This window comes from Thunnus albacares, chromosome 7, assembly GCF_914725855.1.
Source record: "Thunnus albacares chromosome 7, fThuAlb1.1, whole genome shotgun sequence".
NCBI lineage: Eukaryota > Metazoa > Chordata > Actinopteri > Scombriformes > Scombridae > Thunnus > Thunnus albacares.
The window spans coordinates 28,131,182-28,202,122 of record NC_058112.1 but is presented as its reverse complement, the minus strand read 5'-3'; the positions used below and the strand labels follow the sequence as shown (position 1 = coordinate 28,202,122).

Here is a 70,941-nt window from a genome sequence, read left to right as displayed (position 1 = left end):
TTAAGTGCATTTGCTGTTTTCCAACAACGCCCTGCTTCACATACAAAGTTTCATAAACTCACACCTGTTCTTAAATGATGGTCACGGAGCAACTTCACATTTGAGGGTTAAGGGCTCCAGGGAAAGACATCGCTGTCCGAGACATTGAGTGGGCGGAGGGTTTTTGAGGTGAAACAGACTGAGCACCAAGTTATTTTCTTCTTATTTTCTATCCTCTTTCTCACCTCAGAGTTGGTTTAAGTTGTTAAATGCTGCAGTGTGTGTTGGTCAACTGGTCTCGTTCGTTACTACTGATCGCTGCTCCGCTCTGCTCTGCTCTGCTAACGTTAGTCTCTGAGTGACGGCGTAGAAAGTTTGTAGTATACTTCACGTTCATCTCGCAAATGTTATTATTTAGTCATTAAATCAAAAAATGCTTGTAACCGCTGCCTTTTTTGAAGATGAATTACAAGATAGAAATAGTGAAATTACTCTAGCGTGTGTATGTTATAGACAGTCCGGAGGCTGCTCTTCCCTTGCAGTTGAGTTCTGCATTTTTCGCTCCATCAACATCACATCTGGGCATCGATTAGAGGAACTGATAAGCTCGGAGGCATACGATTCCGACAGATTGGACAATTTGGAACCGGTTCTCAACTGGAACCAGTTCTCGATTCCCATCCCTAGTTATACTCAGCGTTTTATATCTAGTCATACCACGCTTTATGGCTACTCTTAATTCCAATGTTTTCTCGTTGTATATATATATTGCATGTGCATATATGCATCTACAAGTAGCTTAATAATTTCCTCGTCCTTTGCCAATAAAGCCAGTACCACTCACACACACATATACACATACATACACATACACGCACACACAAATATGCTCAGTATAATTTCAGTGATATATTGGTCACTGTCAACAATTGATTATCCTTTTTATTTTTGTACTAAGGCAACAAGCAGAGCAAACATAGATCACATTTCCAAGATGTTTGGGGCTTTATTCCACATTGTCTTCTCCAATTCCTGCAGATGGATGTCCCTCAAGTGGCCCATAAACGTGTTTCGAAAATAGCATGTTTACTATAGTTATCCCTGTGAAGTTAACAGTGTAATTGCCAATGATGTTTCCTGCTCCATCACATTCTGCTGTCATGAGTCATCCGCTGTCACGGAGGTATTGCATGCTGAAAGGCCACAGTCTGTCTGCACCCGATGCTCTGTTGATAGTGTACCAAAAAAATAAAAATATGGCTAGCATCACTGGCCATCACTCACCCCGGTCTCCCCACTGAGTGATTCAGAACCTTTTGAAATGTGACCCTGGCACTCTTGTGAGCTAAATGATTGTATAACACTTCATTAGAGTTTATCTCCAGTGTTGGAGCCAAAGGATTACTGTCACATTGTCTTCATTAGGATTTTATAGTTTAAGACATGCTTCATCACTTTCGAATTAAGTGAAGGATGGATTGGGTAACAAGAATTTATGTTACTTTTTTTAGACATGTTCTTTCAAATAATATCTCACCCCTCTTGTTTTGGTGGTTCTGAGCTCTTTTCAGATGATAAAAAAATACGTAACATCAGTGGCTTCATCTCTTTGTTAAAGTGATGCCTTTTTTTGTCATTCAGACACGGTTTGTCTATTATGTAAATTTTCCTCACAGTTTTATTCAGACATAATGGGACATTTATGGAAAGACTTTAAGTTTAAACTTCAATTCAATTAATTCCTATTTACTCACATGCTGTATGTAAAGCATTGCTGGTGTTCATTCCATCCATGCAGCTGGCAATGAATGAAAACATGTTAGCAGCATTACTGGATGGATGGCAATGTCGGCCAGTCCACTACTTCCAGACTGAAATAACTCAACTACAGATGGATTGCCATGACATTTTGTCCAGACTTAAAAGGATATTACATGTTCCTTCTCCCTGAAGGCAATTGTTACAGTAGTTTATGCTGTGTTGGAAGTACAGTAATATGGAAACGTTACCAGGTCCGACATAAGATTGCTCTCGTTTATGTGAAAGCGGCCGAGCACGTAGTCAGATACGAAACCGACATGTAAAGAGCTTTATATTGTCAGCGGATGGGTCTTATTACCAAAATATACACGCTCATGTAGTCCACAAAACTGACACCATCATTATCTGGAGAGTCGCATTGACTCAGAAGGATGTTCGAGATAAATTGTGATAATTTGACATGGCCAACAAGGGAGGTAGTGTGGAGGCGGAGGGATGGCAGAGCTCCAGGCTTGTGTCTTGACAGCTAAGATTAGGTGCCATTCCCTCCTTTGAGTCATATCTCTTCTTTTGACAGGAGAATAAAGCAGATCGTGTTGCTCTGTGGTGATAAATAGCAGCTGCAGTTTTACCTTGATGATACGCTGATCCCAGATAAAGAGAATGAGTGTGTGTGTGTGGTTAGAGAAAGGATGATGATACAGGAGCGTGCAGGTAATTCTACGCTAAGCATCGCCTCATCAAGCGCTTGGCCTTTCACCCGGTAAAGAAGAACTTTGCTGACTCGGGGACTTATTCGTCTCTTCCGTACAGCCTGCTGCGCTCGGGTATTTTTAGCATGATTTCATATACTCCCTGCAATTAAGTAGGATGCTGGTAAACAATGCTCTGGTAGGAGGCCAGCTCTAAACTTGGCTCAGTCAAAAGTCAGACGGTTTCAACTGAAGAGGAATAACTTCATGCGCTGACAGGAGTGCAGCACAGTCCATGGGGGTTGAAGTTTTTTTTTTTTTTTTTTTTCTTTTCCACAGAAACACTTGTGTTTTATATTTGCGCCTTGCCACACATTCTTTGGTGTTCATGGGGGAGGAAGAGGATGAGACACTGACTTTGAAGTCTTTCTGTCTTGTCACGTAAAGCATTCCACGCAGACAAAGTAGACGACCAGTCACCTCTCACTACTGCCTTATTCAGGTCATATCGGGATGAATTTTTAAAAAAAACTGGTCACATTTAGGTTAACGCGTGTGTATGTGTGTTGCTTGTGTGTCTATGGGTATCTTTAGTTGTGTGCGTTCGGTGTTTTTTTCAGTGTATGTGCACACTCCATTCATCCATGAATGTGTGTAGTGAATGCATGCATGTATGAATTTGTATATGTGTGTGTGCATCCAGGTGTGGACACTGTACAGGCATGCAGGTAAGTGTGTATATTCGTGCATATGATCTATAGAAGGTGTGTGTGTGTGTGTGTGTGTGTGTGTACTTTTACATGTATCCACAGTAACCTCTGACCTATGAGGGCAAAAATACAAATGGGAGGTCACAGTGGCACACGGCTCACCTTTAACTTGGCTCTTTGCGTTGTCAAAAGATATTTATATCTGGAGTGAACAATTGAGAAAGATGGGTTTGATTTCCCCGCTGTTGCCTCGGGCTCTGCCTTCCTGTTGGTGCGGAGTCAACCTCAGTCAGATGCGCTGATTGGAGCCAGATCCTTTGTCCCAAATTCCGTCTCCTTGCACCCTTGAACCTCACGAAATCTCTAAACTAAAACCTTCAGTCATTGGTGTAAGTCCCACATTACACAAATCCAACTCTAATGTGATGTTGTGAAATGTCAGGAGGGCAATGCGGAGAAACATGTGCTGGTGGACAAGCGGGATGACACGCAGGTGAAATAAGGTTGAAGGTGAAATTCCACCAGCAACGCAGAGCCGCTGTTTACAGTAATAGTCACTGTAGTTAGTGTGAAGTGGAATGCTGCTGTTAATTCTTTACTTTCTGGACCCACTTTTGGTGTTTTTCATTTTTATGAGCCGGAGGAGGACATCTGTTTGCGTCGTTGACCCATACAGGAATTCTCCGGGGACCTTTTAATCTTCTGTGGAGATCTATAATGTGAAGATGCAGTGATATGCTATTTTTGTCGACTCTCTCGCCAGATGCTTCCCTGAACTCTTAATACGCCCATATCACACCCCTGGGGTCCATGAATTGTCAAATGTGATACTGCGAAGGAAGGTAAATGTACTGCAGGCGTTTTATTTTACTGTCCCAAGAGTACCCCTCTGCTTCGTAAACCTCCGCAGGCCCTGGGGCTCCCGAGAACCCCATTCGCTGTAAATACCCAGAATTCCTAAAACTTTCGAACCCTATATATTTTGAATTCCTCCGACGCCTTCAGACACTTTGTATCTCAGATGCTCTGGTACTCAAGGGGGCAGTGAGACCCCATAACCCCGCCTTATCCTTATTTTCCAACCTAAACCCCCCCCAACTGCCCCTCAAACACACACATGCATACTTACACACATACACATACACCCCCTGCGATGGATTCCAGATCGGGAATTTAATGCATTTCTGTTTCGCATCATCTCCCAGGAATGCGGCACGCGTGCCACAAGCCTCATAACCTCAGGCTGATGAGTGTGAGGATGTTTAAAAGAGAGAGGGATGATGGGATACAGACGTTGCTGGGGGTTATGGGGGGTGGTGGGGGGAGGCGGGGGGTTTGACAGAGAGCATCCGGTGCGGCACTTGGCGTTAATGACAGGCCATCTTGTTGCATAAAGCAATGTTAGTGCAGCTGTGGTATGTGCCGAGCGCATCTGGACTACAGATTTTTGGGAACGTATTTTGTGTGTGTTTGTTTGGTCTGTCCCGTCTCACTCAAATTAACGACTGTTGCACGATACGGAGGGAGAATGGAGTGAATTAACTTAGTTGGGGATCTATCGAGGGGGGCTGATCTGGAAGTGGAGATTTTACGAGGTGGTCTGTTTTGCATGAAGTTGGGATACAGTTGTTCTATTCTCGTGGTGTCATTTATGCACATTGAAGCTTGTCAGAATTAGATGCTCATAGTAAGGTTGCTTAAAGGGGGGGGGGGTAGTTGTTGGACTCCAGAGACAGTAAAGCACTGCCTGCTTGGTCCTGGTCAACATGACCTCTTGCTTCTGCTTGAAGCACCATCGTATAGTAGTCCAATATGTACCAGCTCAGTTCATCACAATAATGTTTTTGAGTGGCAGCTTTGTTCCCCGTGATTTACAGTCTTAAGATGCCCTGAAGCTATCAACCCCCCCGCCCCCCCAGTTGTTGCTCCGAATGAGCAGTGGACAAACCAATCAAGTTATATTTAACTGAATCCAGACTATGGTCAGTATGTTTGAAATAATTATCTAATGATGATGATACACATGATACGGCAAATGTATGCTAAATTTAGACTGTTATCAGGGGTCAAAGGCACCATGCTTGATTTCAGGCGTAGAGCAGTTCTAAATTCATATAGTACAATAAAAAAAAATATAATACATTCAGTACATTGTAAAGATTTCTTCCTGGACAACTTTTCAGGCTCACAAATCTTTTCTTGCTTTGATCCATGTGTTATGCTTACTTGCGTGAAGTATCAAAAACAGTACCAAGTACCAAAAGCCAACATCGAACGTCTGGTCAGATTAATCATCTTGTTCAGGGCTGCAACTATTTTTTTCACTATTGCTTAATCTGATACTTATTTTTGGATTAATCATCAAGTTTGTAAAATGTCATAAACCAGGAGAAAAATGGCCATATCAGTTTCCTAGAGCCAAAGTTGACGTAACTTAACATTACTTGTTTTGTCCGACCAACAGTCTAAAACTCAAGTTAAAGGGATATAAAACAGAAAGGCATCAAAGCAAAGATGTTTAATTAATTGACTGAATGTTTTGGCCCTCATCTTGTTTTTTAATCAAATAGTTCTTGATTGAAATTTATTTTTTTCCCAATTAAAGAGTTGTAGCTTAGCTGTACGGCAGCTTGTGTTTTTGACATCATTAACATTTGACAACTTTGGCTTCTTTTGTAAAACGAAAGAAGAAAAACATGTTTATATTTCTTAAAGTAAGGTGTGTAAAAAAAAAAAAAAAAGTGTTTTCTGTCAGCACCAGTATAAAGTAATTTCAAGTGATTCCTAGTCGACATACAATAAATCCAAATTACTGCACAGCCCACTGAAAGCAACAATCACATAAGATACATTACATATAATAGAAATCATCCAAAATATTCATAGTTTAATTATTAATTGTTTGGCAGGTAGATTTCATTCACTCTGTCCCCTTCACACTTCCCTGTGTGCCTAAAAACTCAAATTACTGTTAAGCCTCTTATCGACCAAACAAATAAAGAGTCTGACAATTTAATTACACATTGTTAGAGTTACACAATTATAGAACAGCACAAAATACTGACGATATTGTCTGTATTGTGCATAGCCAGACAGGAGATAAAGTGCTGCTGACAGTGATCAGCTTTATTTTGGAAAACAGAGGGTCTAGACAGTGAAGTAATGGAAATGAAGTCACCATTTCTCTACAACTATTCTGTCCCCAGATGATCTTCAGTTTACACATTTACTACAGTTTGACAGTAAGTGTGGCTCTGTTGGAAGTATTCTGCTGTCAGGATTACTGTAGTTCTGATCTCTGTGGTGAGATGTGGCGTTTATGGCACTGTAGCGCCCTCTGGTGTACATACTGTATATGGTTCAGGCAGGTTTTTTTTTTTTTTAGATAATGCTGATTATAAAAGTGCAGCTGGGATTTGTGCAGTATCCATGTATGGCTGTGTGTTGTATTGTACTTTAAGTATGTATTTTGTTGAGTTTTAAAATTCTTCTGTGTTTTATGTCCGTGATTTGTATTCAGGACTAGCAAAGACAAAAATGCAGAGAGTACAAGTAAGCCAGTTATTCAAGACATGTTTTATTACATAGTTCAGTCTTCAGCTTTTTACATATATATATAAAAACAAAATAGAAATCACAACGTTCACTCATGACAGTATAAAGGCACTGATGGTTACAGTACAACAACACGGTACAAATGTTCGGCAGTTAGCATTCATGTTTGGAGTGACACTTTGACAAAATGCCCTATTTCTGGCACAGTGTTTACAAGCAGGAAATGTTTAAAAATTCGATATTTAGACAGATGAACCAAGGTCAGACAAACTGCAGGAAAAAAGGCACTTGATGATGATGATAAGAGACTGAGTGAGTCACACATCGTATCTTAATTAGAGGATGTGTTTTTGAAGACAGCTTTGTTAAACATTGATTTTTACATTAGACAGGTCATCCTCAGGTGCTATTGATGCTGCCTTCATTCGGCCTATTTAGTAAGAAGGAGAACATAAACGGCTCCAATAATGGTAACCACTCTTAAAATATTTACAAAAATCCCTTATTTTCATTTAAAATGATCCCAAAGAGTTAAGAAGACGATAATCACAGAAAAGATAGTAGTTTGTAACAGTTTCAGTAGTTCATGCTTTCTCACAGATCTTAGAGGAGGACTACAGCTTTACCTGTCCTTTACTTAACAACCTGAAACATGCTGAAGCCATTTGTTATCCGTCAACTGCAACAGGTCTGACTATGGTAAAAAGTAGTGCATTTCACAGATACGAACAGACAGTCAGGACTTAATGGAACAAATGATAAAAGGTAGTGGTGGCTTTTCCACTCGTGACTTAAAGATAAGCTGCACATTTTAAAATCACCAGATTAAAATATTCTATATTGTTAGCCTGGTTGGATTTTAGTCTTCGCAGTTAATAGACTATAAAATACTATCAACTTTGTGTAAAATCTATAGTAGATGAACTCCATGTCTCTCTAACTTTGTCCGTTTGTTCTATGTATTTTCACACTGTTTGCTAGGACTGGTGTTTCAGCAGGTCAGGTAACACTTGATAAATATTGGATCAGTGTTAAAACCATTGAAAAATCAAGAGGGTCAAGGCATTATTTAAAGTTATTTTTCTGCTCTGAAGCCCAAAATGACTAATGTACTGCATCTGTGGTGGTTCTTAGGATTACATATATATATTATTGACTCAACTGAGCCTTTACAATTCATTTTACTTCCCACACACCATTTTGGAACAAAAACAACCAACCAGCAAGTGACGTTTAAGAAACAAATTAGAAATGGAAACAAAAAAGCTATTATTATTCCAGCATTTTCATGGTGTTCTCACATTTTTATTTAGTATTTTTGTTGGATCTCTGTAGTAATTAGTGAGCTTAATCCTCATAATGTAGAAATGTGGATTAAGTCTCTGTCATTGCAGGCTAACTCAAATTAAAGGGGGTGCCAGAGGAGTTTCCTCCAGTACATGGTAGCCCTAAAGATTGCTAAAAGGGATAAAAGTAATAGATTACTTAATGCCCCTTAACATGTTTCTGCAACACGTCTGATATTATCATAGTAAATTTGGATTCAACTGTAAATCCAGTTACCAGAGAACAGCTTCCAGCCAAGACTTCGATATGTTTTATCAGACACCATATATCCCAGCAGCCCTCTCTTGTCTTTTCTTCCAAGTTGTAGACATGTCTAAGGCTCAGAAGTTACAGCGGCTCTACTGAGCCTGAGTTGCCTGGTTCTTACTTTCCTGCCATTTCTTCTGCCTTAGACTGAGCTCAGCGTCAGAAAAGGCTGCTGGGCCCCAGTTTGTGATCATCTGCTGCCCCTTGGAGCCTGGAGAAGACAAATTCAAGAGACTGTTCACCATAGTGGTAGGAATATTTTATTTAACTTGACTACAACCTTCAATAATTCACCTTATCTGCTGCTGAAACATAATACTGATCGTAAGTCAAAGCGGCAGCCATCACAGAGTCCCATTTGAAATTTAAAGAGTAACTTAATACCAGGGAGAAAAGCGCTGTTTCAATAGCCTCACTGAAACGTCTTCTGAAATGTGCTCTGTTGCACCTCTAAACAGCCTAACATTGATGCTACTTTGTAGGGATATAGGGACAACTCATAACCTGGAGCTTGTACTTGTACTTGTAGGGCAAAAGTGGTCGATACTGCCTCGCCTTTCTATTGTATTCTACAAACCACGAAGGAGCGTTAATACGTCATTGAAAAGGCAACATTCTTAGGACATATAACATTAACAAGGTGTTAGTCTTCATAAAGAAGAAGTTTAAAACGTCCTCGGCGATGTAGAAACAGAAGTAGAATTGTGGTTACTGTTATGTTGTGTTTGCTGTAGCACGACCACAGCTATGTCAGACAACAGTTCAGTCACGGTAATGGAAAAACACCAAATATGTATTGTAATGACAAGTCTTTAGTAGTTTAATGACTTTACATTTAAGATAACCCATACCTTCAAATATATAACTGCATTTTAACCTCCCAGGTGAGCATGATTTCATTCATATTAGATGAATTCTTCAAACAGATATTGTGTCTATTAAAAATACTCTTTAATAGATTGAAGCCTTCAGCCTCAAGTATGTACAGGATTTGTTATCTTGTTTTCTCTTTCCAGCCATTTACATTTGTGTTTTGCTGTAACCTCCTTTGAGGGAGTACACTGTAAATACTTGGCTGAGAAAGTACAACAAGACTTTATTGGCCAATATGCAGGAAGAAGGTGCTACGAAATTTATGGTAGGAGTCAACTTATTTTGAAGTTTATTTGGAGGGATAGGATCAACTAGAGTACATTTACAGTTGATGGTAGGGTTATATTTGTTGTTTTGATATGGTGTTAATGAAAATCAGTCATAAAACTGTGACTAATGCTAAACTAAAAAGTGGAGGCTGGCCGTGCAGCTACAGGTGTTGTTGCGGCTGTGCACAACGTTTTAAAGGTTAGAAGAGGTTGTACAAGTGCATTGACATTGTTAAAGTGGTTGAGCTTTGCGGTGAAGCTACTGTTGAACTCCTGTGGTGTATGTAACACATCTGTCCTATTGGAAAGAAGTACCAGGTTCAAATCCTGGTAGGAGTATCTGACTTTACAATGCTTCTTTTGGCCAGTGTTACCATTTTAGGTCCCATTAAAAAAATAATGGTAGGTGGCCAGTCGCAATCACAGCTATGACTATAGCTACAGTCAGTTTCCATCCCACAGCCAGGTACGGCAAAAGGTGTGTCCGCTCTACTGTGGTCTACTGTCAGAGCTCGGCCCGCTTAAGAATTTTAACTTCCAACCCTGAACCTAATTCTAAACTTAACTCTCAAACAGCCATTTGAGGAACAAAGGACCAGACAAACTGTACTCACTCTGAAGGTCTAAAACTAAAGCTGACACAGATAAAAGTAAAAAGAACACACAGTGAAAAAACACTCAGATTCTGGTAGAGCTGCAACGATTAGTCAATCATCAGAAAATTAATCAGCAACTATTTTGATAATCAATTAATCGTTTAGGTCTAGGCCTATTCTATAGCATTTGTAATTATTTCAGGCTCTCAAATTTGCTGTTTTTCCTCATCTTACATTACAGAAAAATTGAATATCTTTGGGTGTTGGGTCAGTTTTGATGTTTTATAGACCTAAACGATTAATCGTTAATGAAAATAGTTGTTAGTTGCAGCCCTAGACTCCAGACAGTGTTTAGTATGCTGTTGTTACCTGGTTGAATGAGCCGTAACAAGCCTTCGTGTTCAGCCACCTTGTGCTTCCAGGACTTTGTGTTGTTGGTTGCATCTTCCAGCTTCCTCACCACGGTCTGGTTTACATACACACACACACACAAAGACAAAACACACAGCAGTTATAAGGCCAATATATGTCTTCAATACAATACTTTACAATGAAAACTTTCCTAAATAACGGCAATGACAGAAAGCTTCTGTTGATATTTGTGACTGTTACATACAGGTATGCAGTGTAAGACCACATTGTTGTTCATTAGAGGTATTTTATCCATAAGAAAACATAGAACAGCGAACAGCAAAACCTAAAGAAAAGAAACAGTTTAATTTCAAAACTAAAACTCGATGTTTAAAAAATGTGACTTACAGCTCTCAAATTGTGTCTTTTATATTTAGTCAAATGCCTTGCAACCAAATTTAGGATTGTCCAAAGTAGTGTGGAAGGAAAAAGCTTTTTTATAAATATCTCACATTGCTTTCCCTCACTCTGTGTGGTATTTGTACCATGTGTTCTGATTACTATCACATTTTGTTACAACACAAATCCCTCCGAACACGTTGTTGAAGTTTGAAACTGTTGTGAAACAACACAGTTCACTGTTCGAGTTTTCAAAAACATCAACAGTGAGCTGGGAGGAAATTTTTTAGATTTGGTGGTGATAATCTGGGAGTGTTCCTTCAATTTACAATGGGCCTTTCCTCATCATTTATACACTAAATAAATAAATGGTAGATTAATGGATAGATAAAATAAATATGTGCTGCTTTTATTCTCATCCATTGCTCAAAAGTCCTGCACTACTGAGTCTGCAGTTTCTACATGAGCCATATTGTGATATTATATACTGTATAGTGTTTTAGAAATCATTCATATTACCATTTGCTACTGCTAATCCCTAAACCACCACCACCACCACTGTGACTGCTCTCAGCTGACCTGGTATTGCTCCAGCGCCCCCTGCCTGTCTTGCTCCAGCTGCTCCAGTTGTTTCATTGCAGCCTGCAGGGCGTTCTCCTTGGCCAGACGCTCCTTCTCCAGCTCCTGCTTCTCAGCTTCCGTCTCTGAGATGGCTCGCTGCTGCCGCAGGTGGATCTGTTCCAGCTCTGCTCTCTTCATGGCCTCTTCCTCCAGTAACCTGCTCGACACAGATATTAACATGTGTGAGTATAGAGTGTAATGCTGTATGTACTATTAACTATAAGCTGACTAGTCCTATCCATCTTTGAATGAGAGCTGGTCTCTGCTTCTTCACTGGAGTGCCAGTAACATGTTAATGTCCATCCTGAGGGATATAGAGAGGGTAATGGAGCACCGAACATTCATACATACAATGTTTGTGCTTTTTCAATTGCAGCAAACCAACATTTCTGGTTTGTGATTGATTTTAGGGACACTACTAGCCTCTGGTACAATTCATGCATTTTTGCAATTTCCATTGTCAAATACCTGAGTTCTTCTTGCTTCTTGAGTATAAAAGTGTTACCTCAGTCCAAGAAATAACATGAAGCAATAAAAAAATTGGGTGTGGAATGGCAGTGTGTCAGCAGGTGGTGCTATAGTTGTACGTTCAACAATATGGTTCAAGGAAATGTAGCTACAGATTGGGGATAAATGTAGTTTACAGTGTGTTTGCGTGTATTCTTTATTATACAATCATTTTATAAAAGGCAGCAGTTGAGTTTGTACTCTAGCCTTTCACACTATCTGCTGAATAGATCACCAAATACTCATCTGCATCTACAATCACATTATGCATGTTTGAACAATACAATAATGCACATTAACATTTGTTTCCAAGCTCAATTTACAGTACTACACAGTGTCTCAAACCTTGTGCACATACTCCAAAAAAAGAGTTACTGCATACTACATTCACTGCCTGCTTGGCTACTGCAAACTCCCCCTCATCATATCTGTAAGAAACAATTATACTTCAACAGTGAGACAATTGTTAACACTTCAGTTCGGTATGATCATTGAATTATCAGAGGGAAAAGCTAAGCGTTGGCTACATCTCTGCAGACTGGTAACTCAAACCTTGTTCTTAACCTAACCTCACTGTGAACTGCTTATCGTGCTATTTTGAGCTTGTGAAACTCAGTGTGGTAGAAGATTGAACTATTCTTGTACAATGGGCTGGAAGAAGAAGGCATCCACCAGATGGCATACATTATTTAATGTTAAAACTCTGATTGTTGTGTTTTTAACATATTGGTATAATTTAAGCACCGTGGTGAGTACAATGGTGCCGACATGCTCACTACTGGTTAGTCAAACGTGAGGTGGAAAGTAAATGTCAGCATAGAGGAAGGAAGGACAAGGGAGGAAATGTGGTGGAGAGAAGGAACTAGAAGTTCAGTGTCAGGCTGTGTGTGAGACTCCAAAAATATAGAAAATAAAAAAAGCTCCAGCAGATGGCTTGTTTGGATGTGATTTCATGTTAAAGGATTCCCTGGCAGTTACATATGAAGTTATTTTACCTAAGGTGGACAACATTAACTAGCTGATAACAGAAAGCGACAAACAGATAACACAACACAAGCAGCAGGTTGATACATCCGCAAAAGTTTATCTATTTATCTAACCCAGTTTGGAAATGATGTCATGTTTGTGAAAGCACAAACTTTTAAGACGGCTGTTGGATGATATTTAATGCATCTTCTTGTGGCCATACTGGAATATTTCAGCTGTCTATGAGCAACTAGGTTGTGTTTCTTAAGTGTACAACTTAGGTCTCTCAACATAACAGATTCGATTCATTTTTGATTGAAATGATCTTACAAAAAATTCAATAAATCAATAACACTGATGTATGGGCTAGTATCTGGTCACTGCCTAGTTAAATGGTTGAATCCACACTGCAACAGATAGAACAGAAAACTGATGCTGCACTGCTCTCTGTGGGTTCATCAAGCCTCATGATAGTTTTTCAGTCTCTTTCTGCTTCATAGAGCACATTATGTGTCGTCCAATCACATCTAAAGGCAAAAAGTGTTTGTTGCCTCCCAGATCTCTTTCCCAGAACTGTCTTTTTGCACGTCTTTGTTGTCTCGACATGATGAATCAAACAAATGGGGATTACACATTTTTGTGCACTCTCTCCTAAAAGACGTTCATGATGTTGTGCTCAGTCGAACACAAGGAAAGTGACAGAAGTTAATTGTGCGAAGAATTAAATATACAGAGCTTGATTGAGACGTTCATCTCTTTCCTTCTTTCACACCTCTTTACACCCGACCAATCACTGTGTACAGTGGATGTGATTGTTTGCTTCAAAAAGTTACAGAAATTGACAGAAGCAGCCTAACAAAAGTTTTATGTTATATGTTGCTTTGTTATATTAGCCTGCTGGATGAATTTTAAAATTGGTGTCATGTCACTGAACCATAGTTTACTTATAATATGTATTTTTAAAATATCAGTACAGCCACAATCCAGTAGTATAAAGAAGTATAAACATATAAAACATTAGAAATATGAGGCATTTCTTCCTCCTCCACTCGTTTACTGACCGTGCCTGCAGCCTGCGGACCGCCTCCTCGTCCTGTCTGGCGTGCCTCTCATCCTCCAGAGCGTCCTCCAGTCGTCGGTACATGTCCTCCAGCTCCCGGACTCGCTGCAGGTACTGCTCCAGCTCTGTGGACTTCTGGGCCACCTGCTCTTCCATCTGCTGTCGTACCTGTTGAACCAGGAAACACACAGCAGTGCTTAATCTGGAAATCAAGATGAACATTCCTATTGAACTGTTTCCTTTTGCTCTTAAAGTTATCTTAAAATATGAGGCTGGCGATTTTATATATTTTTCTTATTGTCAACAAATCTTGCGCAGAGCCAAACTAACAATGAATTGATCCTGCTTACAAGTATTGCCTATGTATCCAAAGCCTGATATATCTTATTCCTCTGTGGTTCAAACACTATTAAAAACACGTCAATGAGCCACACCGTTGCAGTGGGTGACATGTTCCTTTTTCCCCTGAAGGCAACGGATACCATAGTTTGTTTAGAAACAGCTCTGAAGATTAATAACAAAAGAGACAGCCTCATCCTTTAAATTAATACTTCAGATTTTCCAAAGATTGTCCTTTTAGTCAGCTAATCCTTACAGCTAACAGCCTATGTTTGGTTCATTATTTGTCGTGGTGTGCCATGCTAACTCTTTAGCATACACTGTGACAGTGGTAGTAAAGCTCACACATTGTACACACTATTGTGAATGATTTTTTTAAGACTAGGAGTAGATGAGGTGAGATTAGATACATTCTGTACACAGGATGTAGAAAACAGTCAGTAATGGATGATAAAAATCATCTCCTGGTGCACCACAAACATGCTGTGCACTCTGCATGTCAAGATGTTATCAATAGAGGCAGTGAAGCAGTAGTATAGATGCCTTTTGGTGGTTAGATTCACCAAATTCACCCCGTTAGTACTAATTGAGCTACATAGACTTTTTTACCACATAGCTATTATTAAATGTGTATGGAGGACATGAATGACACAAAATGACTCATCTGCTGTCAAGTGGTTTCATTTTCAGCTTCACTGGGAACCGCAGTGGTTCTTCAGTTTAACTCTATTTCAGGTTAATCTCCTGACTATTATTTTTTATGTTTCATTTAACCTGACACCTGTAGATAGATGTTACGTTGAAGTGTGTATTGTAAATGCCTCACATGGTCTGTTGACCTCCCAGAACACTTCACACCAAAAAGAGGAAGTTGTATTAAAGTTGTTCTTGCTCCACCACTGCTTCCAATGTAATCATTCATTAGTAAACGACAAAGGGCAACGTACCATTTTTTCTCTCTCCAGATCCATCCTGTAACGGTCTTGGAGTTCAGTTTGGGTCTGGAGACGCCTTCGTTCTTCTTCTGCTGCGTTTGCTGCTGCCTCCTCCAGAGCCTGGCCAAAAGAAAAACAGACAGCAGTCAAAAAAAAGGTCAAATATTCCCAGTAAATAAAAGAATCTTCTCAAGATGAGAAGGTATTTACACCTAAATTCAGGTGGAATATATGTGTAACAGAAATTAAAAAGGAAGAAACACCTAAACTGATGTTACAGGACGTTTAAGACCTCTCTCTATCAGGGGGAATTACTGTGTAATTATTTAGTTTAAAGGCCTGGCAGCAAGCAGCAGCCTATACATACAGAAGACTTAAAAAAAATTGTAAACCTATTGTTTAAAATACGGTTGGAAACTCACTCACTGGCTTAATTGGCTAACACTCCACTTTTAGAAAAATTAACAGCAATTATGTGAGACACTCTAAATATACTTAGACTCTTAGTCACTTTTTTTTTTTTTTTTTTAAATATCTTTAGTGCTGGTTCCTTTTTTTTTGTTGTATCTTCCAGTATACTGTCAGCCCTGTCACACACTTTAAACTGTAAATCTTTGTGAAACACACAGTGTTGTAACCTCCGCCTTATTTCTACTCTCTACATTAGCAAAGAATGAACTCAGGTCTTCCTGTGAACCATATCTTTATCAGGTCTCTGTGGGTTTTGTTTTGTTGCTGTGGGTTTTGTTTTGTCCGTCTTCTTCTGTTGTTCATTTGTTTCTGTATGTCGGTGTCTGTTTTTTCATGTGACTTTAGCGCTTAAGATGTAAGAGTGATTGAGGAAAGTTGTAGTTGGCAGACGTTTGCGGTCTCCATGAGTGACTATGAGTTAAGCATGTATATGGGTCACATTTTCTATTTTTAAAACTAGTTTTATAAAGATGACAAAGCCAGTGTAGTGTGTAGGCTCCTGTTTTGTTGCAAGTCAAACCCTCTTTATACATTAAATTAGAGATAAGAGGAGAAATGTTGAAGTATATTGAGTGACTAAGCAGTAACCCTTTTTTGACTTCTGTCACCCAGCTGTGAGCTGTTTGTAGAGTGCGACAGTCCACTGCATGTAGCAAGACAGTGTGAGAGCTGGAGTGCCCATTGTGTGTGTATAATGTGTGTGTGTGTGTGTGTGTGTCTGTCTGTCTGTCTGTCAGTCATGAGCTACTTTTGGGGACAAATTTCAGACTAAAGACCAGTTAATTGGTGACGACTGGGGACAAAAGCCATGTCTCCAATTGGTAAAACACTGATTTTTGGGTCAGTGGTTAAAAGTTAGTCTAAGGTTTAGTGTTGGGCAAGTAGTGGTTACAGTAAGTCTCCAGGAAATAAGTTGAGCCAATGTAATGTCCCCAAAGGTGACCTAGGTCAACGTGTGTGTGTGTGTGTGTGTGTGTGTGTGTGTATGCGTGTGCCCATATATACTGTATGTGTGTTCATTGTGCATTCATGCAACCAACTATGTGAGACGGAGACTTGCACCTCAATGGCAGATTGTTGTGCATTCAGAGGAGAACACAGCGTCCCAGACAAAGACAAACTGTTGCCCTCTGCTTCACTGAATGTGTTACACAACTATGATGAGAACTAGCTCAGCTGAATGTTGCTGCATCTCACCGTTTATCACATCACTAGTAGTGGCTGCAACATACCCAGTATTGCACTGGGCTGGAAATCTTTTCAACTGAATTGTAGTAATTGTATTTTCACTTAAGTCAAAGGACGATATCTTCCTAGAAGTTTTCTCTGACCCCCTGAGCTTTTGAAATGCTGCAAAAATCAACTGTCATTGAGATAAAATTAAGCCTATTCTAGTTTTTTTTATAGCTGTTTTAAAGCTTTTGTTCTTGAGACTGTTGCAAAACAGTGATTGTGTGTTTTTGCTGTAACAAAATCCTCAAACTAGTTAATCAAATGAGGTTTTATTTACTTTAATTGTTGCAGCTCTAAAGTTGATCAACAGACAATTAATCTGCAACTTTTTTTATAGTCAAATAATCATTTTAGCCATTTTTTAAGGAAAAATGCAAAACATTTGCTAGTTGCAGCTTCTCAGATGTGAGGATTTGAAACATTTATGTGTCATACCTGACAGTAAACTGAATATCTTTGGGTTTTGGACTATTGACCAGACAAAACGAGGCATTTGAAGACGTCAACCTGCACTGTAAGACATTATAAAGGACATTTTTCACTGTGTTGACATTTTATAGACAAAACAATTAATAGGTTAATTTAGATTATAATAGTCAGCTGCAGCCCTAATTTATTTTGAAGTTTTCAGTATTTCTTCGCTCTAAATGGGATGTAAATCTCCATTTTGATAAAGGTTGTTGGACTATGAAAACACTGAGGACAAACCTGGAAATTAATCCAGGACTCAATTATTCTATCCTTGACAAAGTCTGATGTGTTGTAAATATATTAGGATGGTGTCAATAAACCAAACCAAACGGCTGAAAATGTCAAGCTACAGTATGTCTCAATTTACTGTATGACATCAGCTCTCTGTTCTTTGTAAAGCTGAAACTTCCTGTTAACATCAGAGTCAGTTATCTGCAGGAAGCAGCCATTCGTCATCGGCCTTTGGGGGAATCCACATTATCATTGAATTTTGACACAACTGGTCAGTCAGCAGTTTCAACAGGTTGGAGTGTTGGTCAGGTTTAGGAAGATTGACTGGAAAAACATGATTAATGGAGACTAATGGCGACCTCTCCTCCCTTTCTGATCCAATCCACATTCCTCTGTTTGCAGTGAGTGACAGACTATTCATTAGATGGAGGGTGGAGCTGATCTATTATTGGTATTCATGAGCTGGCAGCAGCATGTGAGTTTCAGACCCACCTGTGTGTTTGTGTCAAATGCAGCAATGAATGTAAATGTGTGACTGAAACCACTGGTGTGTTATAAAAGTATAACAATGGTGTCCGTTATAATGACAATGAACGCTGCTCTCAGTCAGTCAGTTACTTTGAGGTGTGACGTTATCTGTAAGGAATGTTGTTGAATCAGCTTTGAGCTGCGGTTCTGATGTCATTAGCTGAAGTAATTGTAGTCACAGTGATGATACATCTGATTGGGAAATGAGTATTTCCTTAAGTATTTTTCCTTCTGATGTCCAGAATTAGCTCAGTAGAAGCAAAGCAAAGCAAAATTTCAAACACAACATGATATCATGATGCTCCTCAGGACTCATGACTCATCTTCAGCTGTTCAACAGTGACTGAGCATGTTGCACTCGTCAGAGATGTCAGACTTTAAAAGTGACGTGCATGAACACACGGCTGCATTGGTGGGAGGATGTTACCTCAGGTACTTCTGAGACAATGAATTATGATACAGGAAGTACAGTTTCAGTTACAAACACCTAAACACCAAACAGCAGTTTCTAGTATTTTGAGGTACAATTTCAGTTCTCAGGGAAGTTATCACAGCGGAAATTATTATATCTTTTCTAAGGACAGTCGTAACATCGACCTCTTTGCTGGACGACCATGCATATTCTTCACCAAATCCCTGTTTTTTCACGGAGCTACTTAAGCACTGCGTAAAAAAAACAAGCCCTCCTTCATTCATTTCTCTGAATAAAAAAAGATAGAACTTTATTAATCCCGAAGGAAATTATTGTACAAGAGATTGCTCAAAAATTACAATATACGAATAAAAACAATAGAGTAATAAATGTAAAGTGTATAAAGGAGTAAATGCAAACACCAGTGTCTAATAAACAATAGAAGTAAGATAAATTTAGTAAAATAAGTAAACTAAAATAGAAAGGTAATATTGCGCAAGATGTTGAAAAAGTAATATATAGAAAAGAGTGAAAAAGACAAGATGACGAAGAGCAACTCGGGACGGCACCAGAAGTGAGAGAAAAGAGTGAGGGATGAGGGCAGTATGCCGACACTACGGGTGCCAACGCCAACCTAGTTGTAACACAAACAGTATTTCTACTGTTTACCTCACAATTATTTTTATTGAATCACTGTGCAGTGGTTGACATCTGATAAGGCTTCAAACTCTGATACTGAAACTTGACTTTTTGGATCATATTTCATGTCTCACCTGAGGCAACATGCCCTACCAACACAGTCACTTGCATTGTTTCAGCACAGGGCTGTCTTTGGCCTGAATACTTGCGTAGTCATTATGATAGTGTCTGATAGTCAAATCAAAGTTGAGACTTGAGTCCAAGTTGTGACTGCTGATGCGTTATGATTCAAGTTGAGAACAAAGAGTACACTCTATGAGTACAGATCCCTGAGGTTTACTTTCCAGCTAAACAGACACTTCATGTCCAAACAGTGAAGCTGAGTCAGCTATGAAGATGAAAACGCGTGTCTTAAATACCAACACAGCATAAGACATAAAATACTTATCAAACTGCAAAGACTGTCTGTGCTGCTGCAAAAAACAATTTCCTCTTCCTCCAGTTCATATCATGATTGATTTCTGGAGAGGGAATGTTTTGCACTCCTTCTCATTCTTTTGTGTTTTCTAGGTCGGTGCTTTGAGGTATTGCCTTTAGAAATTCCCTCTGGGGAAATCCCTCAGGTTTCAGTCATTGACTTACAAATTCTAGTGAATTACTTCCTGATAGCTCGTTTCTATTTGTTTGGTCACATGTTTAAAACAAAAGCGTGCAGTCATTTCAGGTTTACAGTTGTTACAGCTGGGTTGCAGCAGTAAATGTGTCTCAACATGGTGATGATGTACTTAGGCTCTGTAGCTACACTGTAAGCTCCTAACACAGCTATAAATCTAGCTTTTGTCAGCTAGCAGACTTTATGGGCATGACATCACTGTCAGAGTCAGTGGAGACAGAAGTGACTTTTACTACATATGGAAAAACTCTGAAAAACAGACTAGACTGAGGATAATATGTTTAAATATGCACACAAAGTCATCCTTTCACAGCGTCATCATGGATCACTCCTGCCCTCCTCCGTCACTGAGCTGTTTTGAATAATAAAGTCTCAGTAGGAAATGACGTACTAGACATTTCCTGACCATACTGGGTTCACAGGGAAACATTTTTAAGTGTGCGTGTTCTCACCTTCCTCATGTTTTCCAGCTCGAGCTGCTTGACCTCGTTTGCCGTCTGCAGCTCCCTCATCCTCAGCTCCAGCTCCTCTTGGTCGGCCTGCTGCTTCAGACGAAGATCGCGGCGCTTCTGACGTGACTCGCGGTGCGGCGCCGGTCGGTCCTGGCGCAGCAGGTTCACACAGGTCTGGATGGCTGCGAGGAAACGTTGGCAAGACGGGAAACTCATTTGGTTGTATTTTACACCTTGAATGTGAGCTGTGAGGTTTGTTCTTTGATTTTCGTGTTTTGGATTAATTTGGATAATCTGGATTAATTGAAGAGCTATGAAGCTTCGGATTAAGTACGATTAATAACCTCAAAACAATTTAGAGCTGCAACAATTGACAGAAAATTCATTGCCAACTATTCTGATAATCAATTAATTTTGAGTCATTTTTTTAAGAAAACTAATTCTAAAATTCTCTGATTCCAGCTTTTTAAATGTGAATATTTTCTGGTTTCTTTGGTCATGTATCACATTAAACTAAATATCTTTGGGTCATTGACTGTCGGTCAGGACAAAACAAAATATTTTAAGTTGCATCTTGGATCTTGGAAACTGATCAACATTTTAAAGACCAAATGACTAATCGATTTATCTGGAAAATAATCAACATATTAATCAATAAAAATAAACTTTAGTTTCATCCCTAAAACAATTACATAACAGCATGAACAGAGGTAAAATTGTAGGAAAACACTAAAGTTGATGTTAAGCATTAAAAAAAAAGGGGCAAAAATGACAAAAATCCTGAAATGGCCGTGAAAAACCCCCCACTTAATCTTAAATTCATTTAATTATTTCCTCTTGTTCTAAATTGTTATCATAAATATCACAGTATCGTCTAAGTTTTTGTGGAAGCACAGTTTTAGAAACTAACAGCTCTGTACGACAAATATATTTGCACTGAGTCACACCGCTCAAATGATAAGATCACTCAAGCTAAATTTAGAGAAAATTAAAACATTATCTATTAAAAATGGGTAGGAAGTGAGTGAGTGAATCATTATATAAATGGGATACAGCACACTGAGTCACCTCATTGAGGTTTACAACAGCAGAATTAAACAATGATGGTCCGATGAGTAACAGGAGAAATGATATCTGTGGTGTTAAGATTTGAATGAAGTCATCTCACTACTTACCCTGGATCCACTCCTGCTTCTTCTTCTTGTCCGACACGCTGATTTCAAAGCTTTTTTGTGACGACTTGATGAAGAAGAGGCACTTCTTTCCCTCTTTATCTGGTAAAGGCTGCAGCCAAAAACAATTGATGAGAAAAAGAATGTATGAAAACAAAAGATAAATCACAATATTGAGTTGCACAACAAATATCTTGATTACCTCAAGACTAAATAAGATAACACGGGTGTTGATTTTCTGATTACATCCAAATTGTGATAATATAATGTTATTATAAGCCAGCTGATCATCACTGTGTTGTTGTAGACGCATATGATTTGATTTGCCTCTGAGGTTAGATTTATGTATTTGGTGGAAGTGATATTTCTAATATTTGTTTGTTAATCAGCCTCAGATAGCAAACTGATCACTATCAGGACCAGGGAGCTGAGAGACAGGCGGAAGAGTTTTTGTAAAAACAGCACGTTCTTGCCTCCACAGTGCAGTTTCCATCCAAAATGATGTCTCCTTTCTTTTCTGCCAGGTCTTCTCCGACGTAGTAGGAGATGGAGTTGGGCTTCAGCATGAACCAGCGCTCCGTCCAGTTCTTCCTCTTGTGACCTTTCTTCATCATGTAGCCCTGCAGAGAGAAACAGGGACATGAATCATGGTAATTTAAGCCAACAACTACTCGAATATGATTGAATTTTATGGTGAAATTATAGTTTACAGACTGGATTCTCTGTATGATAGTAAAAGATGAACCTCAGGGAGTCATTTTGAACTGAAATGGAAATATGTTTTAAAATAATTACTACAGTAAGTGACAAGATAGGCGTTTGTGTTCTTTCTTTAGTTTGCTTTCATTATTGTTTTCTACACTTTTTTTGGTTTTGTCTCTTTAAATGACTCTAGTAACACACTCACATTCTCACGCCAAGATATACAACCCTGCCTCACATGATCACGAACTCTCACTTCCCATTTTTATAATTGCAAGGGGCTGTTTTGACTCTGATTTTTTTCCCCCATTAACGGTCCACCCATGTCTGTGTTGCAGTTATTCTTTGGAAGTACCACATTTTACGACCCGCTTATGCATTTGTGATATTTCTGTTTGTGCAGAAATATGATTTGCATCTTTTTCTCACTCTGGTTCAATACTGATTATGATTTTTATATTTCTATAGTTTGAAAGTCTACAATTGCAAAATAACAGACCCTCTTTACTTATGCACATTTTGCCAGACACTTTGGAAACAAGACTCACAATGCAGAACAAAGTTTTCTACTTCTACATTTAGAAATTTAAAAGGAATAGTTTGACATTTTTGGCAAAATCACTGATTCTAATATGTAGCATAAAGTCCTGAAACAGCTAGCCTGGCTTTGTCCAAAAGTAACAAACCCAGCCTATCAGCACCTCTTCAGCTCACTAATTAACACGTTACATCTTGTTTGTTTACTCCATGCAAAATCTGAAATGTAAAAACAATTCAGTTTTATGCGGGTTATGTGCTGGACTGTTTCTTGACGAGGTTTCTCTCCCTGTGATCATATTGCAGCAAAAAATCCATAAATCCAGGTATATGACAACAACTCTGCTGTATATTCAGCTATATTTAAAATGAACAATCACAGAGAAGGTAAAAGGCAACTCAAGGTCTTCTTTGTAGCTTTCCTGGCACGCAGGCCCGACCTTCACTGAGCAGCTTACGTCAGTGTTTTGTAAAAGCTCAGTTTACCCGGAACACTGAAACACCAAGCCAGCATTTTAAGATTTACAAACTCCGGAGGTTGTTTTGGGATGCCCTCTGTTCATGCTGTTTCAGTCTTAACGGATGGCTGAAACTAAGAGAAAAAGAGGCATTTACAAATTTAACCGGCTCAGTTTGGACATACTCTTAGTGACTTCCTGGAGTCTTCACTGGTTGCCTGGCAACTGCTCCCAATCAAGAAATAGTCTGGCATATAACTCCCTCATAATATTGTGTTTTGTGCTGCGGACCTGTTTGAGGACGTCCAGGATGAGCTCCTGGTAGACCTCGCTGATGCCCATGGACAGTGTCTGGATGTCCATGCCTTTACTGAAGTGACCCGACCCCACCAGGATGATGAGCTCCCAGGCGTTCAGGCACTGCTGCTTGCAGTTCAGCTGAAGCTTGTAGTCCTCGAAGCGCTCCTCCACCCAGCTGCCCCCCATCGCCTCCGTCAGCTTTCGCAGGAAGTACTCAATCTGTGTATGAAGACACACAAACGCATGAGCATATGGCAAAGCACACACAGCAAACATACAGGCAAAGAAGGTGTGATTTTTATTAAAACATACTGCTGATAATTTACAGTCAAAAGATTATAGTCCCTGTCCTGTATTTTCCCTACTATTCATCTCTGATAGGGCTGCTTGTGGCATATACATTTACATTTCTTTTGCAAACAATCTTCCTGTGATTCAGCTCTGATGTTTGTCATACCCAACAATAAATCTCCCAGTGTTTGTTAAAGAACAGGAAGCTGGAAACTTCCTTTTCTGCTCTTGAGCAACAGACATTTTCAATTGGTCAGTTACTGTACCAGCCAAGCCCCACATGCAACAACACAACACTGCAGCGGCAGTCAAGGTCTGAATGCATGTCTGTCATTTGAAAAAAAAAAAAAAAAAACAACTTCCCTACTGTGTATGATCTATGTCATCATTAAAATTAGCAGTAGCCACTTTGAATGACTAATGAGTGGGAAGTTAATACTATTCACTAGTCAATGTCTTCCTCCATTCTGGCAAGTTTTGAGAAAGTGCTTCTCCAGTCTAGATCTACAATAGCTGACTGTTTATGGAAAATGGGTGGTAAATTAAATTTATGGATTTATTAGCCAGTAGATGTTAATTGTACAGGTTAGCGCCTGGTGACAGTGAAGCTGCTAAAACCCTAAACTGTGGACCTAAAATCAACTCTCAGCATTTCTGAAAAACTGATTCAAGATCAGAATTGTGAAAATTATACAATTCTGTAGTTTTGAAGAAAATTTATTAAAGAGTTTAGAGAAGAGAACAAACTGGTGCCTTCACTGACAGTGGCATTAAAGAGGGAGTTTAACGGAAAACAAAACCAGATGTTTGGTCAGATTCTTAAGTTTGTGTACTTACTCTTTGATCAGACAGTTCCTGATCTAAATCAGGAAACTTTCTCAACTACATTTTATTTCAGCAAAGTTCTTTATTTAACACTGATGCATTGAGCAGTTATGCATATTGTGGCTAATCAGTGTAGTGGTTCATGAATAATATATATATATATATATATATATATATATATATATATATTATTATGTTTTGTGGAAGGTTTATTAGACTGACAGTTGCCATACCAATAGTGATAAGTACTTTGATTTTCAGGAGTGATGTTGTGGTTCACACTCACTTCCTCGGTGACGATGATCAGCGGATATCTGTCCTCTGACAGGAAGTTGAAGATGCACCAGATCTTGAAGGCGTCCTCGTTGGAGATGAACAGCTGGCTTTGATCCAGGTTCTTCCTGGAGCACAAAGTCCAGCACATTCTGTTGAAGTCCTGACGGTCGAAGTTATCCGTCACCTGTGGCAGAGCAGAGCAGAAGCTGTGGTGGTGAGTCATGCTTTGATACAAACAGTTTGTAAGGAGACAGTCTATCTAGCAGAGGACACAGATAAAACTCCCTGAGCTGGCAAACATTCACCCTGCTGATAATCTCATGAAACAGGAAAACATGAGCAGACTCAAGGCCGCTGCTCTGTTGCTGGTCCTGTCCTCTTGTCAGTGCTGAAGTGAATTAGTTTCATATTTCAACAAGTTGTGAGCAGACTGCAAGAGTGATGTCCCCCTGTCACATAGTTTTATTTTAATACTTATTAGAGACCTGAAGAGGCAACAATGAGTTTTTCTCAAATAGTTAAGACACAAATGAGAATGTTGATCATTGCTAATCATCTCACATGCTGTCAGATCTGTTCGAGGTAAAGGGTCATAAGTTAAAATAAAGAAGTTATCACCTTTTGGAAAGTTTTTTTTAGTGGTTTAAGTTGTAACTAATGCTTTATAGATCAGTTATAAGCCATTATTAAGAACTTAGATTGCAAGACTGTGAAAAATCCCTGACTCCATCAACACATCTTATTAAAAAGATTTCTTAACATTTATTAATAGATTAGCAGAAGGGATGGTGAAAAACACTTCAAGATTAAAAAGGACCCTCATCACAGGTATATTTATGTGCATTGAAAGTATATTTTTCTGCTTTGCAGAGAGATTTCATGAATCCTGTTGATGCCAAACAGAAAGGTGGTCTGCTTAAAAGAAAAAGAAACGTCTCCAGTGTTCAAATTCCAGTGCAAAATAGGAGGAAAGCTCTTGAAAAGGTTGAATCGGAGCTGTGGAGGGGAAATGTTTTCATGAGCCGGTGAACAGTAGCATCTCCATGGAAACACCTGGCAGACTGACTATTAGAAGCACATCTCGTCCTGCTGGCGGTTGTCCCATCAAACAAACCACCAGTAAACCCCCCAAAACAACCCCCAAAACTCACTCTAACTAAAAACAGATCTGAAAATGAAGTGAACCTTGAAACTGTTCTCACCACCCATCACGTCTACAGTTTAAGTTTGGCTTTTTAAAACGAGTAAACGATGAGAAACGTGATGTGGTCGTTACAGTTGTGGTTTGATCTGGCAGCGATGCAGAACCTGGTTTCACAACCTGAGATGGTCTCCGCCACACATGCATGAACACATAAGTTGATAACAGCTGAAACTGTCAGAGGCCAAATTTCCATCCAGAGGTAGCAAAAGTTTAGCGAAAATTTCCAGAAAATCCTCAAAAGAAATGCTAATTAATACACATTTCCATACTCTGTTGTATCAACAGTTGGTGGTCCAGTGCCAATAAAATATGAAGAAGATCACGTAATGAAAAGAGCACCTGTCTAACCTCAGACGATGGAAAAATGTGGAAAATGTGATGGAGATATTTATGTTACAGTGGAGCGATACAGTCTCCTCATTGGTCAATTAGTTAATTTTCTGTGCTCTGTCTGTGTGTGTGTGTGTGTGTGTGTGTGTGTGTGTGTGTGTGTGTGAGAGAGAGAGAAACATTCAACCAAAGTGAATGAGTGCAGTGAAGTACTCTGGACTTTTCTAAGGCTTTTGACCACACACACAGGATCTGACGCAACTCTCTATTGTGCTAATTTAGGGTGAGAGCCTGTGTGGAAACCTGTGCGGGATGTTAAAGTGATACTCCACCCAAAATCTCTGCAACACTCATCCCCTGAAGGTTTGGAAGGTAGCTGTAAAACTTTTTTTTTTGTTTACTACAAGATCATTGCCTGTTGTATCCAGTCAGATAAAATGGATTCCACTGATGACAAATATTCACAACAAAAAAACAGAAATAGAAACTTCTCAAATAATTGCTGAATAATACACTTCTCCTATGTCTGGTCATATGCTCAGTATGTTACAAACAATCATTGTTTTCTCAAAATATGAGTGAATACACTACTTCTGTGTCAAGCTATTCGCTTCCTCAAAGTTCTGAAGCTTCACTGGAAGATTTTGTGTATTTTGTCATATTTTTGTGAAAATTTGAGCATTTGAGGACTTGAACTCAAGCTTTTAAGCCAACATGGATGAGAAAAACATGGAAATTTGAACATTTATACTACATTTCCATGACAACTAGGCAAACTCCATCTGCTGAGGAGGATAATATGATACAGTTGAAAGCTCCAGAAGAACTAGTGAGCGAACCTGTGAGATTAGTCTGTCAACTACTGTTCAAACAGCTTTAAAAAGGAAAATGTCCCCATGATGAATCATTCAGAAATCTGGAAGACTTGACTTCTTGTAATTTACCTGTGAAGACGCGTAACTTGCTTTTTATGTTTTTCTACCCTGGTCACATTTATTTAAACTGTATTAGTTTTACAGTTGTAATGACATAAAGCTTGAACTGAAACTGACATCACACTCTTTACAGCCACCTGTCAACTCTTCAGGTGGTGTTTGAAACTCTAAAAATAGATTCTGGGTGCAGTGTTGTTTTTAAAAGTAGCATGCAGCTGTAAGAAAAAAAGTCTCCTCCCTTTATAAATGTTATCATATTTCAAACTGTGGACACCTCAGACACAGGATACAGCACTGATTCAAATAAAACATCTCCTCCCTCTTATCGGCACTCAGCAGCATGAATGCGTCTCATCATGTGAGGATGAGAAATGATGGCTGGACCCGACTGTATCATCCTGCCGGTTTTAGACGGGTGTCTTTGAATGAGTCAGCGGAGAGACTGACTGCAGAGCGAGGCGCTGGCAGGATGACAGACAGGGAGGGGACAGTAGTGAAGTTGTGAAAGTGGGGTTTGTTATGAAAGAGCAGCTCTTTGTCTAACATTGTTGTGTCATGCTCGTCCTGTTTGTCTTTGTCTTCTTGGCTCGCTGGCCTTCTCTGTTCCTTTCTTTTCCTCCTCGCACTCTATCCATCAATCTCACTCTCTCTCTAACAGTCTCTACTCATCAACAATGAGAGCCTTGTCAGCGCTGCCTCCTCTCCAGTGCCACATGTTCATTAGGATTCAGGATCCAAACAGCCTTATCTCCTGAATCCCAAACCTGCAGTAGCATTTACAATCCGCCCAGGAGCTCCGCAGACAGAAGAGAAGTGAAACAAGTGGTGTCAGATTAGAGTAACACAGTGAAAAGGCTTGTTACAAGTTCAACAAGATGTCTGCTGTGTATCATAGGGTTTGTTAGAGATGAAATACTCATTACCACTGACAGAGAACAGTCCAGTTTTCAGCAAAGATGAAATAATGACATGTATTGAAAGTCATTTTTAAAGGGGAAATGAGATGAGTTTTTGAATGCTTCAAAGCACAAAATTACCATAATAATCTGCAGGTGCTGCAGGGTTGGTTGTTCAACGAATGCAGCTGCTGCTTCTGGCTTTGAAGATGATAAAACGTATCATCACTGTCCAGTGAAATTTGGTGATTTTTAATTTTTTGGAGAAACAGAATGATTAAATGTTGAAAGTTCCCCTTCTCATTCTGTCACGTAAACATTTATCCCCAAAAAATGCATCTTTACAAAGCTGAAAACGGGTCTTTGTTGCTTAAATCATGAAAAGTTCTGGAGACAGCAACGATATTGTCCTCACTTAACTCTAGTGGTATCTAGCAGTTAGTTTTGGTTTTATTTGTCCATGTTTTAAGGTTTCTGTCTTTGAGATTTCTGTCTTCTGCTTCTCTTTATTTAACTGGTTGAACTTTAAGTCAGAACCAAACTGGGTGAATCAGCTTTCTAGCTACAATACTGCTCACAGATGGAATAAACTTCCTGATTATCTGAAATGTGACTCTGGTCACTTTCAAATCTAAATTTTAAAGATTGATTCATTTCTCTACTGTACTTTCCTTTGTTGCTGTAGAAGAAACTTTCAGCATATTACTGCACTGTAAACTGTGTTAGCTTTTAAGGCATTATGTAAAGCACTTTGAATTGCTTGTGTTTGAAATGTGCTATACAAATAAATGTGCCTTGCCTTACTCTAGATAATCCATGCAACACACTCAACAGGTTTCACTGCAGCTGCTTTCTGCTGAAGAAACAGTCTTTGTGTTCAACAGTTCACAGTGTGTTTTGTGGATTATCCAACGTTTCTGTAAAGACGTGTTGCTGTTTAAATCATTTTTCAATGCTGATTTAGAGACAGGAATCCAAGACATAGAGATCTCAAAATGTGGCCAAATAAAACCAAAACTATCTGCATGGCTACAAACATTCAGCTGCCAGTTTATTAGGTACCCCGAGCCAACACTAAGACCACGTTCAGACCAACATTAGCCCTCTCAGCCCTCTCAGTCATTTGAATGTGGGCAGTCTGTCGACACTGAGGGTGTCAACACAGAGGTTCCAACAAAAAAGTTGAACTTTGTTCAACATCATCCCAAGTAAGTCTATCTGCAGACTCACAGTACTCTACACAACACACCCACTTTACTGAATGACACTCCCACTTGGTTGTGTCGTTTCTGCAACACTTCAGATAGACCCTTCATCATCCAGCAAGGTGTTGCATTAGCCAATCATACACATGCTGCTGTTCACCTCCAGATGGTCGCACAGTTGCTACTGTGATTAATTTGTTAAGTTGTAAAATCCTGTTTCTGAGTATTACAAACTTCTGTTTGGTATTTTAGTGTCTGATAAACCTTCAAAATCACAAATATGTAACTCAAATGGGATTTCTTGGATCGTAGCCTATTTCATGTCCACCAACGCAGCCCCCTTTCATTGTTTTAACGCAGGGTTGTTTTCGGTCTAAATCCTCATGATTGCAATAATACAACAATAACAATAATATTGTACAATAATACAATAACCCTTCAAAACACCCAACCTTAATGAAGGTTATAATGTTTTTTAAACTGTTGTAGAGAAGTGTTAATTTAACTTAACTGTCATTTTGGAAGCTGTTGTTGGTTTGTACTGTGTTATAACTGAGAGGTGTGTTAATACTTTATCCAACTCATTTATATTTATATTAATGAAGGTAAACATTAGAAACACTTCTCACCTTGCAACACAATTATAAAATTACCATGAAGTTTGAATCAACATCTCTGTAAAACAGTTCCAACAGAAACTGCACATTATAATACAGGCACATAGGTTGTACTACTTTAGGCTGCATTAGTTTAAGCTAGATGTACCTTATAAACTGAGTTTGGTGAGTTGTTTTATAATTCGTGTGAATTTACCCTTTAAAACAATGAACATTTGACATCAGAAAACATGTATAGAAATTTAAATATGAAGCCACAGTGACAAAAATATCAGAACTACTGCCAAACCGATGCACCAAAAACCATGAAAGGAAATTATATGACAACAAGAGTCTGACATTTAACTAAAGCTGGTCAGGTCATTGTGATGCTCTCTCTCTTTCTCTGAAACACACACACATGCTGACACGGGGTATTTCAGGGTCACAAAGGATCTTCTTGTTTCTGTGGAATGCTACGCTCCATCTAACCACAAAGTGCTGAGCCCACGTCTGCCAAATCAACAGTCTTCAGAGTTTTGGTTTCAGATTACGGAGCTCAACAATCAGACCACGCTGGCACATCTGTGACTGTCTGTGTGCTTCAGAATGAGGCGAACTGTCGGCGTCGTGCATTTTATTTTCTGCTGCATTGTTCCCAACAAGTGGAGTGAGTCAGTGAGGATGAGGATGACAAACACTATGTATCATGCAGCTTTGCTTCCTATCTATAGCATACACACACACACACACACACACACACACACAGTGCAATTTAAAAGAGTAATTTAGTGTGTGTGTGTGTGGGGAAGGGGTGGTGGTGGGGGGTCCACCCGGTCGCACAGGGAAACTGTGCGACCGGGTGGAGTTTCCTCAGGAGTGAGGGCAGTTGAATGCACTGACCGACGCCCTCGCTCTCTGTCGCCTGGTCACCTCCACTTCAATGGGTGAGTGAGGTGGGGTGGTCATAGATGTATGTGTGTGTGTGTGTGTGTGTGTGTGTATGGAAAAGTACAAAAAAGTGTATGTGTGTAGAGAGGTTATTCGAGTCTGCCAAATGTCTCTTCCTGAACTTAAATCCAGAATTTTTGTTTCCTGCAGGAAAGTGGGTCATTTCATAGTCAAGCTGTGAAGCCAAATTTAGCTCAAACACACAGAAACTCATTTTAAAATTTTAGTGGAGATACAGAAGTTTCCAAAAATACCAAGTATTTCAGGATCAATTTGGGGGATGATGCACAGGAACATGAAGAGTATTTCCCCTTGATTGAATTGGAATCTTTGAATATTTAACTCAATAAAAACATAGTTTCGTTATAGAGTTGGCACAAGATGATACAGAATATATATACATATGATACTGTGAGACACTGTGGATAAGACACTTGAAAGGGAAAAAAGAGGGAAACTTAAGTTTTAAGTGAGCGTCATACTCACAAGGTCTGATGCAATGTTGGTTAAAGACGTCGTACAATTTTCCTGGTATCTATCCACTTGCTTAAAGAGCTGGAACGAGGAACTAATGAAGCAACTTTTAAACAAAAATAAAACCCAAAGTTGCTCAGAAATTGCTGAGTCTAGCGGTATTCATGAAGAAAGAAACATAAAAATTACCCACAAATCACTTTTGGTTAGAAAAAGTTTCACCATTGACCATGAAAACTGTCATCTTTGTCCACAAGGGAAATTCACAAAATACACTTTAAAAGATCCGTCAGAGGTTAAGTTGAGACGCCAACACAGGCCTCGAATTCAACGTCACGTGACAAGTGTCACAATCCCTTCAGACATCACAAAAGACTAATAGAAATGTTACAGCAACACAAAGAACAACACGGCTGGTAAACAGATAAACATTTTTTATCCAATGATCCAATCAATGAGATAAATAGAAAATTAATCAATTGTCATTTTGTAAGATAAAATGCCCCCTCCCCCCCCAAAAAAATCACAGCTTCTGTTACAATATTTTGTGGTTTTCTTGGCCTGCTATGATAGAATCGATTAATTGAGAAATTAATTAATCAATAAGCCCAAAAAGATACATTAACTATTTGGAGCAGTCACAGACTTTTTACATTGTTTAACTGTAATCAATAATTAAAGTGGTACAATTTTTAGAAGTCTTATAAACTATAAATTTGCATTTAAATATAAAACTCTAAACTCTTTACTACTATTCTGAAGTAAAATAAAAAGGTTTTTAATTATTGTTATTATACTTTTTAATGTGTCTGCAGATATTCTGTCACATTATTACATTTTTTGAATACTTAATAAAAATAAAATCTCCTTAGTTTAAAGCCATGTAAGCAGCGCGCCTCTTAAAAGTTTTAATCCAACCCAGAGCACAGAAACAGAAGCTCTGATAGGCCAGGTGGTGTCACATGTTGGCAGGAGTTTGGCCAGTCAGATTTCATTCATTTTTGCTTATTAAACTATCAATTCATCATTTAAAGACAAAGGGAAAGTAATCAATAATAACCGAAAATCTTCTTATGATGATTTTTTTAACTTTAAGATGTATAATGCATCAGTTAGTCAGTATACATTAGCCATCTTAATTTGATACATTTATTAACAGATTATAACAAAACACTGAAAATAATCTATAATTATTCTGGTTGCACTCTTAAGATTCTAATCAACCAATAATATAATGAAGATATCAAACGAGTAAAATAGCAAAATAAGCTTCAAATACTCCTGAGAACATGAAAAGACCATAAAAAACATCACAGACCAAACTGCTGGACAGACATTAATATGATTATATTGTTGGGCAACTTTGTCTTACATATATAAAAATCTTCAAAATCTAGTCCAAAGTTCGAGATGAAATGAAAAATGCTTTTTTAACCCTTTTCATTCATTACGACATGCCCACTTGTGTTTGGGAAAAGTGTTGCCAAACATCTCATCAAGTCTCAGTTTTATTAATTCATTTATTGTATTTTTATATTTATATTTTTACTTTTATAATGTGCAATTCCCCCTTTTTGTGTTTATTTACTCTGATGTCTCAGTTTTTGTCTTTCCGTTTGTTTATTTTTTTGTTTCTTCTTATGACACAACAGAATTCCGAAGCTTTCGCCATGGCAACAACCATCACTGTGACATCACACAGCAAGAATTCCAAACAGCCAAACAGAATTCCATGGGAGCTTGTGGCTTTTTGTGACATCACAAAAGGGAAAAAGGGCTAAATCACCAGCGCTCCATTCATGCTGTGACCCCTGTTATGACATCATCACACAGAGACAGCTGAATGAATCGCCTCAGTGTTCAGTGACTGGGTTTGTGTTGCAGTGTGAGTGCAAACCAGTACAATGACTGACAGACACAATAGAGTGTGACACCAGCTCAATATAATAATACCATGTGTCAATCAGTGGAGCTCTACGGACACCAGCGTCTTGAGAAAAGATTTGCTGGATCATGAGACATAACTTTTAAACTTAAACAGGTTTAAATTAAAGGACAACCAAACACATGAGTCTGGTATCTACACGTGGTCATAAATGAGTTTAGTTTGGTGGTCGAGTGGTTTTAGACGAATTCAATTCCTAAACTGACAGTCAGGTGACGTGTTGGTTTCCTGATACAGTTGTTCTCAAGCTGAATCACTAACACTGCCTCCCCTCTTTGTGCACCATGCAAGTAGAAGTGACCAAAAAAGAAGTCCGATGATGGATTTATCTCCCTAAATTATACATGTATATCAATCTAGCAAACATCATATTATTTAAAAGTAGTTATTACGCTTTCCATAATAGTTGTTATCTGAAATTCTGCTGAATTAACCCAACAAAATGTTATATTTAGCATCCAGCATATGAGATGCTGTTTTATTTCTGAAAACAGGCTGCATACATCCACCCATGCACTCAACAAGCTCCAACAATCAGAAGGAAGGGAAACAAGGCAGAAAAAGTCTGTAAAACACTTGTAGCCACTCATCAGGGTCGGTTTGTGTTCCATCAAGACTGGTTCATGTGACATGTTGTCTGACCTCAGCAGAAATCGAAAGTGTTTATGGTTTATTTTAACAGCAACACTTCAAGGCAAAGTTAAAAGTCAGTCATTTAGTTTAAATATGGGCGTAAAGGTGCAAATGTTTCTGGAAGGCGTCTTAAGATGCGTTGAGACAGAGCGTGAAACCCATTAACACCCTGCATCATTTGCACGAGTTTGACAGCTGGACCATTTGTTTTTATTCACCCCAAACAGCCAAAATACCAGCTGCACCTTTGCTGCAATCTGGCTAACAACGGATGCACTGAACGTGTTTCTGTGTGATTGTGTTCAGTTCAGCCTCTGACTGAACTCCCCAGAGACTCAGAGGTTCTCTCTGTTAATTCTCTCCAGTCTCTTCTTTTCTCTCTCGTCTTTGTACTCTTTATGAAGCAGATTCATCTGTGAAAATTTTTCGCTCTAGTTTAAACATTTTTAACTTGCACCGCCCCTGGTGAGTTTAGACAAAAATACCTCTGATGGAGGATACTGGACCCTTGAAGCTTCTTGCTGTGAGCACACAGTAACTGAAGGTGACCCAGATGAATTCATTTTTGTCAAATAAAGCTTCTCTTATCTGGATTTTGACATCTGGACAATCAGAGGACACTGTATAGACAGTGGACAGATAGAGAAGAATTTTTTAGTGTTTCCCCCTATGTACAGTGGAAATTATGTGGATATATTCTGGACAGTGTTACATCTATTTTAAGTCCTGTCAACTTTGGTTTTTGTGGGGTTTTTGTACTCATCGTTTTCCATAAAGAGATGAGTCACTTTCAGCACAAAGAAACCTCAGATGTCGAACCCAATGACCTTCATTGTTTCCGCTGTAAAACGGAGAAATCACTGTTTGTCAATTGTTGTCACGGTTCGGTAGCTCTATTTATAGTGACAGCACCCATACAACACCAAACAGATGTACTATAATTACAGCCCACAGTAACCGTTTCACTTCACTTGTAGAACTTGTAGTTACATCCAGGAAACTTGTATCTGGCCTTGTCTGATCACTGATAGGAGATGACCGCTGTGCAATACGTTCTGTGATAGAGAGCGGTGGTCATGAAGATGAAAAGGTTTGCAGCAGTGATGCGTGTTACTGAAAATCCGTAAACTTCCTAAATGTTGTCTTCACCATCAACTATCCCCATCGGCATTTGAAATGACCCCATGTGTTATCTCTGTAGCCGCCGTAGCCCCAGCAGGTAGTTAAATAACCCCTCAACTCAAAACTATAAATCAAAGTTTACACTAAAAGACATCAGACTTGAACTTGAGCTTTACTTTTAAACTTTCTGACCCATCACAACTCTTTCAGATGGCAGGAGGCCACAGTGCAACATCCAGGGACCAACTCATAGACAGGAGTGTCACCTGTGCATGTTTTTGGGGTTCAATCAAGCAAACAGCCAACAGGAAGACCGAGCTCTTGTCTAAACTTCAACTGAAGGAGGATAAATCTTTTCAGAATCTACTAAGTGAACGTAAATACAAAGCTGTTGACCAACAACACTTGAATGTTCAGCTGAGGGCTCAGCTGTTCTCTAAACTGCTGCTTTCGTTCAATAAAGTTGAATTTATTGTACTTATTCTCACGTTGGACACAAACAGCAGCTGAATGTCTTAAACTCAACATAAAGTATCATGCGACTGCGTCCAGAGTTGCTACACTGTTACTTGATCGAGACTCGCTGCTGTTGACTGACCTTGTCCAGGATGAACTTGTTCAGGTATGGCATGTATCCCTGGTTGGAGACGGGACCCTCGTCGTCATCTTTAAAGTGTTCCTCCAGCGCGACGGGGTCATGTGGGATCTTCATCACTGTGCATAAGTTGTGTGACAACACCTGGACAGATGGGAAAAATAATATGTTTATTTTAGTGCTGCAACTTACAATTGTTGCCATTATCAGCTCATCTGTCAACAGGTTTTTGGATTAAAAGAGCACTTCTATAACTGTCAGATTCATGGTGGACAGTTATTAATAAGGATCTAAAAAGGATCAGCAGAACCAGAGATATCATGTTTTTATTCCATGCAATCTTCTTCCTTGTCAAAACAAGTAAGCTTTATTTGTTTATTTATATAGCACTTTTTGAAAAACACAGTTACAAAGTGCTTTACAGACACATACACATGCAAAATTGAAAGGGATAGATGAATAAAATAGACAAACACGACAGAAAGAAATCAACCAAAATGAAATAAAACAGGACATGGGAAGAAGAAGGGAGGTCTATAGAAAGGCTTGCCAATATAAAATGGGTTTTGAGACATCATTTAAAACAGTCCAAGGATTCAGCAGATCTAACAGATTGTGGAGAGTTACAGTAGTCTAACTGGGAGAAAATGAATGTGTGGATTAATTATTCAAGAACAGTAGAGGACAATATAGGTCTTATTTTTGCAATATTTCTTAGCTGAAGAAAACAGGACTGGACAAGCTTATTAACATGATGGTCGAATGTCATATACTGGTCGAAGATGATACCAAGATTATCAACAGTTGATTTAGTGTTTGAGTGAAGTGGGCCAATAAACTGAGTAGCAGCAGTGACAAAGATTTCAGGACCAATTAAAAGAACTTCAAAGTTCGAGTCATCCACTCTGTGGTAGCAGCTTTACAATCATGGAGGGAGGACAGTTGGTTCAGGTTATTGGGTTTGTCAGAGAAATAGATCTGAGTATCATCGACATAACAGTGATATGACATATCATGAAAATGGCTGAACAACTGACCCAGAGGGAGCATGTAAAATGAAAACAGGATTGGCCCAAGGACGGAACCCTGAGGGACTCCGCACTGGAGGGGAGGTAAATGCCTACATTACAACTGCCAGCAGTACTGTTAAAGATTCAGGTGTGTTATGCTAGTCATGGCTAATGTAGCCTCAAGCAGAGATGTGGAGCGGGCTACAGAGGTCCGGTAACGTCCCTTCTTTCTAACTCCACACCAATAGATTTTTTTACATTTTCAAATTTGTAGTCTTGACTCAAATGACATCACTTGAGCCAATTTATCTGATTTTGCACCGCTCCCTTTGAAGTCAGAAAAGGCTTTACACTACTTTTCCCATATGCAGCAGTACTGCCTGACACCTGGAGATACTTTGATGTGTAAAATTGGAAGATTTTAAATTGTCAAGTCCATAAAATTACAGGGGAAAAAAAGTGAAAAACACACAACAATTTTCCAGTGCCGAAGATGTCGTCTTCAAATCGCTTGTTCTCTCCAACCAACAGTCCAAAACCCAAAAAGATTCAATTTACAAGAAAAAAGCAGCACATCTTTAAAACATTTAAATTGCAGGGACCAGTGAATGTTTAGGATTTTTGCCTGATTAACTGAGTTATTGTTTTAGCATTGATTGATGATATGATCTAATCTGTAAAGTTTAACTGATCACCACGAGGACTTGAATATATTACAATCTACTGAAGGACTCCGTTAAAGGAGCACATTCTTTACATTTGAGGACCTATTCAATTTGTAGTGTAAGTTAATATTTAATGTTTAATGCACAGGTCCACTCAATGAGGTGAAACACTGGTAAGTAGTATAAACGTTCCTGAACATTATTAGATTTTCAGGCAGTTTTATGAAGTTCCAAGTTGGAAATCAGAGCTTTCAGAAAAGCTTCTCAATTGCAATTACAACTGCAATATTACATGAACATGAAATACTACATGTAAACAGAGATGGAAATAATGAAGATAACAAAGAGGAAGCATGAGCAAGAGGTTTTCCAATCAGAAAAGAGGATTTTTTTTACTGCTTTCAAAAGATGTAACGTGTCTTAAAAGCTAAAAGCTGAATTACTTTCTGGGCCGTTGGGGCTGCCAGTGTGTCGTCTCCTCATCTGATAATTAAATGCTTTTAAGTGCAAAATAAAGCAACAGCTGACCTCAAAACATGACCTTAATTGATGTTGGGGTTTTTTTTCACATTGCTAAACAATGATTGGCTCCATTGTAGCTTTGCTTGAAATATGTGGGTGTGTCAAAACGTTGTATACACACTGAGTGATATCAACGGAAATTTAAAAAAGTTTACTTTTGTTTTACATTTGGATTTTTCCATAAGGGTCAATCCAGTTGACCCCTAACGGGACAATATTTCTATTTTCCTCTCTTAAGGTTACTAAAGTTCACATATCTGACATGAAGGGTTACGAGCTGAGTATAGTTGTTGACATGGAGACTCAGCATAATAATAAACACAGAATGCTCTTCCTTCATGAAAATACAGTATTCTGTTTAAGTTTGAGCACTAAATTAACTTTGTACTCACCTTCTGTCTCTTAAAACAACAGTCAATAGAGATTTTCTTTGCTGTAATCATCCCTCCTGTTCATACTGGCTATTAAAAAAGCTTATAAGAGGTTTCAGCAATCTGAGTTAGTCACATCAAGTGGATATCTGCCATATTTACAGCCTTTTTAGCATCAAATTCCTTTGTTGTGTTTCCTCGGACAGTGTTTCCCTGTTGAGCTGCGGTGGAAGTAGGCTATAGTAACAAAAATAGGGACTTTGGCACTAAAAAGACAGTAACGTTGAAAGATATCTCCTTGATTTGACTCATTTGGACGACTGAGCTTCAGATAAACTTTTAGATACCTTTTTGCACAGAAGGAGGACTGTGGGTTTTGTGCCCCATCACTTACATTCTAAGTGCATTATGAAGGGATCTTCTAATGGCCGGTATGAACAGGACGATCGATTACAGCAAGAAAAAACTGCTTCAGTGTTCATTTTGGCACCTGACAGACTTGAAAAATTGTAAATTTGTCCTTTAAGACCTTAATTGTCTACATATGTTAAAAATCAATTCATCATTTTTGAAGTTTTTCAGTAGATTCTGGTGCCTCATGTAGTGATGCTGGTTCTTTTAAGTCAGAAGAATGTTCCCATGACTTTAAATGTAGTATAATTCATCCTTTAATCTCCTGTACTCGCAGTGAGTTGTAGTTTTGTAGTTTCTCTGTGGAAACCTACTGAAATTGACCGTCTGTAATCAGTCGTTGAGCCTTCAGACAGGTGCGTCTCTGCTGCTGCTGGCGGCTCACAAACAGAAGCGCACTTTGTGTTTTAGTAATAATTTCAGAGGAGGAAGAAAAGCCTTCAAAGGTTTTGAACATTTGCCAAAAGATACCAAAAGTTGTGGCAGGTTTGAGAGTTTCCTGCTTGTCAAAAAAAAAAATGCCGCTCACACTGCCAGAAAAGAAGAGTAAAGTTTACCTTCAGCTGAGATTTGGAGACTTTCCCGCTTTTGTCCACATCCAGAGCTGTGAAGGCGTGCCATATGGACTTTAAAAGTTCGTCCCGGAGGGTCATGGTGCTCAGATTAAACTCGTCCTCGTCTTTTCTGTCCTGCTGTGTGTGTGTGTCTCTCTCTTCCTCTCTGGCTCTCCGTGTGTGTCTGAACCGTTTCTGTTGTTGGACACAATGAGGCGAAGTCACATGACGCGCTGTCAGACACTGGCCGTGCGTGTTCGGCGTAATGATGATGATGATGATGATGATTTAAGAGCTGCAGCACCGCTCAGCGAGAGAAAATTATACATCAAATCCGTGTGTGAAGCATGATCAGTGTGTTTTATGTTTCTTGCGAGGTCAATGTCAAGTAAAGGCTTAGACTTTAAATGATTAAGCCGTTAAATGATTTATTAGTTTAATAAAACTGCCCGGAGAGTTCCGGCTGTATGGAGTCCCAATGTGTACAAGATTAAAACACTTAAAAACATAATGAAGTAAATTATCGGATGAATGAATATAGATACAAAAATACAAAATACATTATAAAATGCATAATGTGACCATCAAATTGTAAAACAATGAAATACATTGTAAAATTCTATCTCATCCTGCTAATTTTCACAATCTCAGTTTATTGGCAGGTCATGTGTTTTTGTTTGTTTGTTTGTTTGTCTGCTTGTTTTAATAATACAGCAGTTTTTTTACTTCACAGTTGGCTTTGTTCAAAATGCTGAACTGAATTTTAAATGTTGGGAAAAGTGCTTTTCAAGGCAAAAGTGCAAATTTTACTATGAAAATGATTAGGATTAAAAAACATTTAATAATAGAGTTAAAAAAAATATTGGATTATTCACAATTCACAATTAATGGTTACTTTACATACTTTGTGTGTATTTATCCATATGATTATTTATTCCATAATGTGTTATTTTAACACTTGGTCCCCATATGGCTGAGCTCTAACTGAAGGCCAAATATTCTCCTATTTGTAAAAACATTTAAAATACAATTCTAATATTTTTTCCCCTCCATTTATATCAGTGAGGGTTCAGTAAATATCAGAAACCTCTCAGTTTAACATAGTACAATTAAATACCTCCACAAACTACAACCTTAATCCAAATGATCCACTGAGCGCCTCGCTAAAGCGATCTTCCACTTGATGCCTCCATCATAGCCTTCATGAAAGTAGAATTAACTGTAGAGATGTTGTGCTGGACTGCATCACATTTAGCTCGGTGTACTTTATAAACTGGCAACTGAGTGTATCTACATGCAACTTTTATCTTATACCAGATACATTTTAATATCAGTTTTCTTAATATTATGATCATTACTTGAGAGGAAAAAGCACACAGAGGTGAGATTTCCAGGTTGATGCCGTGATGATTCGGGTTTTTTTTCACTTCAGGTATTTGTAGCTGAATGTGTACAAGGTTCCCACCACTCCAGAAATACTTTTTTCTTCCATGGTTACACTGGAAAGAAAACTACAGAATAAATATATCTTCACGGGTCAAGGAGTCTTGAACGCAATTTTAAAGAGCTGTCTGATTTATTCTTGCATAGTCGCATAGTTTCTAAGAAAGAAACAACACAAAACTGCCAATTCGTAGCAATATTCCTAAAAAGAACCATTGAGTTTGGTTTTAACTATATGGAAATGTTCAGTTGGCACACTGCTAAACTAGTAATTCAATTAAGTCTTTTAGTGAGAGCAAAGTGAGTCAGCTGAACAACAAAAACATAACATTTGTCAACAAGTCAGCACACATATACTGTATAAGAAATATGGTTTGAATATCTGAGTATTTACTCACTTAAATGAAGCAGTGCTTTAGAAACAGCTGCAACTCAACACAACTATCTAAACTCATGACTCAGGACTCTGTCTTTAATTTCACTATAATTAGTGCCAAATTACAGACATATTAAGTTCTATCTGGACAGATGGAACTGTAATATAAAGCGTTAACCCAACCTTTCATTATATATTAGAAATCAAACGAACTTAAAAGGGTTAGGTTCACCATTTTTCAACAGTCAGGTGTCTCATATGAACAGTTAAAGAGGTTTTCCTCGCTGTAATCTTCCTCCTGTTCATACTGGCTGTTAAAAAGATCCCCTTCAAATGTGCAGTCAGTTTGAATGATGGGGTGTAAAATCCACACTATGTCTACATAGTCATTGAAGATCAACTTGGAAAAACCATTACTTAAGTTTAATTTAGTGTCACGTTGATTTGGTCATCTGCTATTCTCATATACCACTCAACCCCTCTCAGCTGTAGCACTATCAAACAAGTGCTAGAAATACTAACATTCATTGTTTTTAGATGTGTAAAATGTAGTTAATTCATGAAATAAGTCTTACGTTTATTTCAAAACCTAGAAAAACAAGATCTTCCACATCAAATCCAAATGTATCGTGCTGGATTTAGCTACTAGCTAATTACCATCTGCAGTCCCTGGGCAGGTAGACACAATTCCAAATTTTACTTATTTCCTGTTCAAGTTTATAAATTTTATGACATCCATCAAGTTTAAGCTGTTTTTCAAGCTTCTACACCATGTTTTAAATTGATAAATAACATTGAAGGTGGACATTGTCTTTACTAAATCACTTCACTCAAAAACAAGGAGAAACTGTTTGAGGGATTTTCTTAGTACACCATAAAATGTGACACTGAACAGAGCAGAAAGTGTAAAGATGGTGAAAATTTATTTAAAAGAACGTATGTACAGGTTACAACAACAGAAAAAAGAGTTTTTGTGTGTTAGAAGTTTACAAGAACAAGATGAGGAATACGTTCCTAAACGATAATTGAAGACGAGCCTCATGGAAATGACAGCAGGAGAAAAAAAAAAAACAACAACAACAAAAAAAAAAAAAAACAGAACATGAGAATCCAAAGAACAGGACAATGATTGTTCTAATGCTACAGACAGGGCTGGCAGCACCAATAACAGGGAAAGTCAAAACACTATGGATCAACTCTAACATCACAGATAATGAGTAGCTCACTGGTTTTGGTACTTTAAACAAACTGGATTATTTTCCACAAATGGCATGATCCATTTTCCATCTGACCAGAACAAAACGGACATTAAACGAAGGGGAAATGGACTCCTGCTACTTGAAAATAAGAGCCAATGGCATCTATCTGGAACGATCCAACCTGAAATTGGCCAAACCCTGATACACACAAAACATCAATAGCAGCAGGTTTTTTCTTTTTTTCTTCTTTTAAAATGTGGAAAGTTCCACTTGATGCCTCCAAAGTGCTCCATCACAAAACACAGAAATCGTCAGTCCTCAGATCTTCTGGTACCCAGCATCAGGCATTTGACAGGCAGTAAGGTGCGCACGGCTACGGCAAGTACATTCACACTGAAGAGAGCTTCACTGCGGCTTTGATCCGTTGCCAACAGGCTTCGGCTTTGTCGAAGGAAGTGCAAGGACAGAAACGAAGAGAGAGTCTGCCGTCTATGCAAACGTAAGGAATGAGAGAGTGTGAAAGGTATCGTAACTACCTTCGATGAATGAGTTCTTTTGTTTCCCCCCTTTAAAGAAAAAGTCCATTGGCAACAGGGCTGAACTATGTTGGCAATGAGAATCTATCGAGATGAGTCCATGTTCAGTGTGGCAACAGTCTACAGCTTTAACTGGGCGGGAAAAAGCCCACACCACGACCGACAGGGTTCTCCTCGAAAAGAAAAACAAAGAGACCATTTCAACTCAACAGGTCCGATTAAAAAAGGTCCATGAGCCCACGTGTTTTTAACTTCCTGTCAGGGTGGATTAGAGTCTCAGTAGATGGTGAGGCTGACCGACCGGTTCATCTTCTTGCCGATGAGTCTGGAGGTTCTGGGGTTCGACTGGACCGTGGAGCGGGTCAGGATCCTGTCGGTGGACAAAACCTTCTCCTCTGCTGCGGCTCTGGCCATCTGGGCCTTCTTCAGCTCCCTGCAGGAAACAAAACAAGAGAGTTAAACAATGATGAGACTGAAGGCTCAGGGTCGGTCTCACAGATTTATACTGTTTATAATGACGCAGTGCGAGAACAGAAGAATTATACTGAATATATCTGACGTTTCATCACAGGACAAACTGTGTGCGGCGTATTTTTGGCGTTACAAGTTGTCCAACTGCTTTGGATGTGTGATCAAAGTTTGCCAAGAGTCTTACTTCTGGAGCAGAGCGTTCTTGAACTTCTCAGCGTTGAGCTCGACTCTCAGCTGGTCGGCGCTCATTCTGGCTGCCGTCAGGAGTACCGGGTGTTTGATGAGGTCAGAGGTTGATGGCCGTCTAGTTGGGTCAGGATGAATCATCAGCTGAAAATAATGGGGGGGAAAAGTTAAGTTTTAAGTCGGGAAGAAACTGAAAACACACCACTCAAAGGACTTCATAAGAAAGAAAAATCTTTAAAATGTCAGAAAACAGTTTTTTTTAAAAAGCCCATCACCATCTCCCAAAGCCTCAACTGACTCAAAGTGTTTTGTCTGACCAACAGTTCAAAATATATTCAGTTAACTATCATACAGAACTAATAAAACCAGCAAATATTCACATTTGCAAAGTTGGTACCAGTGAATTAGATTTTTTTCCTTAAAATTACTTTAGTGATTAATAGCTATTAAAACTTAAATTGCTGCAATGAATTTTCTGTCTAATTGTTTCAGCTCTTGTTTCAGATGTTTATTAACTCAATCTAGTTAAAATGAGCAATAATAACACACCAAACAGGATGATTTCACCTTTGGAAAAGGAGTGAAATGAAAAACATTAAAAAATATTTCCTTCAAGGCCTTAATCTTAAAAAAAAAATCTAACATATCGATAAAACAATTATGGACACCCTCTGACAGGGGACATAAAAATAACTCCAAGCTTAACACAGCTGCAATTATACAAAGAGAAAGACAAAGATAGTGTTGACTGTTACCTTGAGAAGACTGAGAAACTCTGGAGAAAGCACTTGGGGAATAGCGGGGAGTTTTCCCTGTCGGATCTCGTGCCACTTGTCTCCGTTGGTGGGCAGAGGCTCCGCCCCCGAAGCGCTGACCACAGTCAGAGCCAGAGCAAAGATGTCCGCCTTCATCAAGTTACTGTAGTCCTACGAAAGTAAATCAGAACAAAAAAGGAGGAAAGTTAATGAGATTTGTTGACCCTCGACTCATTCAAAAGGTGGATGACATTTTTCTAACAAGATGACAAACCTCTTGTAAAACTTCATTGGCGAGATATCTGCTGTCACCTTCCTCCACCTGTGGATTGTTCACTCTTGTCACATGACCGAGATCACCTGGAAGAGGGAGCACATAAATACTTAACATCTGAGGAAGACTATCTTTCAGTGAGCACAATAAAAAAAAAATGCCTTTGAATAAAAGAGGAAAACAACTAAAACAGAAAGGAAAGGACTGTAGAAGCAGCTTACCTATTTTATAGACGACACTGGTGGTCAACCCGTCGTCATCATCACATTCATCACAGCTGGCTACAGATTTCCGTGAAATAAAGATGTTGCCTAGAACAAAGACATTAACATTTCCATTAGTTTCTGACCAGAAAACATTCACGTTAAAGGTGCAGTGTGTAGAATTTAGTCGCATCTATCGGAATAATATTCATAAGTATGTTTTAATTAGTTTATAACCACCTGAAAATAAGAATTGTTGCATTTTCGTTAACTTAAAATGAGCCCTTTATATCTACATTACTATGATAATAAAAATAATTGTTAGTTGCCCTACTACTGACAATTATTACTGCCATAATTAGTTTAGTTTATTACATTTATTTGACAGGGACAAAAAACATTCATCTCATACAAAGAGAACAGATGTATCGTGCTGGAATTAGCTACTAGCTAATTACCATCTGCAGTCTCTGAGCAGGTAAACACAAACACTAGTGTTATTTATCATTTTACACCGTGAAGTACTCACTTGGCTTGATGTCCATGTGCACCAGGGAGGTAGAGTGGATGTACTTGAGGCCTCGTGTGACTTGCAGCAGCAGATCTTTCAGCTCCAGCTCTGACAGGTAACTGAGGCGTCTGTAGTTCTCGGCGATGACGTCGGATAGCGTGCCACCGTTGCAGTACTCGTTCTGGATGAGCATGTGGTCGTCCTCGGCCCAGGCTGAGTAGTAACGCACCACGTGCGGATGTTGGCCCAGCACAGCGTGGGCATACACCTCCCGTAAGGCGTTCTGCCTGTGGAGGAAAGGAACAGACCGTTTTAATTAAGACGTGTCTGAGGCAAGTTTTGTAGTTAAAATGAAGGGTAAAGCGTCGCCTCAAGACTTTCCAGTAAACAATTTTTTATCAACTCTATATGCAGGAGAGCACATGAATCCCTTTGGGTGCATATTATTATAATAAGCTCTGGTCAAAAGCTGTATGTACAAGACTTGAAAAGTGCGATCTTTTATTACAAAATCATGTGTTTGCAAAATTTAAATGATAGTTTTAAGAATCACATGTCATCTACGTAGTTGATGAACAAAAGTATGTCATCTTTACACCATTTATACATATCTGAAGCTGAACATCTGGTAACAATCTCCCCAAAAGAAGAAGAAAGAATCTGGAGAGGTAATCATTTACACAAGTGTACTTTAGAGTATTAGGAAGTCAACTTACTCATCTACTGATCCCGCCAGAGGTTTCTTTGATCTCTTGATGGCGTAGATGCAGCCATCAAGTCTCTTCACACACTTGAACACAGCACCAAACTCCCCGCAGCCGATCTTCTCTAGCTCGAGGAACTCTGAGGTGTACCGGGACATCATGTTGCTTTCCATCATGGTTATCCTCTGGAGGAAAAACAGGAAGAGAGAAGAGTTTTACAACAAGTTTATAATACAACTTTGCATGTTGTGTTTAATCTGATTTCCTCCGAAAACCAGGGCAAAAAATTAGCACCAACATGCTGGTAAAATATGCAAATGAGTGCAAGTGCAGTGCAAGTGGGTAGATTTGCTTCACTCACCAGCCAAAAAAAACCAATGTTAATCTATTGAGTGGCTGGTAAAACTTGAACATTCACTAGTCATTTGGCCAGTGGACAAAAAAAAAACTTAATTTTGAACCCTGCTGAAAACCCCGTCACATCATAATAGTTGTTTTCCAGATTCTCTATGGTGGACAGTTAACACAATCACTGAAACCAAGCAAAACCAGTTTGTCAGTTGGTTTCAGTGAAAAATGCTAATGAACCATCACAGAGAAACTGGAAAATAAAAGCAGAAAGCTGTAGGTGAATTACAATGTTGTTCATTTGTTTGTTCACACTCCAGAGTGACGAGTTAACAAATTAAATGACGTCATGTGGTCATTTGGAGTCACCTTTGGATTTTGTGCTTATGACTCAACTATTATTGTATTATTGTGTCTGGTATTTTGATCAATATCTGCATGTATGGCTGAACTATCTGTTGTGAGTTTTACTGCTTGTGCTTTTATGACATGTTTACTGTATAAACTATCTTCAGGAAAAGTATTTGTAAAAGAAAATGAATAATTTGAGATGATACGTCCTCTTAAACGAAAAAGTCTGTAATTAATGCAAATGTCACAGAAACATTTTAGTACCTTGGATGGTGGCAGGATTTCCTCCTCTCCCTCACCGTCACTTGCCTCCATGTCTTCTCCACATGAGCTGAAAGATCAGAGACAATAGAGGGTGTTGGTTAACATTCTGTACAGCAGGGGGCAGCACTGGGAGGTTCACAAGCACACGGCAGAGTTCACCAGTAACCATGAGGTCTTGGTCCTCAGCCAAACCCTCTGGCCTTAGTCAACGGCTTTAACGAATCTGGTTATTTTAACAATGGGTTTGATCTGTGTTCAAGATAGCAGGTGTGGGTGTCCAACACTGCTCTGCTATGTTATTAACTGCTTTCACATTATTATTTTGTCAAAAGATGAAAAGTACACCAACTGACCAGGGTCCTAATCAAAATACTGACTGCAGCTTGTCTTTTGAAAAGTAATACAATCTGTTTCGGTACAACTAGCAGCACAGAAGTTTTGGGAACGGTCACTCTCTAAAGACAAAATTATATTCAACAAAACTGTGTCAGACTGGGGGGAAAAAAACAAAAAAACATCTGAGCAACTTACTCATTCCAGTGTGCCCTCTTCCTGTTGTTTCTCTGCTGTGTGGCCGACTGGATGAGGAGGGAGTCGGGGGTAAATGGGTTAAAGTTGACCAGAGGAGTCTGCTGTCTCCTGCTGCTGTCTGTGATTGACTTTCCTGAAGGCTCCACATTCTTGAACAGGGCAACTCTCCTGCTGGAGGATCCCGGGCCGGAGCCTCTGGCTTTGGACAACAAACTCTGCAAAAAAAGAAAAGAGAGACAGATTTAGTACCTTGTTATTCTTTGTGAACAGCAGCAGCAGCAGCAGCAAATGAAAAACACAAAGATTTACGATGCAAGGAGTAGCCTAACAACTAAAAAGTTAAAAAGCAATGATTGGTAGTTCTGAGATAAGAAAAAGGCTAGTGAAGAATCTAGATATTTTGCTGAGTAATACAGTAATCGGTGATAAAGACATGCCCAGACATAAAATTCCACATCACCAAATGAGCTGGCTGGCTGACTCTACAGTGAGAGCATTATGCAACAGTACAGTTGTACATTAAGTGGGTCACCGGGTCGTTATCCTCTGAAATTCAAAAAATGTAACCGATTTGTTTGCATAAGGTGGTATGTTGGAGCTTTTCTTTCCAGACAACCCAAAACACCTGGCCACATTAAAAAAAAAGCACTAAAAGTCAAAGTTTCAGGAATGTAAACATGCTCAAGACACTTTTAGTGAAGAAATTTCACTATAATCTGTTATGTGAATGTGTTTCTGAAGATCATATCAGGACTGCTTTTAGTGTTAGAATATATTATTATACCTCTTAGACACTAAATACTGTCCACTACCTGCCTGTAACTGTTTGAACTGACTTTGTTGATTTTATAAATAATGATAAATGATGATAGATGATAAATAAAAGGTTGAATGAATGATACCCTAAGTTTAAAATGTGTGGTTATTACAAATTAGACATTTTAAATACATCCACCATTTCATTTAATTTGTTTTTTGCAAAGCTTTAACATTCATTTAGGTTATTTACAGACAAATACCAACCTTTGGTGTGTGCGGTGTGTCAAAAAGTCTGAGTTTTCTGAAGGTTTTGTGCGGAGGTGTGTCGGGGCAGTCTGGGATCGGTGAGCTGGATCCTTCCCCGTCGTCCTGGACGTAGGATCGCTCCGGTGACCCTCCGTACAACCGTGAAGCTTTCCTCGGTGACGGCGAGCAGTTGGCGAAGAAGCTGCTGCTCGGTGACCGCAGATGAGACGGGGATCCGAAGCCCTCCTCGTCCCACAACTCGTCGTGGTTCAGGGGGCTGCTGCTCCCCTCCAGGCGTTTATCGGCGGTGTCCCGTCGCCCTGGCACCGGGGAGTCCAGCTCCGTGAAGCCAGACTCGCCTCCGGTGCTGTTGTTAACGTCCTCAATCGGCTCGTCCTCTCCGTCGCTGGATGTAAACTGTAATTTTTGTCGAATTGGTCGAGATTTCGGAGAGGGCGATCCATGTCGGTGGCGGCTGTAGCTCGACATTTTCAGGATTTAAACCCCGGCGTCGTCGACGGGAGAAATCACGCGGTTGGAGCCCGACTACGGCTGCGGTGGCGTTTCTCACAAAGCTAGTCAGCTTCTAAATACCTTGAAATAAAAGGTATTGTTTTTCCAAAATGTCCAAAAATCCGCTGCGAAGCGTTTAAAGCTCCGCTAGCATGCCAGAAAAAGTTAACGTGTTGTTGCTAACTGCTACACGCCCATCCAACGCAGAAGAAACGGCCCCGGAGTGGCTTGATTTCACCGTAAAAACAACGTCTGAAGTCGGTGTAAAAGTAAAAACAAATACTGAAACTATCCGGTAGTGACTAGGTGATTGCTCACCGACAGAGAAACACGTCTAACCGCAATAAACGCACACCAATGTTTACAAGAAAAGTTTGAATGAGTCAAGAACTAGCCTCTTCCTATCACGCGCGTGGCAAAGGACTTCCCGCGACCGTTGGTCACATGTCCCCGAGCAGCCAATCAGAGCGCGAGTCAAGATTTTGAAAGATGGGCGTGCCAGAGGGGTTTCGGGAGGCGTTACGTCACCGGTGGCAGAGCAACAATCTGGCGCGAACGCGTCTCTTTCATGTCGCCGGAGTCGCTCAATTACATCAACTCCGAGACAATACACACATTATTTAGACGGCTCGATCAAAGAGGCCGCGGTACAGAAGAAGATCAAGCTAAAACACCGACTATAACCAATTTATTTCGGTTCATACTTTACAGAGATATACCTAAACCAATTACTTAATTTACCAACTCTACAGTAATAAAACTGCTTCCAGTGGTCAAAAAGACTGTAAAAACTGTATTTATTTTTCTTTTTTTTATCCTTGAAAACCCCCTTCTTTATCAAAATCATCTTATCATGTTACTTTAAATAGGATTAATCCTCTTAATCTAATCATTAAAGGTGATATGTGAGTTTTTTAAAAAGGTAATTGTGTGTCTAATATACATGTTGAGTGTTGTCACTGTTTGTGGAAATCAGAAAATGTTATTAAAATAACATTTTAAGATGAAAGAAATATTCTGCTTTTTTAAAAGTAGCAATATAACCACACAAATATATTAATTTCTTATTTAAGAGTAAGTATTGTCAGAAAAATGTAGTTAAGTAATTAACAGTATATTTTACTCATTAGGAAGAAATGCCCCTTTCGTCTTACTGTATTATTCAATTTTTTTACTTATCCATCAAAATAATTGTAGTTTTGTAGCTAGTTGATATCGAGTATATTTAACCACTTTACATATTGTTGACTTTAATCCATAGCTGCCATTATATTTTATGAAATTACATGTAAAATATTTGTTTGTAGTAACTATAAGTGCAAAATAAATGTGGAATACAATATTTGCCTCAGAAATGTAGTGGACTGGAAGCATAAAGTAGCAAAAAAGGAGAAATTACTCAAGTAAAGCACCTCAAAATTGTACTGAAGTACAGTAGTTTAGTGGATATTCTTAATCAGTTTCAACCACTGCCTAAAAATGGTGGTAAAAACATACACACACTTTCCCATTCATTCATAGTAGAAAATTATCGAACTAAATCAATAAATTGCTTCACATGCACTCATCAATGTGCATGTGCCTTGTAGTCTAGTCTCTTATCAATTATTGATAAGGCAGACAGCTGATAACACATCAAAAGCACACCTATACCGATGACATCAACATCTGTAAAGGTGTTGTTCATATTCATTTGTTAGTGCTTAACTTGTGTAGTATACTTATTTTTTGTCTTGAGTTATACACATTTTGCAAAATACTTATAGTAGTATTCATCAATTAATACTATTAATTAATATTTACACATTACTTATATTTTACATTTTCCTATTGTAATCTTTACTATGTGCTGCTGCAGCTGAACAACAGTAAAGGTGAATAAAGATTAACAGGGACTCAGGTGTTCAAAATCAAATACAGCAAGATAATCACACAATCATTGTTTTTTATTAGAAATAGCATTAGCTGTACATTGCACTGTGCATCATAAACATTAGAAAGCATTTTTTCCCTCCTCCCATCTGTTTGGTCGAGGGACAAAATAGCATGGCGGAACTCCAGTTATCAAAATCCTATGTACAGATAAAAGCTAAGTTCTTTTGTGGAAAAAGAAAGCCTTGGAGGAAGACTCGTGATTTCTCTTGTAGATATAGTCCAATTTAGATGGTTTTGAACCTAAATCATAGTCCATAATGTGTCCATCAATCATCCAGGCCGGGTGACTCCCCTTGCTGTATTCTTGATGCTATTCTGATGGCTTCCTCCAGCGAAGGCTGATCACTGAGCTGCAGAGGAAAGAGAGAATAATACAAACATTGACTGACATACTGTTAACCGCTGTTAATCGATCACTACTACTGATTAAATCTATGTACTCTGCCCCCCCTTTAAAAAAGACAATACCACCTCTGACTGCTTTACAGGCTGCTGAATTTCATTGCTGACTGTCACACGGTGGGAATAGGTGGTAAAAGAGTGTTTGTGTTGTAATTACCACGATAGAGAGAGCAGAGGGGGGTAAATAGAAACAGTGTTTTTCAGGATAAATAAAGGTTGGTCATCAGACCTCCCTTTGATGTGACTGTGGCACCCCTCAGGGGTTTTAGGCCTGAATAGTTAATATAATACTTACATTTTATATAACAGTATAATATATAGTTACAACATGAATTTGTGTAAATAAAACTAATTATCTTTCTACAGTGTTTTGAATTTATTTGAATAAGAGACAACAAAAGTTTGGCAATATATAATCTCTATTAATTGATGGAAAATTCCACAAATTTCCTTCTGGTCTTAGTGATAAGCTTTTGTTCTGGTGTCAAGGCAAAAAAAAAAACACACACACACTTAAAACCACAACTGTAAATTATTATTACAGTGTCGGTTTCCGTTTTTGCAGGAAAAAAGGGTGGTGATCATTGTAAATTTGGATTACATGTAAACTCACACATCCTGTGGTTTTAAGTTTCGGTTTAGTTTGATCCCTAATGAAATGCACCAGCAGGAGGGCAGCAACACATCGACATCCCCTTAGCTGAACCCCACCTTCACATGACTTACAGCAAAGCATTTAAACAAATAGCTAAACAGGGTGGGATCTGGGGAGGGGTTATGTGTGTTGGGGGGTGGGGGGGGGGGGGGGGGTGGGGGGACTAACTTAAGTGCCCTTACAGTCCTGACTGAAACTCCTGCCAGTATCATGAAAACAAAGCAAAAACAAAAAGGGATCAAGCAGATTCTGTCCAGTCTATAAGTGATATTTCTGAATTTAAGGCCTCTTCTGTTTGACTTGCATTCCCATTTTCACAAATGTCACATTTTCTGCATTTAAAAAAAACAACACGGAGTCTTCTGCTTCATGATGTGAACAGAACAAATTCACAGATTGTAACTCACCCACCAGTCTATTCACTCCCATGGTGTCGGTCTACCAACCTGCACAGCAATGTGAGTGCCATTGGAGGTGGCCAATAACGTGACAGGATGAATGTCATCCTGTTCTTGGTTGTAGCCTGCCTCCTCCACAGTTTGGAACGAGGCCATGTCGGGTGCCATGATGGCCACCTGAGGGAGACAGAAACATCGTAGTCAAGTCACAGGTGTGGTGTTTGGTCACAAATCGATTAGTTAACAACATCTGGTGCAAAATCAAGAAGGTCCAGCAGAGAATTGGAAGTGCATTAATGGACACACACCTGAATACAATACACACTGTGGTGTAGCTGTTTGACTGGTTTGTAACACTTTGTCTCAGTCATCTTAGTTAATTAAGGTAATTATTAAAGGGGACATAAAAAGCTTTTTGTGATTTTCCATCATTCATATACTGTTATAATGTTGGATGTCTGTGTTAAATATAGTCATAGTTCCAAAATTTGAAGTGAATCTACGTTAAAGTCAGCCTGCTCTGAACCCTCCGTTTGCAAAGTTACCTCTACTTCCCCATCGAACTGATGTCAGATTGTTCGCTGCATGCCCAAAAACAGCTGTCTGCTCCGTAGCCTTTGTTGCTAAGGTTGTTTGCACTGTCCACTGGCATGTTTTGGATTGGATGTATTGGGAAGTTTCCATTTTGAGTAAAGAGCGGAAAAAACGGGCAAAATCTGACTACTGCTGCTTTTTCCACTTTTCCTCACCCAGTTTTATCCTGCTGGTCCAGGGATTGAACCAATGACCTTACGGCCACAAGCTTGAGCTAAAACTGCCTGTTTCAGACAGAGGCTGAACTGAGGGGCTTCATAAAGAGCCAATGTAACATAAATAAGGAGTTTAATGAACTGTAAATCATCCAAAGATATTCCAGTAAAGCTCCAGAATGAAAATATAGACCTGGGAATTTGCGTGTTCTGTCCTCTTTAACTGTAAACCTTCATCATAGCCAACAGATGGTGAGTTACATCACTTACAGAGTCCTTTATACAAAATAAAAATCACAACAACAGTCTAACAATATTTCTCTAGTCTATAGAGAACTTGGACAATTATTTACCTGTTCATCTGAGCCGTCTGTTGTTACCATGGTAACTGAGTGAGCACCTTGCGTTGCTAGTTCGTGGGCTGGGATGGTTATGGTTGTGCCTTCTTGGGTTACCATGGTGATTGTGCCACCCATAGCTTGTAAGTCTGCTTCAGAGATACTGACCTGATGTGAGACACAACACAGAGTGAAGAAGATTTAGTTTTAACTAACACGACGCTTGTTTATTGTTAACTATCCTGACCGCAGACAAACACAAGTAGAAATGCCTCCAGGACAGTAGTCAGCCAATCAGATGTTTGTTTGATCCAGAGCTGCTGTTTAACTGGGATGTGATTTGCTGATTGCCAAGAAAAACATGAAATGTGACCAGGAGGGAGAAACGTTTTGAGAAAAGGTAAAGATCACATTCTGCAGTGCAATAAAATAGATATTGAAATGTTGCATTTAAAAATTTCAAACCCTGTGGACTCTCTGACCTTTAGTCACGTTGTGGAGCTGTTATTTTGTGAATGAGTCACTGTTTTGTTTGTCTTGTGCACACGCTGCAGGATGCACGTGAACGCAGGTGATGTCACACATGTGTTGTGAGATTTGTAATGATGTGTGCATCCAATTAATGTCAGGGTTGTAAATGGTCAAAGTTCAGATTTTTTTTTTTATACAATTATTTACAACTCGCCGATGACGTTCAGGATTGTCCACAGAGGTATAAACATAAAATTAGCAACACCTGAAAACTGATCAACCTCGACTTCCTACAACTCTCAATTAACCCAAAACAAGGAAGCGTGTAAACATAAATAACACAAGCATATAATGCACATACAACTGTAAATGGCTCCTATACAAATGGCTTTACACTGTTCAAATGATCTCTAGGTGGCTCTAATGCCCCAAGAAACGCAGCCAAGCGCCAGCAAAGACAAGGAAGAAGACTGTGAGCTAGTAAACATGGATGTAAACAAGGCAGAATACTTTTAAACAAAATTATCTTTGCAAATGTTTAATGATGAGCGGCATTCGACATGTTTGTTAGACCTCAAGGATACATACAAACAATCCATTTTGGGTGAGTAACACTCAATGTAAACATAATTTTGATTGCTTACACCTTGTTTTTTAGTTTCTGGACTCTACTCCATATTCACAGTTTATCTCATCACTGCGTTTCATTACCTGCTGTTGTGTTCCATCCTCCTGTGTTACCAAGGCAACATGCTGCTGACCAACCATGTCTGAGCTCTCCACGGGAACCTGCTCCGAGCCAGAGTCATCCGCCTCGACCACCGCTGTTGTGTAGCTCACACTGGGGTCATCAATGGCATCTGCATTAAGAACAGAAGACTTTAACTTGACAATTATCCAGTATATAATTTCACATTTTATTTACTTTCCTTTAACCTTTTTTATCCAGCACTCGGTGTTATAACCTACTAATTTTCACTGCACTGCACTTAATTACATCTTAGTTTCTTTGTGGTATCCAATTTCCTGTTGTTGTGACTGTTACAGTATCTATCTCGTAAATCTTTATCAAAAACTCTTTCTATAACTTAATTTACACTGACCTGTCGGGGGTTCAAAGTAGGCCTCCTGCTCCTCCTCGATGGGCTCTGTGTCGTTGTGTGCTGTGCGTTTGTGCATGGCGAGCGTGGAGATCTGCTTGTAGGTTTTCCCACAATGGTTGCAGTTGTAAGGTTTACACGGTGTATGAACCACATGGTGTTTGTAAAGGCTGGAGTATTCTGTGAAGCGCTTTTCACAGCCAGGCACGGTGCACACATATGGTTTTTCACCTGGAGGAAGTAGGCAAAGAATAGTCAGACAATGCAAATTAGTCACTAAACTATGGCTTCCTGACTCATGAGGAGACATAATAAAAAGCCAGGTGTAATGTAAAAGGGCTCACCGGTGTGAATCCTCATATGGTTCTTGTAGTTAGTGGCACTGGCAAAGGACCGTCCACAGCTGGGCTCAGAGCAGTAGTAGGGCCTCTCTCCGGTGTGTGTCCGGATGTGAACTTTGCGGATGTTGGAGGTGGTAAACGACCTGCCGCAGCCTTCGACTGGGCATTTGAAAGGCTTCTCTCCTGCGACACAAGACAAAGAGGAGAAAAGTCAGGGTTTAAACATCCATTATATGATTTTTTTATGCCACTTGGGGGCAGCAGAATCAAGTTGTGAACATAATACTAACATATCATCACCTTTTAATATTGATATGTTGCACCCGTTAGCAGTTTCGTATTTACACATCCAGCAGTTAGGGTGCAACATTATCATTCACTCTTCTTTAGCTGTTTTTGTTCTCTACCAACCCCAGAGGGAAATATCTGGCTCTTTAGCTGCTAAAAGCTCCGCTATGTTCACCGGCTAGTCGCTAACTGTGTCTGTTTGCCATTTGGTGCTGAGCAGGTAGTGTACAGAGGATTTTTAGAGATTTTTCTCTGAAATCAGCTGCCTGCTGCGTCTGAAAACAATGCTATAAAAAGTGATGAGAGTGAACCAAACTAGTAAAGTTGCAGCCGGACAGCTAAACGATGAGCTGAAACTTGCTACAATGCTTCGTAAAGCTGAAGGGAGCTGCAGAGTTGAGAGAGAATTCTTTGTAGTTTAATCACTACGAGCCACACCTTGTTACACATTGTCATTTGACTGATTGTTATTATAATACATATTGATTATCACTGCTTTAATGTCATGGTTCAAATTGCCACAATATTCCAAAACTTCTTGTATGGACCTGATGAGAACAAAAAAAATGGAATACACAAAAAAAGTTTTATGAGGAAGTAGAAAACAAGATTGTGTGAAATACTACTCTATTCTATTATGCAATAATGCTCTATGAAATACAAGTGATTAAAACTACAAAAATCATGCGTTTCAAAAATGAGCAGCAGCATCTTAGTGTCATATTTCTCATGTTGACCACATGCCTGAAAAACTCCTCCGGTGCTTTGGTGGCTCTCTGGAAATATTTAGCTCTCCAACATCCAACCAACAAAACCTTGCAATTTGTTCAGCCAATCCTGGCACTGCACCACAATCTGTGTTGTTTCAAAAATCGGCGGGGCATGACGCTGGGCTTTGACCGAAATAACATAAGTTCAGCTGCACATTCTCAGTAACTCCTTTATTAAACAAAAGGCCTTGAGGCCAACTAGCAGTCACGATTTCAGCTCCCTGCAGCAGCAGCAGCAGGAAACTGCAGTTAAACCCTGCTCCAGACCTATGACACATTATGAGACATTTAAACCTTATGATGCAATATAATTATGACTGGTCAGTGAGTTTCTGGGTGTGGCTGCGTACCTGTATGAGTCCGCGTGTGCTTTTGAAGATCTCCAGAGGTTTTAAAGGACTTGCAGCAGTTCAACTCCTGACATCTATATGGCTTCTCCCCAGTGTGTGTGCGTGAGTGACTCTTCAGTCCGTACCCTTAAATAGCCAGAAAAACATTCGCATTCAGCTAAGCCTTTATACCTAATTAACACATCCACATCAATGCTCAAACACTTGTTAGCCACATGAGAACATCTCAGCCTGATTTTATGTTGATTTAAAAATGATAATTAGTCTAGAAAGCCACAATGGTAATTCAGTACAATCAGTGTATTACAGCAAACAACAAAGAATAGCAAACAAATCTGAGAAAATGTTGAGATTTTTTCAAGAATATAGAGGTGAATGTACTCTGAATAATGTAATCTGGCAAAAAAAAAAAAAAAAAAAATCTAACATGCTATTATGTCTAAATTCTTTTTTAATGTAGTAAATGGCTTTAAAATGAATGAGCAAGCTCTGTGTGAAAAGTTAAACACTCCACAGTAGTTTATTACCTGTTGCAAACTTCTTCCCACAGCCCGGATAGTCACAGACGTACGGTTTGTCTCCGGTGTGGGAGCGCTCGTGTACCTGCGGGAACACAAACAGCTTTTTCAGGCTGAACAAGTAAACAAGTAGCTGACAACATCATAAGAATGTGTTGTAAAGTAAATATCTGCCCACACCGGAGTAAGAACAAGCACACACACGCGACCACGTTTCCATACACACAACCACCCACACTGACCTTGAGATGGTGGGCAGTGGTGTAGAGCTTTCCGCAGCCGTCATATTCACAGCGGAAAGACTTCTCTCCTACATTTGAGACCCTTCCTGGTCTGTTGTCTTGACCCTGCAAGACAATCTGAAAGACAAGGAACATGAGTGAGACTCTTAATGTTATACCTGAGCTAAGGATTAAAAAGTCAGGGGTGGGAAAAAGGATACTCTACCCGCATGTGGACGCCATTGTCTGCTTCCACTCTGCCGAAGGACCCCAAGGGGTTCTCGATATTCTCCACCTGACAGGAAGGAGAATGGACACTTCCTTTTATAGACTGCTGGTGTTACGAACATTCACAACCGAGGTAAATATAAGGAAATATTCACACACGGGTATGTCATCTACATCTAAAGAAATGTTTCATGGAATAAACAATGAGGTGAACATTTCACAAGTAAGTCTTTACAGTAGATAAATGTCATCTCAGTCTAAAAACAAGCACACTGTGGATGGAAGATGTTAAAAGGATATATGTATATATATATATATATATATATATATATATATATATATATACACATATATATACATATACATATATATACACACACACACACACACACATATACATACATATATATATATATATATATATATATATATATATATATATATATATATATATATATATATATATACACACACATATATATATACACACACATATATATATATATATATATATATATATATAAATAAAGTACAAAAAGTATATAAAAGTAAAGTATATAAAGTACAAAAAGCACAAAAAAGTTCCAGTATGATTTTAGGATGTGCAGTAAAGCATCAATATATTACTCCAAGACAAAGGGAAAAAATAATAAAAATTGAACACAAGTATGTTTATCAAGATGATATAAGGACCTTTACCTTGGTGGTGTATTGTTCCAGTACACTGATGGTCTCGGGGTCGATGGCTGTGGCCTCGGTCTGCAGGTCTGCGATGGTTCCATCAGCCTGGATGGCCAGGATGGTGTTGGACTGGGGCATATGAACCGTGTGCTGGATGTAGGCGGTGCTGCCGTCCTCCAGCTGCACCTCTTGCAGGCCGCTCTGGTCGTAAGCATCTGAACAAACATAAAAAGAAGGATATAGAGAGAGAAATCGAATGGGGAAACTGGGCTCGGCTCCAGTATGAAACCTTAGATGGTTGTTTACGCAGGGAAGATGGAGGATTTTCTGAATGGCCGTAGTCAAAATAACTGTTTCTTTGTATAAAATCACTCAGTTATAGGACAGAAGTTGCTAAAACATAAGAGGCTTGGAAATGGTATGAGCTAAGACTGTTAGTAAATAGTTATTAGTAATATAAATTCCTCTGTTCATTTGTTGTAGCCATGAATAAACAGCCAAACATACAGTTAGTTACTTATCCTACACTGACAGAAACAGATCTGAGCTGAATGCAGCCACAAGAACATTGTATGTTGAATTTAAAGTGAATAACATGATCATAAACACACCGAATGTCCACAAACTGACTCGGTAGCTAACATTTGATTCAAAGTAACATTACTGCAACACCACTTTTCTAGAGGTTGACCAATAGCATTACAGAAACGGAGCAGACAAGGATGGTCGAGGTAAAGTAGGAACACTAAACTGTTCAATTAAAACTCTTCATCACTAATAACTTCTCTGACTGATTAGAAATAAGACTGTTAGCATCTTTATTAGTTAAATCCTTTACATTGGCATATTTTAAAACATAAAATTACAGAAATAAGACACTTTGGAGTTCATGAAAGTGAAGAAAGAGGTGAAAAGAAACTTAAAAGTCTCAAGAAAAGTAAGCGAGAGATGTTAAACTTTTTTTTTTTACCTTTGGGTGTGTGGATGTAGGCTGTTGTCCCGTCTTCTAGCTGCACTGCCTGTCCATCCTCCAGCTGTAAACTGTCCCCTCCTACAACAGAAGAACAGGAACTAGTTATTTTCTGCTTTAGTTTTTATTCAGACATCTCTTTGTATCTTTGGAGTCATGTACAACAGCATTGTGACATATAGATAGAATACAAATGAACGGTTGCTTCCCATCATGCCACAAACTCTTCATATACTTGTGATGCAATGTTCAAATTCTCTCCTTCCCGAGAACCTGCAGGGATTTGTGTTTTACCTGCTTTAGGCATGGACACATGCTGAACGTAGGCCGCCGAGCCGTCCTCCAGCTGGATCACCTGACCGTCCATGATCTGTCCATCTGAAAAGGATGCTTTGGAGTCATGCTGGATGTATGCGGTGGATCCATCCGCAAGAGTAACAGCCTGCAGGCTCACTGTGTCCATGCTCTCCATCTGATCACCATCTGGGGAACGACATATATATATATATATATATATAAGATATGATTTATTGTCAGCTAGTGAGAAGATCGTGTCATGGCTGCACAAGTCAAACTTCAGACTGTAACAGCCCTAAAAGCAACACTTAACTTCGATATCTATTATATTACATACGCTCATGTTTACCAACTGTAACGGCATCATTGCTAGAAAAAAAGAGGACAAAAATCTTTCTTTCTGCGTATGGAGCTATGGCTGCATTCATTATTATTTTCTTGATAAATCAATTATTTCTTTTGAGTATAAAGTTAAAAAAAACCCTGTTATAATTTCCTAAGGCCACATCTTCAAATGTTTTGTATCACAAACAGTCTAAAACTTAGATATTCAGTTTACTATCAAGTATGACAAAGAAAAACATCACATCCTCACATTTGAGAGGTTGCAAATGTCTGACTTTTTTTGCTTAAAAAATGACTGAATTGATTTATCGACTAATCGTTGCAGCTGTAGATAGAGCATTCACTCGCTGTTTAAGAGACAGTTTGAATTCACTTGTATGTTTAAATTTTTCACTTTCTGAATCAGAATCTAAGACCATAACAGACCTCTGAAATTTATATTGGTTTATTTTACTGCCAGATCAGTTTGGGTGTATTTTTACATCATGTCATGAATATACTTCCTCTTTAAAATCACTGCCCTGCTATAATCATGTTATTGTTGTTCATGTAAGGTCAAGAGGAACAATTCCTCTACAAAGCCAGTCAGGCTGCCTAACTATTAACTTCATGAAGAGACTTTTACACACACTTGTTTTTGCTGCTACAAGTACAATAACTGTGTTTCATGCTGACACATGTCAGCCACCACCCTATTCCTTAACCTTCAGGTGCAATTTATTGTATTTAATTATTATCATTATTACTGCAATTACCTTATATTCTTGCTTTATTTGTAGTTGTGTTACATACACTTTTGTAGTTACTATTTATGTACTAACTATTTGTTTATTTTTATTTCCTCATGGTGTATATTGTATAATGCAGATGTTTTTTGTGTTGCAATACTTCAACATCCATGGAATAAGTTAAGTTTGAATTGATTTAACTGAATAATTTAGCAGGATGTACTTCTCAAAGAGTGTCACAGTCTAATATTGACACTAAATCTTATTGTAACGATGACATGTTCAAGTACGGGAGTTTACCTGCCACTGTCACGGCCTCTGTTAGACAAAGAGTGACCGGCTGCCCGTCAGCATCATGAAACTCTGCCATTCCCTGGGAGTCCCGGTTTATCTGGGCCAAGAGCATGCTTTAGCTGCTGGAAATGACAAATGCAGGAAACACACATGAACTTTTTAGCCTTTTTGACACACAGGATACTTTGCTAAACATGACAGCTAGTGGTGTGTTGATGACATACATATCTTACACTTACGAACATACAAATGACTTCAAAAGCAAAAATAAACTCCTGGGTCCCTGTTAACCCTGTTCCTACCACATATACACTTATACACTGTGTATAGCTGTTCTATGCTGAAATACATGGACCCAGAACTTCTGTCTGTCATAATTTAATCAAACACATAAATGAAGGATTTGGTAACAAAGCATCACTTCGAGGTCCTCATCCTATCATTGTGCTTTAGTGGTTTTCTATTAAATTAGCACAAACCAGTTGACGCACAGTAAGCTTAGAGAGTTTGGAGTCCCTGGCCCTAAATAGGAACATGCTGCATTCACGGATATTGATTGATGTAAACAACACTTGTAATAACATGTCCCTACCATTCAGATAAGACTACATTGATACCCAGAGGGGAAATTCATGTTACAGCAGTGCAGGAAACAAACAGATAATATCTAGTAGTAATAAATGCAAACAAAATAAGAAGTCAAGTAGATGGAAGTCAATCGATATACATTATGAACATTACAATACTTAGGCTATATACATGACCTGACTTGTGGATGTAAAAATAAAAAGTTGTGCTATATATGTGCAGAAGGTTCTGGTAGGTGTAGTTGTGGTTATATATGTATATTTATATGATACATAGCTGAAGTAATGAATATAAATAAAATATGCAGTAATGTCATCTACGCAGGCCAGCTATATTTATATGTAACTACAACCTTTGCCGATTTATGCGAGCTGTCGTAAGATGATTTAACTTATCTTAACCAAGTCTACTGTCTGTCTGGCGTTTATTAGTTTGAATAAAGCATTTGGGGTTAGCTAGCAAGGATGTAGCACAACTATGACTTGCTATAATTGTCACTGTAAAGAGCCATTATCTAACAAGTGAAGTGACCGGCTCTGTTGTAGCTGGTCAGCTCGCACACCGACAGCGTGTTTGAATGGTCAGACAGTCTCAGCTGCAGCCGCCGAAACGATGTGTCATAAAGGAGACGACGCTGAAGTTAGCTTCAGATTCGGGTTTAAGGGAAAAGTTAAGGGAAACATAAATAATCATATTTAGCGGCTGAGTCTCGGTTTTTTTTTACCACTTGCCCTACTCAAAAACTGTTAGACATCGTCGCAAAAGCCTCAACGTTGTTTAAACACACTTTCAGATTTGTGAAACCTTTATTGTGCTTAAAAATGAAACAGAAAAAAGGTCGATTTCACTGCTTTTTTCCACATCCAGACCAGATCCAGGCTTGTCACATCTTATTAATAATGTTTATTATTGTAATAACAACAGTAAAAATGATGATTATCTAGTCCAGATTTGACAAGTCCAAGTGATGTAATGTGGCCTGGATGGGTAAAAAGGTGACATCGCCCTTTTTTTCTATTTTCATAAGCAAAACAAAGGTTTCACAAATCTGAAACTGTGTTTTAACGAGTCTCTGGAGTCTCCTTGTTGATCTAGACCAGATGTGACAAATCTATGTATAACTGTCTCTTATCTGGGTGGAGAGAAGAGCAGTGAAATCGTCCTTTTTTCTTATTTCAACAGCAAAATAAATATGTCACAAATCTGAAAGTGGGTTTAAACAGCGTTAAGGCTTTTGCTACGATGTCTAATCACTGTTTCATAAGTGTAAGTCGTTAAAAAAAACGGAGAATCAGCCGCTAAGTATGATTATTTATATTTCCCTTAACTTCGAATCAGAAGCTAACTTCAGTGCCGTGCTGGTTAGCCACCATGCTAGCTGCAATGCTAACTGTCACGACTGTTTTTTAGCGGTTATGAACAAACTATTTGGTAAAGATTATAAGGTTAACAGGAGAATAACTGGTCAAATTTAGTATCTAGAGCCTCGGTTATCTCACTGTAACAGCTGGAAGGATAGCTAGCTATCTCCATTAAGCTTTTCCAGCCGCCTTTCGTAAAACCAGCGACGCAGCTCGGAAACAAGATGAGCTAATTAATGATAACATGAGCGTTTTGACTCCCGGAGTGTCAAGTTTATTTTTTACATGCTAAAATGATATGTTAAGCTCTCCTTGTGAATCCCTGCCGCACAGCCCGACACTCCCTCTCGCAGAGATGGCTGTGGGAATAATGCACACTGGGTAAAAACCAATTTATATACTAACCTCCGAAAAATTTCCAACAATTCCTCCTGTTCGACCACCATGCACCAGTGCAGGAAATGCTCGGCGCCGTCCACACACCGGGAACATGTATGGCAGCAACTCATGTCCCACCCATTTGACAATCCAGACACGGCGATTGGCTAGAACGATCACCAGCCTCACTCTGATTGGTCGAACCATACATCCATCATTTCCATTCAGCTTCACGGGCCCCTAGCAGCCGCCATTCCGCGTCGGGTTGCGTATTGTGTCGGGCTTTTTGTGACTGTAAACGCGCCGCGTCGTCGTGGAAAATAAATATTTGAAGCTTCAACACAAGACGACAGTCAGCTGAGACTGTAAACTCCGAGTCGCGGTGCTGTGTGCCGCAGGATGTGGTTAGATTTGTTCCTCTGCGACATAAACAGCCGCGTGAGTGTGGAGGTTTTTCGGCATCCATGTTGAAAACAAGGTCGTGTGGGTAAAAAGAAGAAAAGGGGGAATGTGGGCAATGCAGTGAAGAGAAGAGAGGCTGTGAGGGACGAAATGTCCTGTCGACATCTGTCTGACCGCACAAGAGAAACACAGAGCATCACATATGAAAAATAAATTAGCCCACAGCACCTTTAAAAGACGATTTCAACTCATGAATAGACACCAAACGTTGTGGTTCAGTAGTCAAGTCACATCAATCACAAACAAAAACAACATAAATACACTCAAGAGGGGATATAAGCAAAGAAATAAACATTGGTGGGAAGTAACTAAATACATTCACTCAAGAACAGTTTTGAGGTACTTGTACTTTACTTGAGATGCTACTTTATACTTCCACTCCACTACGTTTCAGAGGAAAATATCGTGTACCTACATTAATTTAACAGCTTTAGTTACTTTTCAGATGAAGATTTGACACAATGGATAAAATAACAAGCTTTTAAAATACAACACATTGTTAAAGATGAAACAAGTGGTTTCCAACCTTTTTGGCTTTTGACGTCTTACAAAAATCAGTGTGTAGTTGGCGTCACATTTCAGATGTCTATGAGTTGTTAACAGCTCCACCAAATAGTGATTTTTCCCTTCAAACTTGTCACATGGTTTCATTACAATAAATGTTCAAATGATCCAATATTTCACCAAAAATCAAAGATTAGAGACAAAGTCCAAAAACTGAAAACAGATTTGTGTATCAGAACTTGTTTTTTTCTTCTTTCCTCTTTCTTTAATGTGATGTCTGTGTGATGTGTATAATAATGGGGAACAATAGAATAGTTTATAAGAGTGTATTATTCCCAAATATAACTATATTTTTATTCAGCCCTAATTAGCAGTTTTGACTGTGTACACATTTTACACAAACCTTTTATCTCTCTTCATATCTATGTTGTAAAAAATCCCTCTAAATCTTGTTGAATTTCTAGAAATGTACATAAGTTACAGCTCTATTTAACATTCAAAAAACAGGAAACTTCATGTCTATCATATTTGTTTTTCCTGAGGGAGTCACGATTCAATAAAATGACGTATTTTGGTCCCAATGAGCATCATTTTCAGGCAGGTGTTGTCTGGTCAAGAGACACAAAAACAGACAGGAAGAGACAGGATGATACAGGAAGTGTGTGTCTGTAAATTTAAAGCCTTTATTCAACACTTGAACTGACACCCTATCTTACAGTCCAGCAAAGACTGGAGATGAATTATAACATGTTTTTGCTGTATTGCCTTGAGAAGCTTCATTGCTTAGTGCATTTAAAGTCCCCCTCCACCCAAAAAAATGTGTGATGTTTTCTGTCCACTCACTTGGACGTTTGAGCTTCTCTGTGCAGAACGATATTTGTTCAGAGTTTGTTTTCACATTCATCTCACTATAAATCTGAGTTTGAGACGTGTACATACAAGCCTCAGAGGATGAATGTGAAAACACCCCTCTAGTGTCAAACACATACATCATCTGAATGAGAGACAAAAAGCAACATAGCCTATATTTTTAGGTGGAGGGGGTCTTTAAATGTCCTAAACAATTACTTCCTGAGGCAGCACAACAAAAACATGTTATTATTGTCTTTGCTGTACCATATGGTACAGTGTTATATGTTGTCAACCCATCTATAATTTTGTCATCCTGTATTTCAGATCCCTTCTCTGATGCTCTTCCTTTTATTCCCTGTTAAAGGTTTTTGGGGGAGTTATTAGTTCTTATTTGAATCAATCCATAGAGGATGTTGTATTGCTGTACGGACTTTAAAGCCCCCTGAGGCAAATGTATAATATGTGATATTGGGCTATACAAATACATTTGACATTGTCTTTTTGTGTTAATGACATCTTGTATCGGCTAACTGTGTAGCCCATATTCTGCGGCAAGTTTAATTAGAAAGAAAGACAGATAAATTGTGTTTTAGTCACAAAAAATGTCATTATATCCTTTATGGTACTGTGTGCTGCTTATAAAACATTGCAACAGGGATCCTCTGTTAGATCAGTTTATTAAAGTTCTCATATCTGTAAACAGGCACATGTAATATGCTCTGATTTTTTACTTTAAAGCAGCTTTATCAACCCTTTTGTTGCTTTGCACTCCTGTTATTTAAAAGACGGATGATGTCAGCGAGGCTTAACTGAAATATGCATGTGTTTGAATAGACTATGGGTTTTATTGTGAAATACGTAACCAGAAGTCGTACTTTTAACCTGTCTGACTTTACCTTCATGCTTCAGTGATGATGATGATGATGGGGGTGTCTCCTCCTCCCCGCTGAGCTGAACGCATCACAGGGGGACTCCTCATTAAACGCAGTTGAGTAAAGGTACAGAACCGGAGAAACAGGACAGAACATTTCCACCTAGATACCCGCCGACATGTTCACCGGGATGCGGACGGAGGACCGCGGGGACTCCGGGATCCTGGATGCTGCGGCTCTGAGGCAGCAGAGGAGGCTGAAACAGGCGATCCAGTTCCTCCATAAGGACTCTGCTGATCTGCTGCCTCTGGATGGACTGAAGAAGCTCGGGACATCCAAACAGGGGGTGAGCCCCGTATGAGAGGCCTTATAATGCTCACAGTTTAGCCACCTTAGCCAAATTAATATTAAACTAATACAAGTGATGACGATGGGAGAGTAATGTGTTTTGAAGAATTTGGCTATATTGCGGCTTAATGTGGCTATAAGGACAAAATAAATGGTCTAAAATGGATGTTTCAGTTCAAAGTAAAGCATGTTTGCACACGTGACAGATACATGAGAGAAAAGGCTACCTGAGGACTAAAAATAGAAAAAAATAAGCTCCCACACTAATGAATTGGCCATAGTGTTGACAGTATGTGGGAGATATTTTAAAATGCACTGAATTCATATTTAATCACTTTAACAAAATAAACCTTAACACAATGAAAATTAATAAATAAATGAATGTTTTTCAGAGATGATCCCTGACTTTTTATCCTGACATTACTGACTAATTACAGTCTATTGACATCAGAATTTGGTACTTTTTATACTGTTTATAGGTAGAAACACAATATTGTTTATACAACAGTCACCATCAATATGTTGTTTTTTTCATCTACATGTTCACTGAGAATCTCTGAAGATGTCATCATTGTAGATTATAGTTTTGTTTTGTGTTGTAAGCTTTGTTCACATGTTCTAATATTTATTTCTATTGCAGCAGCCGCATCACATCCTACAGAAGCGCCTGCTCGAAGCCAAGTTGACCCGGGGAAGGATAAGCATGTGTGGGGTGACGACACCAAATAACAACGCTGTGCTTTTGACCTGCAGTCATTTAAATTCACATGAGAATGAGGAAGAAGAGGAGGAAGACTTCATCTATGTCCCCTGCCAGGTGACCAACAAGTTATTATTCCAACCAGCTGGTTAAGAAAGCATATATATATAAACAAGACTGGGTAGATTATTTTAAAAATGTACTCCATAACAGCTACTAAAGCAAAAATGACTGAAACAGCAAACATTTCCTTTTTTTTTTTTTTTTTTTTTACATTTTATTTCTTTCATTCAGCAATGAAAATAATGACATTTTATACATTTTTTTAAAAAAACTTTGTGATTGTGTTACACAGTTTTATTTCAGTTTCCAGGTTGTACTATATATTAACTCCTTTTATATATGCTCTTCTATTATATCTGTTCTGATTTTTGGTTTCTTAAACAAGCAGCTTCCCTTGAGGTTGTAATGATTTACTCTGGTAGAAAACATGTCTTGTATATTTAGAATAATTCTTCAAATATAGAAAATATTCCTCAACACTTTTTTGTTTCTGTTTCTGTCGTGTTTCTTTCCATCTGGCACCTTGTTGTCTCCACCACACATCCACTTAAACCTCGACCTTATCTGTGTGTTTACAGTGTTTAGGACACGAGGTGAATGTGCTGATTGACACTGGCTGCAAACTGAACCTGATGTCCTCTCAGACTGCGGAGAGATTAGGGTGAGATGATTCAGAGCACACATGCTCATTATGTGTCCATTCGACTGACACCGGGTCAGTTTCAATGTTCAGTTTGCAATGAATGCACACGTTTCGGAAGAGAAGAGAAGCTTCTTCTTCCTTCACTGTGTTTTTTTTTTGTTTTTCTCAAAGTTTGAAAGATTTGATTGAGGAGAACAAACAGGAGATGGACGGCTTTCCATTTCAACGGAAACTCCACATTGACGGTTATATCGAGGAACTGAGTCTAAACATCGGACAGCTCAGGATAATGTGTTCCTTTGCTGTAGTAGGTAAGGACGAAGAGTAACGTTAAAGCCGAGATTAAAGATTACAACTAATTTTGTGACTGTTGTCAGGGATTTCAAGAAGATTTGAAGTATTTTGAAATAAAATGAATGTCCAACAATATTACATTGATTTATTTGCAGATTGTAACAAGCCACTGATGTCTCTGGGCAACAAGACATTAAAGTCACTCAAGGTAATTTTACTTCCTCTCCATTACTGCTGGCTAAATCTCAAACACAAGGATCATCAAGAGCATAGATACATAAAAAATGGAAGATATATGGCTAAAAATCCAAATCAGGTCTCCACTAGGCAATAATGCTCATTACATATCAGAAAATACAAGTGGTGGATAGACTGTGACTAGTAAGAGAAAAACCGTGAGTTTGGACTCAGAAAAGGGACCACGTAGCCTAAATCAAAATTGTTTATTCTGCATTTTAGGAGGTCAGACTAAGGTCAGAGGTCAGACCAAGCTTGTAAGGCAAGGCAAGTTTATTTGTATAGCACATTTAACACATAAGGGCAATTCAAGGCGCTTTATATGTTGCATTTCAACATAAAAAAGCAAAACAGAATAAAACATTGAAATGCAAATTTAAAGGAATAGAAACCCTTGTAAAAGAAGTTACGGAGAGGCAGAAGTCTCACTTCTACTTTCTCAGGCTTAGCTTAACTTTCCTAAGAGCCTAATGTCGATATTAACAGACTAAAATGTTGGACAAGTCAAATAAAGATTCATCCTCTGGGAACCATAAATGTCTGTAACAAATTTCATGGCATCAGTCCAGTAGTTGTTGAGACATTTCAGTTTGTGTTGGACCAAAAGGACCAATGATTACCTGAAAAAAAAAATACATATACACTGGACAGATGTTAAAGTAAAAGTCCTTTAAAGTTAAACTTGTGGCAGGTTTGTCTGATGTGTCTTATGTTGTTCTGTTTCAGTGTGTAATTGACACTGAAAAGCAGATGTTGGTGTTTGGGAGAGCCATGAGAGAGCAAGTTCAGTTTGCCAAAAAGCCATTCAATGAAAGGTAAGAGAATGTTTTTAGTGATACCCTCCTTTACGTTCACACAGTTCCTCACAGTCAAGTTTGATTTAGAATAATTCTTAACCAGTGGAACAAAATGCACTTTATAGAAACTCAGGGAGCATATTGTTGCGCAAACAGTTACATTGTGCAAATTTTAATTGTGTGGTCAAATTCACTTTGTGCTTAGAATGCATGTTTTGGGGAAGTTGCGTGTTTTAGACAGTTGGAGGATGTTATGCATCACTGGGCGTGAACTTATTGTTGTGAACAGTTTGAATGCAGACTGGTTTCTTGGGGGTTGTTGAAAGACATTCTGGAAAATTGAAGCAAAGGTAGAATTTCTTCACAAAATATTTCTTTAAAAATTGTATCTTAAATTTGTTAATGCTCAACAAGATGACTTTATTTTAATCAGTATGTGCAACATTATTGGACAGTTGATATCTATGAAGTTCATGTTCTACAAATCAATCTAATCAAATCCTTTCTGTTTCTTCTTCTCTCCTTTTTGCACAGCAGTTTCTCTAACTACAGAAACCTGTAATACTGACTTCCCTGCTGCCAACACACACAGTGACCAGAAGCAATAGAATTATTTCCTCATACAACTAGATGCCTCATTAGAGAAGTTCATATTTCTCATTTCATAAACTCTCTCACACTCTGTTTGTTTGTTTGCTGCAGGCATCGGCAGCGGCGGACACAAACAGTTCCTCATGTCATGTAGCACTGGCAATGATTTCTCGTAGCTTAGCATATGATCATATATGATCTGTCACTACAGTAGTATGTGTTGTGCAGCTAGTAAACACATTATTGACAGAACATGTAGTTGCTGTAGATTTTAAGATTCTTGTAGAATTGTGATTTATAGCTCTCGTACTCTACAAATTAGTATTGTTCTGCCAGACAAAGTATTACTACATTTATAACTGGGGATCGGTCTTGCAGATAAAAAGGTTGCATGATTTTTATTTCATGTGAAATGTAGTTTATAAGCCTAGCGCATACAGTAGCTATCATATATATATATATATATATATGTATATATATACTGTTGAGCTATTGTATTTTATAATGTTGTAATGTATTTTCTAGTCCGAAACATGTGTTTGCATTGAGGTCACTGCCTTTTAATGTTTACAAAGAGAAAGTGACACTTGTGATATGTTTTATCACTTGACTGTAGCAAAGTGCAGCACTGAATATTAAATAAAATCTCAAATGATGTGAGTCTTTCTGTGTTTTTTTTGGGGGGGGGGGGGGGGGGGGGTTGTCAGAGGAAATCTTACATAATGAGACAAGTGCCTGTGCTATTTTGAGCATCATTTATGAAACTGGGCCAGCGAAAGGTTGACATAATTAAATCTGCTAATAAGAATTAACACAGAAGAGAGAAAGCAGGAAGAGGTTTGACATGAACAAAAAAAAAAAAAAAAAAACACCAGCAGGGATGTGTGTCATTTGTCATCATAGCAACCAGAAAGTGACAATAGTGTTTAGTAACGGCCAGCTGATTGGCAGGTGAGCAGCCCCTCCAGTGGCCATGAAGAAGACTGCCACAGTCCTTCAGAGTTCTCCATGGAAACCAACATCAACAGTGAGGTGAACTTGTCGTCTGCAGCTGACTGTGAGAAACACTTAAACTTGTAGGTAATGTACTGACCTCGTCTTTACTGCTTATCACTGTGTTTCAGATCAGAGAACAAGAATTAAAAAAAGGAGTCGTGTATTTAGCTGCTTCCTTTATTGTTTGTGTTGTTTCTAGTGACAGAAACA

The 70,941-nt window shown here is 38.8% G+C and overlaps 4 protein-coding genes and 1 long non-coding RNA gene across 15 annotated transcripts in view; 2 read left to right on the top strand and 3 right to left on the bottom strand.

Moving 5' to 3' along the window:
* Nucleotides 1-25,008, top strand: part of LOC122986400 — a 65,363-nt gene extending 40,355 nt beyond the window's left edge. The window contains exons 3-5 of one of the 5 annotated variants that reach the window (XR_006404297.1): nucleotides 8,437-8,539; nucleotides 22,013-22,138; nucleotides 24,930-25,008. This is a non-coding gene — a long non-coding RNA (uncharacterized LOC122986400). Of the gene's footprint in view, nucleotides 1-8,436; nucleotides 8,540-11,352; nucleotides 11,441-20,334; nucleotides 20,370-22,012; nucleotides 22,139-23,494; nucleotides 23,582-24,862 lie in introns of those variants that run through there. The other 4 variants (XR_006404296.1, XR_006404293.1, XR_006404295.1 and 1 more) reach the window with 4 other exon arrangements.
* On the bottom strand, nucleotides 6,704-39,554 carry swap70b (switching B cell complex subunit SWAP70b). Its single transcript, XM_044357646.1, has 12 exons — nucleotides 39,300-39,554; nucleotides 35,767-35,907; nucleotides 24,888-25,061; nucleotides 23,477-23,704; nucleotides 21,962-22,108; nucleotides 21,492-21,600; nucleotides 20,317-20,498; nucleotides 15,219-15,326; nucleotides 13,934-14,100; nucleotides 11,358-11,556; nucleotides 10,398-10,494; nucleotides 6,704-8,501 (listed from the first exon to the last, which is right to left on the bottom strand). Exons 1-12 carry the CDS (start codon nucleotides 39,393-39,395, stop codon nucleotides 8,383-8,385), a joined length of 1,767 nt encoding a protein of 588 aa, XP_044213581.1. The 5' UTR covers nucleotides 39,396-39,554; the 3' UTR covers nucleotides 6,704-8,382.
* A 2,460-nt stretch (nucleotides 39,555-42,014) lies between these two features.
* Nucleotides 42,015-49,435, bottom strand: wee1 (WEE1 G2 checkpoint kinase). Its single transcript, XM_044357529.1, has 10 exons — nucleotides 48,472-49,435; nucleotides 47,449-47,663; nucleotides 46,918-46,984; nucleotides 45,967-46,139; nucleotides 45,269-45,537; nucleotides 44,758-44,847; nucleotides 44,537-44,622; nucleotides 44,263-44,433; nucleotides 43,506-43,651; nucleotides 42,015-43,283 (listed from the first exon to the last, which is right to left on the bottom strand). Exons 1-10 carry the CDS (start codon nucleotides 48,940-48,942, stop codon nucleotides 43,127-43,129), a joined length of 1,845 nt encoding a protein of 614 aa, XP_044213464.1. The 5' UTR covers nucleotides 48,943-49,435; the 3' UTR covers nucleotides 42,015-43,126.
* Nucleotides 49,436-50,891: 1,456 nt separating this feature from the next.
* znf143b (zinc finger protein 143b) lies at nucleotides 50,892-63,486 on the bottom strand. 5 transcript variants are annotated; one of them, XM_044356710.1, is made up of 15 exons: nucleotides 63,400-63,486; nucleotides 61,052-61,167; nucleotides 59,676-59,864; nucleotides 59,382-59,462; nucleotides 58,430-58,626; nucleotides 57,729-57,797; nucleotides 57,524-57,640; nucleotides 57,291-57,366; nucleotides 56,764-56,889; nucleotides 55,359-55,538; nucleotides 55,018-55,245; nucleotides 54,626-54,774; nucleotides 53,459-53,611; nucleotides 52,405-52,533; nucleotides 50,892-51,251 (listed from the first exon to the last, which is right to left on the bottom strand). In XM_044356710.1, exons 2-15 carry the CDS (start codon nucleotides 61,155-61,157, stop codon nucleotides 51,168-51,170), a joined length of 1,884 nt encoding a protein of 627 aa, XP_044212645.1. In that variant the 5' UTR covers nucleotides 61,158-61,167; nucleotides 63,400-63,486; the 3' UTR covers nucleotides 50,892-51,167. The 5 variants fall into 5 exon arrangements, with proteins under 5 accessions (XP_044212645.1, XP_044212647.1, XP_044212646.1 ...); XM_044356712.1 differs by having other exon boundaries at nucleotides 61,052-61,164; nucleotides 63,400-63,484; XM_044356711.1 differs by lacking the exon at nucleotides 63,400-63,486 and adding an exon at nucleotides 62,120-62,467.
* Nucleotides 63,487-63,724: 238 nt separating this feature from the next.
* Nucleotides 63,725-70,391, top strand: LOC122985799 (nuclear receptor-interacting protein 3-like). Of its 3 annotated transcripts, none has more exons than XM_044356717.1 (8): nucleotides 63,725-63,810; nucleotides 66,100-66,408; nucleotides 67,051-67,227; nucleotides 67,752-67,834; nucleotides 67,988-68,127; nucleotides 68,266-68,318; nucleotides 69,074-69,162; nucleotides 69,682-70,391. In XM_044356717.1, exons 2-8 carry the CDS (start codon nucleotides 66,241-66,243, stop codon nucleotides 69,704-69,706), a joined length of 735 nt encoding a protein of 244 aa, XP_044212652.1. In that variant the 5' UTR covers nucleotides 63,725-63,810; nucleotides 66,100-66,240; the 3' UTR covers nucleotides 69,707-70,391. The 3 variants fall into 3 exon arrangements, with proteins under 3 accessions (XP_044212652.1, XP_044212650.1, XP_044212651.1); XM_044356715.1 differs by having other exon boundaries at nucleotides 69,679-70,391; XM_044356716.1 differs by lacking the exon at nucleotides 63,725-63,810 and having other exon boundaries at nucleotides 64,383-66,408; nucleotides 69,679-70,391.
* Nucleotides 70,392-70,941: the final 550 nt, after the last annotated feature.

Coding starts and splice junctions, on each gene's coding strand:
- znf143b (XM_044356710.1), bottom strand. CDS start 61,157: ATGCTCTTGGCCCAGATAAACCGGGACTCCCAGGGAATGGCAGAGTTT. Junction 59,463..59,675: donor TGTGTCCATGCCTAAAGCAG/GTAAAACACAAA, acceptor CTTCTGTTGTAG/GAGGGGACAGTTTACAGCTG. Junction 54,775..55,017: donor CTACTTTGAACCCCCGACAG/GTCAGTGTAAAT, acceptor TTCTTAATGCAG/ATGCCATTGATGACCCCAGT.
- wee1 (XM_044357529.1), bottom strand. CDS start 48,942: ATGTCGAGCTACAGCCGCCACCGACATGGATCGCCCTCTCCGAAATCT. Junction 47,664..48,471: donor ACACACCGCACACACCAAAG/GTTGGTATTTGT, acceptor CTTTTTTTGCAG/AGTTTGTTGTCCAAAGCCAG. Junction 45,538..45,966: donor CTGGCGGGATCAGTAGATGA/GTAAGTTGACTT, acceptor TTTCCTCCACAG/GCAGAACGCCTTACGGGAGG.
- LOC122985799 (XM_044356715.1), top strand. CDS start 66,241: ATGTTCACCGGGATGCGGACGGAGGACCGCGGGGACTCCGGGATCCTG. Junction 66,409..67,050: donor TCGGGACATCCAAACAGGGG/GTGAGCCCCGTA, acceptor TTTCTATTGCAG/CAGCCGCATCACATCCTACA. Junction 69,163..69,678: donor AAAAAGCCATTCAATGAAAG/GTAAGAGAATGT, acceptor CTTTTTGCACAG/CAGTTTCTCTAACTACAGAA.
- swap70b (XM_044357646.1), bottom strand. CDS start 39,395: ATGACCCTCCGGGACGAACTTTTAAAGTCCATATGGCACGCCTTCACA. Junction 21,601..21,961: donor ATGGAAACTGCACTGTGGAG/GCAAGAACGTGC, acceptor TTTTGGCTGCAG/CCTTTACCAGATAAAGAGGG. Junction 15,327..20,316: donor AGCTGGAAAACATGAGGAAG/GTGAGAACACGC, acceptor TCTTTTGGCCAG/GCTCTGGAGGAGGCAGCAGC.